General features: G+C 40.2%; 4 protein-coding genes across 8 annotated transcripts; 2 read left to right on the top strand and 2 right to left on the bottom strand.

The window, feature by feature from the left end:
- Positions 1-7,482: 7,482 nt before the first annotated feature.
- On the top strand, positions 7,483-8,343 carry LOC105033713 (uncharacterized). Its single transcript, XM_010908614.4, has one exon. It carries the CDS (start codon positions 7,498-7,500, stop codon positions 8,035-8,037), a length of 540 nt encoding a protein of 179 aa, XP_010906916.2. The 5' UTR covers positions 7,483-7,497; the 3' UTR covers positions 8,038-8,343.
- Positions 8,344-10,120: 1,777 nt separating this feature from the next.
- On the top strand, positions 10,121-33,054 carry LOC105033715 (exocyst complex component SEC3A). Of its 5 annotated transcripts, none has more exons than XM_010908616.4 (26): positions 10,121-10,556; positions 10,902-10,972; positions 11,538-11,618; positions 11,804-11,871; positions 12,098-12,200; positions 13,627-13,772; positions 17,040-17,157; positions 17,618-17,722; positions 18,802-18,903; positions 19,034-19,171; positions 19,627-19,755; positions 19,830-19,910; positions 19,999-20,073; positions 22,828-23,001; positions 23,095-23,245; positions 23,373-23,437; positions 25,753-25,923; positions 26,017-26,096; positions 28,556-28,637; positions 28,954-29,051; positions 29,281-29,389; positions 29,546-29,614; positions 30,151-30,216; positions 30,292-30,381; positions 32,072-32,188; positions 32,691-33,054. In XM_010908616.4, the coding sequence occupies exons 1-25, from the start codon at positions 10,385-10,387 to the stop codon at positions 32,180-32,182; spliced, it is 2,655 nt and encodes an 884-aa protein (XP_010906918.1). In that variant the 5' UTR covers positions 10,121-10,384; the 3' UTR covers positions 32,183-32,188; positions 32,691-33,054. The 5 variants fall into 5 exon arrangements, with proteins under 5 accessions (XP_010906918.1, XP_073103605.1, XP_029117227.1 ...); XM_073247504.1 differs by having other exon boundaries at positions 32,787-33,054; XM_029261394.2 differs by lacking the exon at positions 32,691-33,054 and adding an exon at positions 32,428-32,682.
- A 2,975-nt stretch (positions 33,055-36,029) lies between these two features.
- Positions 36,030-39,768, bottom strand: LOC105033717 (cold-regulated 413 plasma membrane protein 2). The gene is made up of 4 exons (XM_010908617.3): positions 39,514-39,768; positions 37,260-37,367; positions 37,071-37,141; positions 36,030-36,495 (listed from the first exon to the last, which is right to left on the bottom strand). Exons 1-4 carry the CDS (start codon positions 39,687-39,689, stop codon positions 36,242-36,244), a joined length of 609 nt encoding a protein of 202 aa, XP_010906919.1. The 5' UTR covers positions 39,690-39,768; the 3' UTR covers positions 36,030-36,241.
- Positions 39,769-52,578: 12,810 nt separating this feature from the next.
- On the bottom strand, positions 52,579-56,993 carry LOC105033718 (wall-associated receptor kinase-like 14). The gene is made up of 3 exons (XM_010908619.4): positions 55,861-56,993; positions 54,860-54,940; positions 52,579-54,133 (listed from the first exon to the last, which is right to left on the bottom strand). The coding sequence occupies exons 1-3, from the start codon at positions 56,588-56,590 to the stop codon at positions 52,893-52,895; spliced, it is 2,052 nt and encodes a 683-aa protein (XP_010906921.1). The 5' UTR covers positions 56,591-56,993; the 3' UTR covers positions 52,579-52,892.
- Between the last annotated feature and the right edge of the window lie 15,096 nt (positions 56,994-72,089).

The following is a 72,089-nucleotide window of genomic DNA, read 5'->3' on the forward strand; positions in this document are numbered from 1 at the left end:
AAATTTTTATAGTCCGATGGCATATATATTTTTGATGCATTGAAGAAGTAGAATTTTGTAATGAAGGTTGTATTGATGTGAACCATTAACAATTTTTCTGCTTATGGGATGCTGTCAGAATGGAGCACTCATGGAAAGCTTGCATATGAAGAGAAGCGTGGTAGTTTGGTGCATGCATTTTTAAAATTTTACAGTAGAACATACATAGATTAAATAATTTAATCTACAATGCATGCATAGATCAAATCTAAAACTACTTTTCGGAGTCTATGACATGAACTAATATGTATGTATGTAAATCTGAAATCTAAAATTCAGCAAACATAGATCATATCTATTTATATTAGATCATATCTAAAATATAAATTGAGTTCAAAACTCTATACCTGAGCATGGGTAGTAGATCACCGCATCCAAAATTTATGATAGTTGATTCTTCATGATGTTCAACAGCCACACACGCATCCAATCTTTACGGATATCCATATGAAGCCCTTGTGCTGATCGATCTCCTTGAAAATGCTTGCTCGCGAAGACACCATACTGTTGGCTGATTTAAAAGAAATATGAAGAAGATGAAGAGCAAGGAGATCCTCTCTTTTTCTTTCTGGATATACGCATCAGATCTTTATGATAGAAATCAAGATAAGAATCATTTCTTCTCAATTTTCTCATGCACAAGAGAGAACCTTTCTCTCTTCCTTCCACACCTTTAAGAAGAACCTTTCTTCTCTAATTTTCTATGATAAAAATTAGATCTGATCTGATTTCTCATACAGAAAATAACATAGAATTTTAAGCTCTAGAAGAACCCAAAAGAGAGATCCAAGAGAAGAACCGTTCTTCTTTTTTCTTCTTCCTTTTTCTTCTTGATCTAGAGCCATAAGAAGTCCCCAATGCCCAACCAGATTTTTTTGATATTTTTTCTTTAAATTATTATATTAAAAATTAGATTCAATCTAATTTTCATACTAAAAAAAAATGTGAGAGAAAAATTTCTTCTTCTCCAAGGCTGTACACAAGAAAGAAGATCTATCTTCTTCCTTCTTTTCCTCTCATTGGGAAGAACCTTTCTTCTCTAATTTTTTATTGTAAAACTAACAGAGGACCCTCTCTTTTATGCCTAAGAACCAGCAAGCGAAGCTCTCAAAAATCTCTTCAAAAGGGATTTGAGAAGAAAGCTTGGCGTGTGGGATATGGGGCGTCCAACTCTTGGATGCTCCCCTCCTTTCTTTTTGGCAACATGAAGAGGGGGAACGGCATGTTTTCTCACAAAAACATAAGAGGGGGCATAGCTTTTGGATGGGGCATGGGTTATTCCCAATAAAGAGAGATGTGGCATGGAGAATAAATAGGTAGATGGGTGGTGTTGAGTTGGTTAAGTCTTATTCCAAATAAGACTCATGAATCTTATTCCAACTCTAACTAATTCTTGAGTTGAAGAAGTAGAATTTTGTAATAAAGACTGCATTGATGTGAACCATTAGTGATTTTTCTGTTTATGGGATGCTGTCGGGATGGAGCACTCATGGGAAGCTTGCATGTCTCTATTGCATGGAGAATATAAAATCATTTCAACTTGAGCATGATCGTAAGCCCTACTGATTCGATTGTCATCATCAATTTCTTTTCAAGCATCATCCTTTTCGAAAGCAGCGGGACACTTTCAGAAGGAATAAGATAGAGAAGGACCGTGCACCCCTGTGCCTCAGTGGTATGAAAGTGTTTTAGAGGATGTCCCAATTAGACAAAATTCAGTTTGGCATGCTATTTGACAAGCAGAAGTTTAGAGGGTTCGGTAGAACTCATAACTAGATGAAGCGAAGCATCTCCTGAGAATTACCATACTAGTCCACCAATTTGATCTGTCACAATCTTAATGTCATGCATATTGAAAAGAATGTAGTCGATAATATTTTCTACACTATTATGGATGTCAAAGATAAGATGAAGGACAATCTCAAGATTCGAGCAGATATAAAGAATATATGCAAGCGTCCTCAATTGGATCTGGTTGAGATATTACCTAGAAAATTTTTGAAGCCGAAAGTATCTTATACCTTAACAAGGGAGCAGTTGAAGGACATTTGTGAATGGTGTAAAAGTCTTAAATTTTCAGATGGTTGCACAAGTAATTTAGCTCCATGCATCATTGTCAAAGATTATAGATTCTATAGGTTAAAGAGTTATGTCTGCCATATCTTAATACAATGATTACTCCCATTGGCTTGGTGTGATCTCCTTTTCAACTCCATATGGAGTTTTTTGATTGAGTTTAATCTTTTCTTCAGAAATATTTGTACTACCGAACTATCTACTAATCACATCTTCAGTCTTTAGACTAGTAGTGTAGAGACCATATGCAAGTTAGAAAAGATATTTTCTCCTAACTTCTTTGACTCCATGGAGCACCTCATGATTCATCTGGCGTATAAAGCTAGGGGGGGCCAGTGCAATGCAAGTGGATGTATCCATTTGAAAGATACATGCACAATCTCAAAAAAAAATGAAAAATAATATCTGAATCGAAGGTCTATTGTAGAGGTTTATATAATAGAAAAATTTTTAAATTTTAGCTGATACTACTTTAACCCCAGCATGCAGACAAAGCTGACTTAAGTGGATCGACATGATGATGGTGGTAAGAGATCAGAGGTGGAGATCTCAATATCTGCCTATCTTACTCATGAAATTGGGCACAAGGTTTGTCAGGTATTGACTGATACTGAACTTTGACAGGTAGAGATATATGTTTTGCTAAACTATGTAGAGGTCGATCTATATGTTGAGCAAGTATCCATCACAATTTCAACTCTTTAATCACTTATCATACTGTACTTATCTTATGCATGTATAGATAATATGATGAGATGCTGAGATGGGACAACTTGATGATAAATGAGGAAGAAATTTTCACTCAACACTCACAGAATTTTGAAAATTAATTTCATCAACTGATAAGCGACCATTATCATTTTATTTAATTTAATTTTTTTAATTTATTCTTTTTATAATATGCAGATCATGTAAGGCGGTGAATCCATACCTAAGAAGCTAAGACCATTAGGTTACAAGCCAACAAAGTATGTGATATGTTATAATGGTTGTAACGTAAATAGTTTTAAATTTCACATACAGTAATATGAAGAATATAAAAGTACAATAAACAGCGGTGTGTGTATAAAGGGCAGTTGATTTGATACCGAGGTAGAGAGTGACTACTATGGGATCCTCGAAGAAGTGATCAAGTTAACTTACTGGTGATAATAGTGTCATTCTATTTAAGTGCCGATAGTTTGATATCGATAATTGTATAAAAATGATCCGTAGCATGGGCTTATTGAAATCAAACATGGATCAAAAGCATATGTCAATGACCCCTTTGTGCTAGCCCAACAAGCTATTTAAGTGTATTATACTCTTTTTCTATCGAGAAAGAGAGGAAGAAAAAATTGGTGGACTATATGTAAGGTTAAGTCTCGAGCTGTTCATTACGTGCTTGAAGAAGAAAAAGAGCTCCAATTATCAGAATACTTTCAGGAGGATAAAATATTAGGATTTTATTGGTCTTCAATAGATGCCGAGTTGGATGCTTCAAGAATTCTTGTACATGATGGCCAATATGAGGAGGTAAATCCAATTGATTTTTTTTAAAGGATAATCTTATCGAAGAAGGAGAAGAAAAGGAAAAAAAGGAACTAGAAGAAAAAAAAGAGGTGGAAGGAGAGGAAGAATCGAAAGAAGAATTTGAAAAATACTAGACATCTGAAGAGTCCAATGAGTAGTGCTAAGTATGTAATCCTTGAATCATTTTAAATCTTGCATTGCCATCCATAATTGTATAAATAATTTGATAAATCTATTTATTTTTATTTTCAAAGATTATACATCATGTCTTTCAGAGATCGGAGTCATACCAGTAAAGGACAGAGCTCTTGAGGAGAGAGTGATCATATAGCCAGCTCGCAGGGTTCTGCACCTCTCACACCCATAGTAAACTCTAAAACTTTAGATATTCTTGTTTATGTTATTTTGTCCTTTGCTAGCTAATATAACATTCTTTATATTAGATATTTTGCGCTCAGGTTCGAAGGACAGGGGGTCACCAGTGACCCCATAGTCACACCAGCGACTGCCATCTAGATGCAGAGGTATAGTAGAGGACCTGCTCAGCTCGCGACACCTCCGACTCGATCGGAGGATAGAGAGCTCATCCATATTCAAAGCCAATCGTAAGTATTATATCCTTACTAATATGTTTAAAATTTAGCCATTGTAGAGTCTAATATTTATTGTTCAAAATTAATTTTACAGCATATTTATAGAGAACTCTGTGTCTCATGTGATTATCGAGATCATTCGACAATTGATGTCGGGATCGATGAATGAGTTCTCCAGTTGACCATCGGGGGCTCTAATGTAGCTTGGGAGATGTTCTTGGTAAGTCAAAGGTGTTTAATCTAATAATTCATGATATGTTTGTATTCTATTTATTAATACATGCTTGTTCTACTTGCAGGGGTGCTATCGATTCTTATCTCCTCAAGATGAGGAGGTTGACCACCCGATCTTCAAGCAGGTGGCCATACATAGGTTTCGAGATGGGCTATACAGCTTACGATAGTCTGTCATCAAGCATTCTGATTTTCAATCACTATCGGACTGGAAGTCCAATAGGGATCATTGGATGCAGACGGATATGGGAGGATCTCTGCAACCAGTGGAGCAGCGAGGAGTACGTCAGTAGACGGTAGAGGGTCTGACAGAATCGAACCACCTAGTAGGATCCGATCGGACATATGGGCGGCTCCATCGGTACACATGTTGTGGCCGACAGATTGATAAAAAAATCTATACCCAAACTCTTCACTAGAACTGTAAAAATTCTTATATGTATGTTTTAATTAATTTAATTTTATTATTTACTTATTGTAAACACAGCAGCTGGATCATCCATCAGGCCAGCTGCAGTTGTGGGACACCACACACTAGTCTAGAAAGATTGGTGATTATTTAGATTTTAGGTTGTGATAGATTATGGTAAAAATTTCAAACTGTATTTATTAAGTTGTTATAGGATATGATATGCATATTAGAACTAATATATTTCTGAACTATGTAGGCGGATTATGCGGAGTATATTATTACGCAGCACGGCGATGACCCGTCCACTCAGCCCCTCCTTAACCTTGAAGGATGGCTCAGGGTCACCGAAGGGGTGAGTAGGAGTCGGGTCATAGCTAGGATTCGACCACGCTTCGATCCTCTAGTGGCTCGATACACTTCGACGTCCTCACAGGCCTCGACGTTTCAGACTTGGAGCGATGTGCACTGGAGGAGGTCGTGCAGAGGCTTCTGAGCCAAGAACTTCAGAGCTTCTGAGATGCCGTCTGCAATATGATCATAGAGATTTTTCAAGATCTGCAGTTGCACAATCAACTGAACTCATTGTTCCAACCATCACATCAGATGATTCTATTAGTAAACTCTTTTACTTGTTTTAAGTTTTCATATTTAGAAGCTTTATATATTTAGGCTTGAGTCGAGGAAGGAGATTTAGGAGCTAAAAATTTAATCTAACAATCTAATTGATGGGCCGGGGGTGTCTATAGTTTCATATCATCAAATAAAATGTGTAGGAATAATCTGTTCAAGAATCGAAGGAGTGTATAAAAAGATATGCCTTCATATCAAAATTTATTAATAATATTTTATTTTTATTCATTTCAAAAATATTGGAACATCCGGCTCTCATTCACCAACTACTGGAGAGGAGCAGGAGGATGAGGAGGAGGATGATAAGGAGGATTTGGACTGATTTTCTTTTGTCTTGATGTATTGTATTTTTTTTGACATTGCTTGTAAAATTATAAAATTTATATTTTTAATATAATATAATTAGTTTTTTATTTGTAATTATCATAATATCTTTAGATTTTAATTATAACAGGTGTTAGAAACCATAATTGATTATGATTAATTAAAATAGATTTAAAAAAATAATATTATTAATTTAAAAAAATAAAATTAATTATTACCAATGGTATTAGCGATGGCTTTAGCCATCGCTAGTAACAAAATATTATTACAATTTTTTTTTAAAAATAATAAAATTAAATATCACCAACGGTATTAGCGATGGCTTGAGCCGTCTTTAATACTTATTAGCGATGGCATTAGCAACAATAAAACCGTCGTAAATTATTTTTAAATTTTTTAAAAAATTTTATTTAAAAATAAGAAAATAAATAGCAACGGAACTTAGCCGTCACTAATGCCGTCACTAATAGTTTTCATTATCAACGGATAAAAATTTCATCACTAATAAGGATAATTAGCGACTAGAATTCTTTCGACCATCAATTAGCGATGGTAAGCCGTCACTAATAGTATTAGCAACAGCAAAATGACAAATGACTATATTAGCGATGGCTACTAATAGTATTAGCAACGGTAAAATGACTATTAGCGACGGCTAATTAGCCGTCGCTAATAGTCAAATTTCTTGTAATGGATGTGATGGTGTTATAAGAAAGCCTCTTAGAGGCTAATGGCCAAAGCTGGGAGTGGAGGCCGATATGGAGATCAGAGGTCGAGAGGGGGTCGGACGCGTGCGGAGAGCACGGGCATCTATAGGCAGAAGTCGGACACATGGGTGCATCCTCACCCTTCACTTCCTCTCCCGCCATCTTTTCTTTGTCCTTCATCCCTTCCTTTCTTCTTTTTGTCTTGTTGTGATTCCCATGGGAGGATGGGACGAGAAGAAGAGAGGCAACCAATGTCTTTGCCAAGTTCAAATGATGCAAGGCAATCCTTGTAACATACGCATAGTGAACGATGCATAATCAGGAATTAATGAAGTACACGGGACAGCATAACTGATGGAGATCTTTTAGCATCAACATTGGGCTGGTTAAATTGTTATCATGCTGGATCTTCGATCTCTTTTTATTTTCGGTTCAAATAAAATTTTTAAATTTGATTATCATATATTGGCATTGATACGAAGATTTCTTGGACTTCTAAGATTTTCTTGAAGTTTTCCACCTGGGTTAAGATATACTAATGTCTCAGCTTATCTCGGCACGATAGCCCGCTAAGATGGCAGATATCCATAGGACGCACGCCTTGGTAGTTGGCACTGACCTGAATGCAAGAAAAATCCTCGACTGGATGCCAATTGGGACCATGCATGACAGGGTTAGTGGGTCGAGGGGGCCACCTCCTGATTCCACCGAACCATCTTCCATATTCTTCAACTGCTCGCCGTATGAAAACCTTTTTTTTTTTTTTTGGAAAACCACGAGCATTTCACCTAACCAAGAGTCCGCTAATGGTTTAGGTTTTCTGAAATGGATCAATTGGTGGAGATTGGTGTACGTACAGCATCATGGAGCAAGTGCAGCAGACTAAAAAAGCTAAATTCTGGGTAGTATAAAAGCCATCAGATTCGGACCAATTAATCAAGGCATTCCCAGGTGACCTTCATTTGGTTCCATGATGACACCCAAGATCATATTCTTCGCGGCAGTCTCGGCTGCAATACTGGCTGTTATCCTTCTTGCTGTGGTCTCGCCTCTCCCCAGAAAATCACAGGGAACTCAGTCAAGATCTTGGACGGCTCTCTCCCTCTACATGCAGCCTCCCCGCCTTCAAAATCTGACGGAAGCAACCGTGCATGCTAACAGCGCATTCATCTTCCAGCACAAGCTCACGGAGGGACCAAAGAACACCTCCCGAGTTATCGGAAAAGCACGAGGCTTCATAGTTCCGATCGAGCACTTGGCGCTTTCCGCATTCAACACCATATATCTCACCTTTGACACGCCGGAGTACTCTGGTAGCCTCAGTGTGGAGGTCAAGCAGGTGGGACATGGGACCAGAGAGGAGCTTACCGTGGTCGGCGGGACAGGGTCCTTTGCCTTTGCGAGGGGACTCGCAGTTTTGGCAGCTGAGAGACCGTCCCAGGCTGAAGCCGCTTATCACCTCACCTTGAGGCTGAGATTCCCCGGAGAGTCTGGCGCTATACCAGGATGACCGCACCTCTCCTCTCTTCTAAATAACAAGCGTCTTGGTGTAGATCTGGTTTTTCTCATTTGGAGAAAACATAGATCTAATTTTTCTCTTTTTGGTGACTGATCTAATTTTCCTGGTGACTATCATAGGCTTGTAATTGATTCCTTCCTGCAATAGAAATTCGTTTAGGAGGTTCAGAGGCCAAGACCAAATCACTTGGGTATACATAAGTGTCACAGATGTCAATAATATATGCATCCTGTAGTATACTTGTACGCACCTCTGATATTTTTTCTCAAAGATGTGAGCTTTAGTATTCAATGACAACACAAATCACTGAGCGACAATTGCATGCCCTTCCTCTCTTTTGCCTTGACCACATCATATAATAGTATAAAGCAAATAAGCATCTCTGGACGGCAAAAACTGTAAAGTCATATATAATGGCGATGGTGCAATTACACGTATGCAGTGGGTTTGGTCAAGAAACGATAAGTATTCTTACACAAATGATTATTCCAGATATTTTCATGCTAAATGTCATAAATTAATCACGGGGCAGCATTCAGAATTTTTATGGTAGGACGGTACGAATGCATGATTGTAGAATAAATATTGCAACCACCAGCATCAGCGTGTAATACAACCTGCAACTGAAAAGAAATTGACTAAGCTGACTTCCAAGCAATGGAGCCCAGTCGGGGCAGCAATCAGAATTCAGGTTATATACTTCAACTCATTTTCTAGGATTTAAAAGGAGGAGAGTAGCATATTAATATGCCATGACTAAATATCAAAAAAGAATACAAGATCGATGCACTGCCTTCAACATCTCTGCCCATGATATAAGAACTTGTATGTATCCGCTGGCAGTTGACCATTTGGAGAAGCATAATCTAGTAGGATACTTCGGTATGTTCAACTCTCCCCTTTAAAAAAACAAAAGATTTTGGATGTGTTCCTACCTGGGTAATTAAAAGGCTAACTCGGATGTAGCCTAATCAACTATTTGACCAATCCTAGATTGCTCATGATTTATTTTTATTTTTATTTGTTGTGGTTCTAATAATGTGGAGGGCACCAACAGTCCCACGTCGGTTGTGAATCAATAGAAACTCGTGCTTATAAAGAGAAAAAAATTCTTCCCACGTGAGGTGCCTTTTAAAGGGACCCATAGGTCAGAGCGGATAATACCTCACGTGACGGATCGAGTCCTTATCCGCAATATTATTCTTATAGGCTAAGACGGGTTGATCACATCAATTTGGTATGACTTCATCTAAAATAGTAGAAAATAAAATATTTTTAAATAAATTTGAGGTCAACATCAAATCGGTCAACAGAATTTCAACTAAATGATCAACAACAAAGCTATCCAATCAACAGTCTTATTTGCCTCACAGGAGACATATCTAGCATTGAAGATGGCCTATTAGCTCCTAGATGTTCTGCAGCAAGGATGGGAAAGCAACCCCGGTTCATCCTCACATTCGGTCAATCACAGTAGCTAAGTCTACCTTGAGAAGGATAATCTAATTTTTCCTTCAGGAGTTGCAAGAAGTCTTCTACACGATCTTGATCACCATGATAAGTTGTATTACATGCATGAACCACGTTCAAGCTTCATGAAGATCTACCATATGTGCAGTAATAGTTTTGGTTCAAGCTGGGAAGCAAATAATAGAAAACTATTGATAGATAATTTTGTCGCTATACTTTAATTGAAGTTTCAACTTACATACCCATGCCTCGAACAAACGACATGCGAACCAGCTTGGCGGACACGATTTAAACCACTTAAATCATCTTATATAGTCCCCAAAATATACGATATTAGGTAATTTAGATCCATATAATTCGTAAAATTGAATCAGCTGCGTTCATAAATGAGATTAAAGTATCCTTTGTTCCTTTCCCGTCCTCCCAAACCAGATGGGTTGTATTTTAAATAAAATCTCTATTTATATTCCAGAATTTCAAATAAACAAAATCTTAAATCTTATCTTCAAATTTTTAATTTTTATTCATTTTTCTCGTGTATGGCACGTGCCGTTGCCGGAACCTAGCGGCCAGTCTCGGAGACGAGGCAAAGCCACGTCGCATGAACATATGTGGGGTCGCCAGTGACCAGGACGTCTCCTCCGCGAAAGGGTAGGGATGGAGATGGTCGCGAGGGCGCGTGGCCACGGATGGAAGCAGAGGCATAAGTGGAGAAATCCTCGGATCACCAAATCGTCGGAATCTTCCAGATTGCGCTTGTGTGCGTGTTGGTTAGAAACGAATGAAACAAATCCGAAGCCTGAGATCATCACTTCCGTTTGCTTTAGTTTTGTTGTGATTTAGCCAGAGGGCGAAAGGAAAGGGAGGCATGGCGCGCTCGAGCGCGGACGATATGGAGCTAAGGCGGGCGTGCGAGGCGGCCATCGAGGGCAAGCAGAAGGTGGTGCTGTCCATCCGGGTGGCCAAGAGCCGCGGCGTCTGGGGCAAGGCCGGCAAGCTCGGCCGGCACATGGCCAAACCCAGGGTTCTCGCCATCACCAGTACGATACACTCCAATCTCACCTTGTCAGCCTAGCCTATCCATCTCTCTCTCTCACACCCACACACACAAACACAAGATGCGGCTAAAATTTCCAATTAAATTGGTAGCTGCATGATTTAAATAATTATGATGCCTGAACTCATGTATGAGGTGTATCCTGGTATGCATACCCTTATCTTTTGTTTATATGCTTTTCATTTAATTGATCTTGTAACTTAGATCTAAAGTAGACAAACTATAAAAGTGTTTTTCAATCAATTCTGGAGCTCTCTTTCTCTCTCATTGTGCATTTTCTGGTTGCTATCAACGTAAAATATGTAGTAACTGCCATCTGTTAATGCAGCCAAATCGAAAGGCCAGAGGACTAAAGCTTTTCTTCGTGTTCTAAAATATTCCAGCGGAGGAGTTCTTGAGGTAATTAATTAATTGCTTTTCCATATCTGTGTGCAGCTAAGTTTCGAAAACATTTTCTAACTATCGTGAAAACTTTTGTACGATTTTCGTCTAATGACAACTTCTTAGATGAAGTCCTAGGATGGAATTTATCATGTTTTTAAAAAAATGGTGTCATTCTACAGAAGGTAAGCCGGCAACACAATAACTTATTTATTATTCTCAATTACTTTTGGGAGTTGCTCCCCCGATCCTGACTTTATTATTTTGTATGCAACGAAAAGAAAAAATTCAATATCTTTAACGTTTAAAATCAGAAATTACGGATGCCTACTAGAGGTAAACAAGCTATAGACATGTCAAACAAAAATGCATATTCTCCCACACCACTTACTGAAATAATTAAGGATAACAGGGCACTGGAGACCAAAAAGGTTTCGGTATATTTTGGTGTTCCTAATTGATTAAATCATCTTGATTAAGTTTATGGAATATTTTCTTCATTGCCTTTTTCTAAGATCAGGTCTATGAGAATAGGTAAACATCTCAAAGATTTTTCTGCTCATTACATCTGTTACTTGTGTAGCCTGCAAAAATTTACAAGCTAAAGCATCTTTCAAAAGTGGAAGTTATTCAAAATGATCCCAGTGGCTGTACCTTCATGCTGGTAACTTTCTTTTTTTTTCTTTGTCTTTTTTTGTAGATTTCATGTATTTTTTCATCAAAATGTTTCTATGGGAATTCCATATGTCATGAAGAGGGAAAAAGTTAATTTGGTCCATTTATCCTAGTCTAGATTTTTGTGATAATTTCAAAGTCATTGAATTTTTCCCCCTGTATTATTTGGTTTAGGGCTTTGATAATCTTAGAAGCCAGAGTGTCGCTCCTCCTCAATGGACAATGCGCAACAAAGATGACAGGTGATCACTTAGTAGCATGACAATTTCATGGATGTATACATGTGTACGTACATAATAAAGTTTCTCCCGCCTATTTTCTCTGTTTTGCATAATTTTTTACTGGTTTGTTATGGAAAATAAAGATAGTTGAACATTTAGTTGAGAATTTTAGCTGGGACAATCTAAGCTAATATGATTTTGTGGTTTCAGTTAATGTCTCTCTCTCTCTCTCTATCTTTTTTTGTAGGAATCGATTACTTCTCTGCATCTTAAATATGTGTAAAGAGATATTGGGCCGTCTTCCAAAAACTGTTGGTATAGATATTGTGGAGATGGCTCTTTGGGCAAAGGTGCACTCAAGCATACTCATTTCCCTGCACCCATTATCCATCCATGCATATAGGCATATACAAATAGATGCAGACACCCACCCAGCCACCGATGGAGGCACACCCGCACCCACTGACCCACCATCCGCACCCACACACCCACAATCAAGATGCAGATGCATTCATTGCATTTTGGATGCATGAAAATAGGATGTGGGTGTTCTTATTTGTGTACCCCTTTTTCCAAGTTCGTGCAGCAATCATGTGAAATAATTGATTTCGATTTTCTTCTTATATCAACCACCCATGATGATTGACAAAGAAAATTAAGAAGATATAGCAGTGAACAGATGGAAGAATCCCCATTAAACCCATTTCACATAGATTAAGCAATAGACCCTTATTCTTCAAGGCATTCTTCCATAATTTAAGTTGAACATTCACTTTGCTGAAGTCTCATTATGGACATTACCTTCAAAAGCACCAGAGGCCTCATCATAAATGTCAATAGATAACAAAACTTTATAAGGAGGCTGGGAATATATGCCAATAGATATATCCAGGCAATTTACAATAAAATATTATTTTGACTCCTAAAATAATTGCTTATTTATCGTTTCATGTGCCTTATGTTGGTCTAAGTTGATCGTCTAATGTTTCAAATTACCTTTGTTGATTGATTTTGAAACTTGAGAGGTTCTAGTGAATTGGCAACCTCTTGAGGACATGAAGCAAAATGTATATAGTTAGAAAGGAGTCATGCCACACGAATAAGACACCACAATGAGGGGTGCATGTATAAAGCCCATGTACATTCCAATTATGGAAATTTTCACTAATCTTTCTTCTCTTTTTATAGGGCCCTTCTATACATTTACTGTTTCAAGCTAGGATTGTAAGCATAATTTGTGCAAGGTTCTAGGTGAAAGCCTTTTGAAAATCTTTTTCCATTTGTTGTTAAGAGTTTTCTGACAAAGTTGTGCTTCATAGCTGATCCCATCTAAATGGAATTAGGTTGACACTGCTGTCATTTTTTTGGTTGCTCTTTTTGTTTTGACATCTCTAACGAAATTATATAAAGAAAATCCTAACTTGTAAAATGTTGTATGATACAATAAGTCCCCTGATAATGCTTAGAAATGCAGCCACAAATATAGCTTTGGGTACTTTGCCTATGAGGCACATGCATGATATATTGATGTGGTGCAGTAAGTACCAATGCTTCCATTAACTCCAAGAAACACTAAACAAATCAACCGTATCAAGTCCTGGTGCTCTTTCTCAAAAGAATGTCATGTTCTCCAACTAATTTGCAACAATAGTTATCTTCCTGGGGCCATATTCCTCATTGTGGAAATTTTCAAGTTTTTGTCATGTACATTCTCTTTATGTACAGACTTATATACAAGCATCCTACAATAAAACCTCTTAATACAATCTGGTTCAGGAAAACACTCCTGCAGTCACAAATCAAGTCAGTACCCAAGATGGACCAGTTGCATCTCTTGTGACACAGAATGACTCACAAGTTACTGTTGAAAGAGACCTTGTTTCGCAAGCTGAAGAAGAGGATATGGAGGCTCTTCTTGGCACGTATGCCTGTTTACATCCTTGATTGAGAATTTATTTTCTTTATGGTATTCCTGTATTTTGCTATTTTGATGGGTTACTTTTTCTTCTCTCACATTTTCTGATGGAGTTAAAATTTAGATTTTATAAATTTTGTACGATAGTTTATGCAAAGTAGATGCATGAGCAAGCTTTGCATCATTTCAACTACTTTTAATTTTTACTCTCTCTCTCTCTCCCCCCCCCCTCTCTCTCCCCCTCTCTCTCCAGCTTGACATTTTTTTGAAATGAAACAACTTTAATTTTTGTCATTCATAATAAGTTGGAATTTTTTCCTACTGGTGAAAAGTTCCAAGCTGCTCTTATCTTCAGAATAGTCTAAGTTATATAAAGCAGTCATCATTGGTTTTACCCTCTTGATAACAATGATCGGAAAGAACACAAATTTATGAAACTGACCTCAGAAAGTTTGGACAAGTCTTTAGATTATTGTTGCTAGCTTTTGTTTCTTAGATTCGTTTGTGTAGAAAAAGATGATAGGGGTTCTCATTTGTAAACATCAGTTGCTACCAATTGGGATCATTTAACTATTCTGCCAATTGCATGTAGAACTTTAGTTTTGTAAGCCACCACAGTGGGGAAATTTTTTTAATCTATTTTTTATTTAGTATTTAATTTCAAATGAAGCATGTTCTTGATGTAGTGAGTTAAGTGTTGGCATTGAAAAGGGATATTTCTCCTTATCTTGTTCCAACTGTTTAGTTAATGATGTTCTTTCTTGTTGCCCCTCGATCATTATTTTCTCATTGGAATGACAAGTGGAAGGGTGGTTGGTCCTTTTCTTTTTCCTACATTAATCCTTTATTTTTTTGATTCTAAATATTGTGAAGCCACGAAGTAGCGACATTGATACATGACATAGATATGCCAGCACAGCAAATATTGAGAAAGTGGAATACAATATGGCTAGGATACATCAAGAAATTTATCTATTTACACATACATACATGCATAGCTACATTACGTACATGCCTGCATGCGTAGCTAATTATATACATATATACATGCATGCTTCCAAATTTAAAGTGAACTATCATATCAAACTGACATAATCCATATTTATAGAAATGCAACAAGTTCTAAACCCAACTCAACTGAGCCTTAATTCCAAACTAGTTGGGGTTGGTTATATGAATCCTTTTCCTCCATTTGCTATGCTTAGCACCACACTTTCTGACAGATATAGAGATATCAAGTAATTCCTTACTATTTTATCCTATATGATTTTCAGTTAGCCTCTACCTTTCTTTCCTTCTACATGTATCAGCTCACTCCTTCATATGGGTGCATCCCTTGGTCTATGTTGTATATGTCCAAACTATCTAAGTCATCGTCTCAATTTATCCTCAATTGGTTCTATCTCTACCATTTTATGAATTATTTTATTTCTTATTTTATGTTTCTTGTATTACCACACATCCATCTCAACATTCTCATTTTGACCACACTCATTTTGTGCACATGATGTTTTTTAACTGTCCAACAACTTTGTACCATAAAGCATAGCTGGTCATATGGTTATCCTATAAATATTTTTCAATTTAGTACATATCTTGCGATCATTAATATCCTAGTTGCACTTGTCTATTATTCGATTTGCTTTAATCCTATGGATAACACCTTATCCAATATTCTCTTCTTTATCAATAATAGATTTTAAGTACCGAAAATGATTACTCTTAGGAATTTCATGATCCTTAATTTCCACCCCACCTTCATCTCTATTTCTAATTTTACTAAAACTATATTAGGGAAGCATTTCAAATGTATGTAGGAAGTGTATAGAATGTTTTTGCAATTTTGAAAGTAGAATACTTGACACAGGTGCTGGGCATATCTAATGAGTATTTGGCGAGTATCAGTATCGGATACCCTCATATGATGCAAAAATGGGGGAAGTCTGTCCATTGTATGTTTATGATAGGGGAAAAAGATACATACTGTTTATGCCTCAACATGAAAGACAACCCCGTTGAAGGGTAAACAACCTTCAATTCAAGGAAAAACCCAAAGTTACAGCAAACATTGGTTCATAACAGAAATATAAAGATAAGTGTGTACTGAAGAGAGCTAAGTGGTTTTATTGAGGTTCATGAAGGGATCTAGGACTTATAGGAATTGTTGGTTGTGTTTTGCAGTCAGGTTTTCAGTAATGAGCTACCTCGGTACTGGGCATATTGTATTTAGTTAGGGGCTCGATACAAGACCACCTGATAGATGGTCCAACTGCTGTGTTGATTCCAATAACATACCATCAGTCACTATGGGGGTATTTAATTGTACCTACCCAACCCTACACGATCCAACACTGAGATTGATAACCTAAAATGAAAAGGAGAAAAATGATGCTCAAAATCTCAAGGAGCTTTATGTGAAAGAAAGGATATAGGAGGGTAGCATACTGGTTTCAAGTGAACTTGTAGCTAACTTGCAAAGCGATGTAAAAGGATTGTCCTATAACTGTGTTGCATTGGTACAACATCTAATGTATCCAACATGCCACCAGACAGAGGATTGTTGCTTTCATATGGTGCTGTGACAGGTTGATGGGCACAAGAGGAAGGACTCTGATCTATCCAATTTCTTGTTGTGATCTGACTTTCTCCAATGTCTGGAGATAGGAGCATTAAGGGGCATACATCAAATTGAAGATCCCAAGCACCCAAGAATACTTGCATCAAAGCCTTAATATCTTCTGAAAGATGGCTAGGCATCTCATGCCCGATGGTGTCCATGATGTCAGATTCTGGGCCAGTTTAACCAGAGTAGCTGATGATGGTAGGGGATCAGTTATTGTGATATGCTGATCAAAGTCAATAGTGGAATTGGCTCACTGATAAGATGATTTTCCAGTTCTTTATGTGAAGTCTCATGCAATAAATAACTAACATACCACAGGTAAAACACCAAGAACACTAGGGATCCCTATGCTATAAATTATGTACTTTAAGATAGGCAATCTAATTATTGAATTGTCTTAATATTTCCAAAGACATAGGCATAAATATAACCTCTTGGTAAGTTTCTTGAGAGTCATTGATTCTTATACAATTTTGACTATTTTTGTCATTCAGAGCATAGTGTTTCTGAGTAGTTTGAGCATCCATAACACTTCTCTTTGTTTTATTTTCTGTTCTTTTAGCTTGTCACTTTTTTTGTACCTAATTTTACTTCTATCTTGTCTAGTTTCTTAGCAGTTCATATGACCAGGCATTTGTTGGCTTGATGCAGCTATGTTATGGGCATCGGTGAAGCAGAGGCATTTTCAGAAAGGCTTAAGCGGGAACTTTTGGCTCTAGAGGCTGCAAATGTCCATGCCCTTCTGGAAAATGAACCTATAATAGAAGAGGTTGCCTGTGGATTGGGCCTTCTGTACCTTTGCATCCCCATCCACCATTATGAGTTAAATATGATGGAAAACTGAGTTTCTAATTTTTTGTTTTTTTTTTTTTTCTCTCCCTATCTTGCTTACTCGCTTGCTCTCACTCTTGCCAGGGGTGGTAACAAGAGAGCCTTTTTTTCAGATACTGTGATTTATGAATCAAAGTCTTAATTTGGATGAAAGCTGTTAAAAAAGACTTGGAAAATCTGGTAGTTGAGACTAGCCCTTAATAGGATTGAGTGGCCAATAAGAAAAGTCAAAAGTAAATAGTTGGTGTGAGGGTTGTTTGTCTTGGTTATGTTTCTCAACAGTCACTTTACCCAATAAGGCGAATATCATGTATAGTTTCTGAACTGATTTTGCTATTAGACAAAGATCAATAGGCAAGTTACTTACTTGGAGCTGTTGCAACCCCTACATTATGCAGGTATTACAAGGACTAGAAACAGCAAGTATATGTGTGGATGATATGGATGAGTGGCTAGGTATTTTCAATGTGAAGCTCAGACATATGAGAGAGGACATTGAATCGGTATGATCCTAACAATTCATATAATACATCTATTTTCAGAAAAAGCTGCACAGTAGTTTCACAAGATCAAACTAATTAATCTTGGGAAATTTTTTGGCGTTGATGCATGTTTTCTAATGCATATATATGTATATATTTGTTATCTCTCTCTCTCTCTCTCTCTGTGTATCCATCTATATATATATACATTAAATTGCTTCCATAACCCATGATTTTGCATAAGACTAAGGTTGGTGCATTTATATTGGAAGGTTGGCTTCAGGCTAACTACCAGGTGTAAAATTCTGTTCGATCTCATAATGGGGCCTTCTTTTCTTTGAGTTTTGCTTTATTGCTGATGCATATTGATGGGCTCAAGCTTATTGTTGTCATTGTTCCATTGATTCATGTTTGGCCCGTTTTTATGATAATCTTGTCAACGAGTAGAGATGTAACTGGCTAGGTCGGGCATTAGCCACCAAATACATCATATACTTGGTAATCTTACTGCTCTATAAATGTTAGCCTCAAACAAAACTTCAGTGACACTACAACTTTCATATACCACTTTGTATTAAACCTTGAGATCTTTTGTATAAGCTTATCTCTTATGTGGTTTGTGTTCCTTTGTAGACTCACTAGACTCACAATATAATTCAATTGATTTAAGATAAACCTCATCACCTGCTCACATCATCTCTTTGGTAGATGGGAGAGATGTAGGGGGGTGGGGGAGAGAGATTTTCCAACCGAGTCATCTGTTGACCTGATCAGTGGCCCAAAAGCTACTCAAATCTTGGATTTTTTGTTAGACTTCTTAGATAGATAAGTTGTGCCAGCTTCTATCCATGTCCAAATCCAGGAGAGCAAATTAATTTGCTTTTGTAGCTGTTCACTCGGCAAACCTGATCTAGGAATCTATCATCAATGAAATGCACTACCATTGGTATATACTTCTTCTTATGCTTTCATGCAACTAGTAATAATTTGTATTGGTGCATTTCACTGCTGCTATGTTGATCAAACTATGTTCATTTATCTGAAGTCATTCTGTTTACCGTTGTTGCAAGTCAAATATATATCCAGCTTATATATTGCAGATAGAATCGCGCAACAATAAGTTGGAGTTACAGTCAGTAAGTAACAAATTACTTATTGAGGAACTTGATAAGTTACTTGAACGCTTGCAAATTCCTTCTGAGGTATGTTTATATCTGCTGTAATATAACCCCTAAATACTCACTGTGGATGCATTTTGATGGAGTCAGTTTTCAAGAGTTTATTTCATACTTTTTGTAAGACTAATATCCAATTTAATCACATGGATGGCAGTGGGAAGCAGCTCTGACAGGAGGCTCATTTGATGAGGCAAACATGATTAAAAATATTGAAGCATGTGAATGGTTAACTGATGCTATCCGTAATCTTGAAGTGCCGAATTTGGATTCATGTTATGCAAAATTGAGAGCTGTATGTCTTCTGGTGTTGCTTATATTAACAGATTCTAAATGGTTGAATACAGAAACTTTTAGAGGAATTCATTGGAGTCACATACTACACAAACATATATGTATATATGCATGTATATATATATATGTGTGTGTGTGTGTGTGTGTGTGTGTATTTATGTATATATGTGCATGTGTATGTATGTATATATAGGTGTGTGTGTGTGGCTAAATGGGGCTACCAGAAATACTCTAGGTCATTTTTAAATTATTTTCACTGTTTTGATCACAAAATAGTTTTTTAATTTACTGATTTTGGAGAAATTTCTGTGGAGTCAGACTAATAAACCAGCCATTGATCATTAACATCAAGCAACAGAATGCATAAATAATTAAATATTGCTTACTCCTTAGTCCTTACTCTACATTAGTGTTGCAGTGGACGTGAAGCAAATCAAAGAAATGTAATCTTTTCAGGTCAAGGAAAAACGTGCTGAATTTATATTACTAAAATGTACATTTGTTCGGAGAGCATCAGAATTTTTAAGGAATTACTTTCCTAGTCTGGTGGATTTAATGATAAACGACAAGAGCTATTTTTCTCAGGTAATCTTTTTAGTTTCATCAATTTTTAGTCATTTTAAACTTCAAGTTGATGTTGTTCCTTGGGATGCATGCAGCGAGGACTGTTGAAAAGGCCTGACCATGCAGAGCTTAGGTACAAGTGCAGGACTTATGCACGGCTTCTACAACATATAAAGGTTTGTACTTATTAAGAAAGCATAGGTTTGTGCAAGATGTTTTAGTTTTAGTGTGTCTTATAATTTCACATTAAACTTTTATGTGTAGAGTCTTGACAAGAATTGTCTGGGCCCTTTGAGGAAAGCTTATTGTCATTCTCTTAACCTGCTACTTCGTCGAGAGGTCAGGTGCAAAAACACTCCTTTTGATCATTTTTCAATCTTTTCTCCTTTCATGTTTATATGTGATGTCCATGGTCTATGGTAATGTTAGTCATGAAATCCTAAGAGGAGTAGATTTACCATATTTACTTCAGTTGAAACTACCTGATATAATTGCACAACCATGTGCACTTTAGAGCTTTATTACCATGATCTATTTAAGCTATTTTTTTAGCAATATGGGAAAACCTTAGGACAGAATATATGGGTTCTTGAAAAATGTAAGTCCAGGTTTGGAAATTTTAAGGAAGAGGCAGGTTTATTTTTTCTACAAATTTGTTAATTTGCTGTCCGTATTGATGTTTGAAACCAGTTTGAACAGAAGAACTCTGGATATTAGTTTAGAGTCTGTTTGATTGAAAAGAAATATATGGAAAAGGAAAAGGAAAACAAAAATGTTTGGTTTGAATTGTCAGAAAATCATCTTATTCTTTGGAAAAGTTGGGATAATTTTTTTTCTTCTGCTTTCTGCTATTAATAAAAAGAAAATATGAAAACTGAGATCAAAAGCATATTCGATATTACTCATTCTATTTTCTTTCTAAAAAATATTCTCGTTATTTCTGAAGAAAAGTGTAAATGTGAAAATCTTTTCACTTGTTTTTCGGGGAAAAACAAGTAATTCAAGTTTTTTAAGCATCCCCCACCCATTTGATACACTTTCCACCACTGTCACTGCTGCCTCCACCACTTCAGCCTCCAGGGCTCCAGTCACCCCCTGCTACACTTTCCATCATGTCTTCTTTAAATTAAAACATCTCAACAGAGGATGACATTTATGGATTGCCAATGAAGAAAAAGAGGACGGAAAGGGGTTTAAAGGTGTTTAAAAATTGATTGAGACCATCGCAGAATGTCCCAAGAATATGGAGGTTTTTCCCCTTCAATTTGCTTCTCTAGTTTACTGCCACATATTGGAGAATAAGAGGAATGAGAGACCTTTAAGAGGGCTTTTCTCAATGGTTCAGCATCCCAGCCAAATAACTATAGGTGCATATTTTCCCTTCAGTTTTTTGTCTTTATTCTGTTTTCCGGTTCTTTTCCTGTTTTGTTATGTGAAGTGGGAAGAAGAGGAGGAGAGGAGAACTCTGGAAAGCTCAGCTAGATAATATCCATATAATTTCTACTGGTTTTTATTTTTTAAATTTTCTTGTTGAATGTTTTATATCTGATTTTAATTTAGTTTGCTCTAGGAACTAGAGTGACAAGAAGGAAGAAGAGCATGAAAAAAGATCCATCTGCTAGATGCATGATTGTTGTTCAATCTCCAAATTTATTTTCTCTTTAATTTTGGATTAATAATTTCACATGATGTTTTTTCTTTTTTAATGTATTTTTATATTGTAATGCATAATTTTGGCCATGGATGTAACCATATATAAGGTTAATAGTTTATTATAAATCATAGATTTTGTAGCAAAATATATTGACTTTGTAAAAATATTCATTGTTTTAGGAAAAGATTATCATTCAAATGAAAAATTGTATTTAAAAAAAAAAAAAGGATCCAAGTAGAACCTTGAACTTGAACTACTGTTTGTGCCCCAACCACCCCCCACAAAGAAAAACTGGCCTTGCAGTTGCAGAGATGAGGATAAATAACCATGAGTGTTATTAGAGGTGACCACAATCCTTTCTCTTAATACTGCATTGTACTTGCTGCTTGAAAAGCTAAATGTTAGTGGTCATCCTTGGCAATGATCATGTTGCATCTGGTAGCATTATCACTTGATCCATGAAAATGTGCATCCTCTAGCATCATTTTAGCTCATTTTGTGGATTCTTGAGGCCTTGGTTCTTGGCTACCTTAAAACTAATTTTTACACTTTTATTATTTCGCCAACTTCTTTTCATGCTTCTGTACACATTGGCATGTCTAACTTTTAACTTCATTTAAATTTGTCATCCTATTGCCGAAAGTATAGTTATTGATTCACTCTGAGTTTGCATGGCATGTCAGGAAAAAAAAAGTTTGTGTGGCATGTCAGCTAGTACCAGCCTATTAAATCATATATACCCCATATTCACTTCTCTTGTACTGTCAAGACAATCATATTTTATTCCTTGAATGTTTATGGATTATATGTTAGGTTTACTGAATGTACTATACTATATGTGTACATTAATGGTTGGGCTGACATACTCATCAGCATGTCTCAGTGTCTCATAAGCATACATATTCATCACCATGCCATAACAAGAATCTGTGCACTTCTGGATTTGCTCCCCAAGTTGGTAAATTTTTTAGGGATTGTGGTAGAACCTTTATTTGGAGGGATAAAATTTTTGTAGAGCATGATTCTGTAATAATACAAATATTTAATTGCAATTTAATCCTTGAGCATCTTCCTGTCAAATATAGCAGTACAGCTTGTGGATGGAGTGGTGTATCTCAAGGTTATGCTATTTATGAGCAATACCTTCCTTGCACTCCAATAGGGACCTTAGCCATTCCCTATTATATTATCTAAGAGTTTTCCTTCTCTCTCACTTTTGCCATCTTCTGGGTTTACCTGGTTTTTTAAAAGAGCTGGTAGCCACTCCTTTAGAACTCATTTTTGTTAAGCTTGTAAGCGTGTTGCTTATATCTACAATTTCAAGTGGCAGCAACTGCAGGAGATTCTGGGTAGAGACCATAAGAAAACAATTAGCATAAAAAGATGAATGTGGTTTATAAATATAGATGGTAACCTAGTTTTTGGTGTATGGTTTTTAGGTCCGTGAGTTTGCTAATGAACTTCGTGCAAGTACCAAGGCTTCAAGAAATCCAAATCTTTGGCTTGAGGGCCCCACAGCTTCAACTCAGACAGCAAATAATGCTGATACTTCTTCACTTTCTGAAGCATACTCAAAGATGCTGACAGTCTTTATTCCTCTTTTTGTAGATGAGGTTATTTTTTCATCTATTCGTGAATTGGATCTCATAGTAAAGCTGATCAATATATGGAATAAATAAAACATGCCGTTTTGGTTGCTATTGCAGAGCTCTTTTTTTGTGCATTTTATGTGCTTTGAAGTTTCTACAGTTGCTCCACCTGATGCTCCAGGTGTTGACAGAACTGCTTCTAATGGTAATGTTACAAATGAAGAAAATCTCAGCAAGATGGATGCTCTGGGAAATGATGTCAAACCCAGTAATCTTCTTTGTTTTGTTCTTAAATGGACCTCAGCATTCTCTCATGATTGATATGATGTTTGCTTTCTACTTTTTGTGATTAATATTTCTCCAAGAACATGCATTTCTTATTATTCTTTCTCCAGGTAATAATCCAGCCGAATTGGCAATGTTAAATGAATGTCTGCAAGAGTTGCTTGATGGAGCCCAGGTAATCTTTCTATGACCATAGCCATGTGTCTATAGGTGAAAATGTCCTACGCTTAAGGATGAAGCATACCATGCACCTCTTGATATGTGGGCCCCATTTGCATCTGATGCAGGGCTAGGGCTGGAATTGGGATGATTTGGTGGGGCCACTCATTGTGCAAGCCCCGTTCAATTTTTTAACCTGTACCTTGGCCGGCCCTAAGCCTATGTTTTTGTTTGCTAGGCTCAAGCCCAAGCCTGAGTTGCCCGTAGGCACAAATAGGCCCTTCAATCTCCATTCCTCTTCTCTTTCTACAATTCTCTCTATCTTCCTTGCGCTTTGTTTGGATAGCCCTCATAAGGGAAAGAAAAGGAAAGGAAGAGAAGGGGAGGGGGAACAACATTCTTGTTTGGATAGCCCTCGTAAGGGAAAGAAAAGGAAAAAGAGGATAGATATTTTCAATCAAAAAGACCATTGTACCCTATCTTTATTGGAAGATCTATGGATATTTTTATCCTTTATCTGTCTCATGTCCCTTTCCCTCCCAATTCCTCCAAATTGAGAAAATTAGGAAACTAGTTTAATGGAGGGAAAGGGAGGGAGCGGGTACCTTTTTCTTTTCCTTTTCCTCCCTCCAAAATTAATATCCAAACTAGGGAAAGGGAATCCCTCCCTTTCTTTTTCCTCCGAATCCCTCAATCCAAACAAAGCATTAACATTCTCTTCTCCTCTTACTTTTCCTCTCCTCCCTTCTACTCATTCCCGTTGTTTTCTACTGCTGCTCTCCATTCTTGACAGATTCATGTACAATCCTGTCCGCATCCTCTTTTCTCCTCCCCATCCTTTGGCGCTCCCACTGTGAGAGGAGGGCAGCTACAGAGGAGATAAACATGGGTGGAGGCACCACAAAGCTGGTTGGCGTTGGGGCTGGTGACCGTGCCCCATCTATAGCAATAGATATCTAGGATATGCTGAAATATGTGCATGTCACTGGATAAGGCTGATTGATTCTCAGTCCTTAATCTTCACTGCCACGTATGATTGGTGTTTGGCTAAGTTTTGTTTACTAATATGAAATATGTGTTACTTTATACATTGTTGCACCTTCTTCTACGAGGTCATAGAAAGGGGTGCAAGTTTATTTCCCAATTTATTGAGGTTCTGGCTTTGGGCTGTAATGGTGGTAGCAAAAATCTGACAGAGGATATGTTAGAGCTTTAACCTTTGGTCCTGGCCCATTTTGAACCTATAAACTTATTGGCCTGAAGGTGGCCTGGGCCAACAGGCTCGCTTAAACCATTTGCCAGCCTTATGTAGTGTCTGCACCATGATGGGGATGTTTTTTGTTCTCGCAGTGTGTAGGCATGTTTGCATAAATAGCACACATAACAGGTGTGCATCTAAAGACAGAGGACTCTAGTTAGATGAGTGCTCACAAAAAATATAATTTAAAAAAAAATGCAGATCTCTTCAATTCTTTTCACTCTTCTTTTGAAAAAAAGTCTTTCGAGAGATGTGGGTAGTTCATCATAGGTTTCCATGCATTTCATGGAATACTCCAAAATTTACCTGTCTTTTGAGCACCTGCTTAGGTGGTCAAGAGCTGTTAGACATGGTTAAAACTTCATTAATAGTTGTTGATCAGCTTTGACTAGTTTTTACTATTGAGGCTGCTTTAGATTTTTGTTTGAACATATTCATCACAAATCTTTGTAGGCCCCTTTGTTTGCCTTACATGTCAATGAACCAATCATTCAACTATTTAAATTCATATTTTATATTGTCTTTTGATAATTTTCATTATGTGCACTTCAACATCAAGTTTTTGTCATGAAAATTGACTTCAACTTTTTCCAGAGTTTTTCACAATATTTGGTTGATGAAAACAATTTTCGATCATGGGCTCTATTCATGCATCTGCAATGTACATGTCTGATGTGGAAAAGTCTGTTACTTTTGATAACTTGAATGTACCTTTTGGGTTCTAATTTCTTTGAGGGGAAGAAAATCTCGGAGCTGCTTACGATGAAGTCAAGCACAGCATACTCATTACTACACAGTTATGTGACTGGATTTTGCATGTCTTCTTCCTATACTATTTCAAGTGCAAATTTGACCCAAAACTTTTCTAGTTTCATACAAGCACTTGATCATTCCCACTTATTGATTATTATCATTACTTATATTTATTATTTTGAGGACAACAGTAGTATTATATTATTTTAGTGGTTGTCTTTGACCAGTTATTAAAAAATATATTTTATGTAAGACAACCTGACATATCTTTAGTTTTTTGAAGTTCAGTAACTTGTTATTACTACTTTCTGTTTTATTAGGAAGATTTCCACTCAGTGGTAGATTGGGCATGCAAGATTGATCCTATGTGCTGCATATCAATGCATGGGATTACAGAGCGCTACCTTTCTGGTCAGAAAGCTGATGCAGCAGGCTTTGTGCGTCTGTTACTTGATGACCTGGAGACCAGAATTTCAGTTCACTTCAGCAGGGTTTGGGCATACTGCCACATGATATTGCACTTGTCCTTTTCTTAGGGAAATGCCTTAATCAAATATGTTGTTAATTACTCATGTTCCTTGCAGTTTGTGGATGATGCTTGTTACCAAATTGAAAGACATGAACGCAATGTTCGACCAATGGGTGTTGTACCCTATGTTCCAAGGTTAACTATTTCTGCTTTTGAATTTCTAAGCTTGTTTACTTGTATGGTCAGATGTCTTCACCATGTTTTCAGTCTTCTTGCTTAACTGTAATTATTATTAACTATGCTTTTGATTAATTCCTGTTTCATGTTGCTAGATTAGTTGATTTTATTTCTTGTCTTGTTTGCTTTTCTTGGCTAAAACTTCTCCTTTTAAATGTAATCAAAAAGTTTCTGCTTGCAGATTGATGCCATGAAAATTATAGATTACACAACAACGAGACAGACTAGTAGATCTGTAGGCTAGTGGGAAACTCATATCATGTCACTAACAGTTTGTTTTGTTGGTGCTAATCTTTTACTCTGTTATAACTTAAATATGCAACCAAAATTGATGGAATGATAGAAGGCTGTTGATAAGAAGAATCAAAAACTACTAAAGTCATTGCAAGATCCTATTTATCTTTAGATCTTATGAGCTTTTATATTTAGATGTATACCAGACTAGGTGTGTTCATTCCATAACTTGGTCATTATTGATTACCAGTAATTATCACACAACCTTTGCTTCTATTTTCACTCATCCCTTAACATAGAAAAGTTATCCTAATGGACCACCAGTAGTGCCAGCTTTCTCATGCTGATTTCTGTTTCATATGATCTAGATGCCTAACACAGGAACTGAGCTGATAATGCAAGCTTAGCTACACTTAACATGGCAATAAATCATTGTATGATACAGTGATTCACATGTTATTAGCAATTTGCGCCACTCATTTGTCAAAAATGCAATATTGATGCTAGCAACATTCCTTGAAGTTCTCTGATGGGGAGGTCTTTTGGATCATCTGATTGTACATTCTTTGTATTCTTCCCATTTATGGGAAGTACTTACGCCTGTACATATCTTTCTTTGTCAATAAAACTTGGTGGCTAATGGGACTACATTCCCATTAGTTTCCTTTTAATCAAAAAAAAAAAAAGAAGAAAATCCTTGAAGGTTATAGTTTTACATGTATGCAATTTTTTATTTTTTGTTTGAATCACCTTGCTGATATATATTTCATTGGATGGACATTTTAAATTGTCATGGGCCCTCTGTTGAATTTCTTAATTCTCTTTAAACATGGTGGTGCATTCAGTTGGGAGTCTGTTGGCCTCGCTTGTTATATGCCTCTTATTGCATCTGATAAAATTTCACTGCATTTCATTTTCCTAAACATGCATCTGCAAACTAATTCTCTAGAAGATGTTCTTGTCAATCGAACCTGTTGGTCCAAACGAAAACCACATTTTGTAAGTTTTCATGAGTTAATTCGCAATATAGATTTTTTTTTTTTCTTTTCTACTTCTTGGCTAACTCATGGACCTAGTTCGAATTTTCGACATTGTAAAGTTCATGGTGAGATTAGTAATTTATGCATCTGCTGTTGGCTTTAGACATAAACTTTTTGGAACAGGGAAAAAGGCCCTTTGAACTCTCCCCCAAAAATCTAGCTTATCTCACTGAACTAGACTACTTAATTCCATGGGAAATAAGTGTATTTTTCATATGGCTACAACTTATCCAACCATCCTATTCTCTGTCCTGTTGGTCTTCTTGTATGTGAGGTGTTCTTGTTAATGTCATCCCTACACTGTAAATCAAATCCCAGTTAAACAGTGATAGTGGGCTAAGCGGGGCTTACAATGTGATCCTTTATCCATATCATTATTATAGCAAAGATGTGCTTTATATATGTCACCCCCACCTCATGAACCATACAACTGATCGCCCCCAAAGTCTTATTGCTCCACTATGAGCATGAAGCATTTGTGCAATGTGAAGAAGCCTGTCACCAACTTTTTACCTTCTTGATTTTAAAAGAGTAGAACCACTGCCAGCTTAAAATGGGATGCTGACTGATACCCACTTACATTGTAAAACTATGCACTAAACCCTTTGGTTGTATTGACAAATGGGACCCTCAATATTCAGTAGATGGCAGGTTTCAATTGTTGGGTATATATGCACTCTTCTCTCCCTATATATAGATTGAACCAAGGCCTGCCAGATCACCACTGGGAGGCCTATCTCATGGGGAGTGCCTTTCCATTTAAATAATTGAATATATAGTGAACTGACATTATTTCATTCTCTAGAAAAAGGATCATCTTAAATGATTTTAACTGTGAAAGTGATAGTATATGTGGTGGATGGTTCTCAAGGAACTGTCCTGCTCGGGATTCACCCCTCTTTGCTGCACTATCAATTAATCTTATGCCTAAGATGCCAGTGGTATCATTTGAAAGTAGTATATCTGACAAGGAAGCCTTGGGTGCAAAAATATGTAGTCAGAATATATCTATTATGTCCATGTTATTTCCATCAATGGTCTGGTTGAAAAATTAGTTCTGTTCCATCTGCATTTAGCACATACCCTAGATGTTCAAATTCTTCATTACTCAAAATGATTTAGATTTGTTGTCTTAATTCATAGATTTGCTTCTCTTGCAACACGTATGGAGCAATACATCCAGGGGCAATCAAGGGATTTGGTTGACCAGGCATATACAAAAATTGTGAGTATTCTATTGTCAATGATGGTACTCAGGCACTCATCACTTTTTATTGAAATGTTTCCTTTTCCTTTCAACAAAAAGATAAAATGTTTGAAGTGGTACAGGCACAAGTACCATTTGGACTTGACATATTACATTCTATGCAACTATGTAAGGTAGCCTGTCTTTTCAAAAAGTTAATCAGCACCGTTTTGAAATGACCAGGCTTGTGATATTTTGATGTATTAATACAGGATTCCCTGCTGGTTGATATTATGTATACTAGCTTATCATTATGTTTTGACTTTGGAGAAAAACATTTGATGCTTTGGAACAGGTTAGCATAATGTTTGTGACTTTGGAGAGGATTGCACAGACTGACCCAAAATATTCGGACATTGTACTGTTAGAGAATTATGCAGCTTTCCAGAACAGGTTGCTAAGATTTTAACTGGTTTATTTTCTGATGCCTTTTTTAATAATATGTGAGATAAAGTTTTGCTGGTTTCGGTTATGGCATACCTCTAATTTCTTTTTCTGCTGACCTGTTTATTTTCATATTGACAGAAAGATTATATGCTTCAGCTTAAGCAACAAGTCTCATCTCATTTTGATTAGAACATGGTATCAATTTTACTGACCTGAAGTATTTCTTTGGTTGCAGCCTTTATGATTTAGCCAATGTTGTTCCCACACTTGCAAAATTCTATCATCAAGCAAGTGAATCTTATGAGCAAGCTTGCTTGCGCCATATCAATATGGTTATTTATATTGTAAGTATATTTTCATTTCTATTTCACTGCTTATTTCTAGCAAAGCTAATTAGGTTGTTGCATGAGGCATTTGTTACGCCCTTTCCATGTTTTAGATTTTAATTGGGATACATATTTGGAAGATGGTTTCTCATGTATATAACTATTTCTTTGCAGCACTTCGAAAAATTATTTCAGTTTGCTCGTAGAATTGAGGAATTGACATTCACGATTCCATCAGAGGAGGTGAGTGAAACATATGTTCTTGCTTTCCCCTAATCTCAGTTTGAGATGGTTGGGCTCTGCTAGAAGGCATTCTGTTCCATAGCTAGTAAAAAAGTACGATGCCCTTGATAGATGTAAATTTAGGTAACTTCTATCATCATATTCAAATAAATAAATAAAGCTATCATAACATCATACTTGCTTGCTAGGTTCCTTTAATGATTGCAATGGGGGTTGGCCCCAGTCAACACAAGCAGCCCAGCAACAACTGCATATAGTTTTTTCTAGGTTATTTAGCCTTTCAATGACTTGCGATTAATTTTGCTGTAGTTTTATGAATTCTAATCAAAGTAGATTTATGTAGGATTTTTAAACTTTTTCCCTTCCCCACTTTTACTATCTTTATTTTTTCTTGGTGCTTTTATTTATTCTTTTCAATGACTGCTTTCTCTCTTTTTTTTTTGGGGGGGGTGGTGGGGGAGGTGGGGAAAGTTATACACTTGTATGTGTTTCTGCTGGTTGTTATGGCTGACAGTATCTGCTGTTTGCATATTCAGATTCCTTTTCAAGTTGGAATGTCAAAAGTGGATCTCCGAAAAACATTGAAATCTAGCTTATCAGGAGTAAGAACACAATGAAAACCGCATTTTTCATCTTCAGTAGAGTTTATAGATAATTTTTAACCCCTTTGCTGACAGCTGGACAAGACAATCAGTGCGATGTATAGGAAGTTACAGAAAAATTTGACTTCAGAAGAGTTGTTGCCTTCATTATGGGATAAATGCAAGGTTTGCCTATTGATATGCTCTGAGCGTGTTTATCATATTTCTGTTTGTGTGTGTTAAATTTCTTGATTGATTGTTTGTTTATATGAAGCAGCAATATGATCAAATTTCTTGCTTTGCGTTTTTTTTATTGAATGGAAAGTAGCAAGTGCACTTTTGATTTGGATGCCTTTGAATTGCTCTAAATTTGTATCAGGCTAGCATTCACAAAATGGCTAAAATAGGTTGTGAAAAGCAGTCTAATATGTGAAATAGGGCAAAGTTTTTCAAAATAACTTTATAAAAAATGGATTCATCATACTAATTGGTTCCTTGTGTATATTATTCCCAAGTGATATAATGTTGGTTGATGAGACATGCAAAGTGGCGCACAATAATGTAGAGCTAGTGAAAGAAAGCTTTAAAGAATAGTAATATCGATTTAATTGCAACTTTATTGGGAGTATTGGGGAGATGAGGATTCAATTAGAATCGTGGAATAAAAGAATACTCTGGAAAGATCCCCTTCCTTTCCTTGGATCTATTCAATGAAAGGATGGAGAGATTGATCAGGATTACTGCATAATCTGTATGGTGGATCCACAATGGAGATGGACCTCTAGATTATGTAGTTCAAAAGTTAGTTGACCCGAAACGAAGTATGAAGTGCTACATGGCATGCAACTCAATTGGTCCATTGGAGGAGTTGAAGATCTATCAGCAATTGCAAGATAAGATATTTCCAAAAGAAACCACCCTCACAATCTTAAATTCAATTTTAAACTAAGATAAAGATGAGGATGACATAAGTGATATTAGAGCAGGCCAGGTTTTAGAAAGCGGTTGCAGTATGTGGGTGGGCAAGGGGCCGCATAGCACATAAGCATTTCTACGTATGCTGGCACTTATGAAACTAGTGTCTTAAATAAAAATAATTTGTGTTAAATATAATAATAATTAATATTTTATAACTAATAAAAATAATAATAAGAATAACATCAAGAAATTAGTGATCACTACTTAGCATTTAATTCTCAACAGCAGTAATTATAGCATAATTAACGTATTTATATTATCAATGAACATGTATCTGGCCGATCTGGAATAATCATCCAACCAAACCATCTAAAACATGCTTTGGCCTGCATAAAAGTGGCTACATATGCGGTCACATAATGTTAGAAGGCCATTATACTTAGTCATATAATGATAAGTAGGCTGCATGTGGAGTCATAATGCTAATCCTGTGACACATATTTTCATATGGTACCAAGTAAATTATATTTTTGGGCCATATTTTGCCAGACTGCATATAGCAGTTGCTTGAGGATGGCTGTGCAGTCAGGGGACTGCATATACGTATGGCCACATATACAACATCATCCGCTGCATTTTGAAAATGTGGGGGTGTGAGGGCAGGTATTATGCACAGGTGATTCCCTCTAATGTGTTACGTGATTGCTAAATTTCTATGGTGATAAGGGAAGTCTCATAAAGCATATGGATGATCCACTTTATTTCACTGAATTAGATTAACCACAAGCACATGCCAAGACACAGGAAGTAAATGCAAATTGTATGGCTTGAAGAAACCTTTTGTGTGAATACAAATGATTGTTATTTAAAATCTATATTAATGAGATAATGCCTGTCAATTATACCATTTTATGTTTATGTGGTAATGTTTGACACATGCACTATTTTGGTATTGCAGAATGAGTTTTTGGATAAATATGGAAGCTTTCTTCAGCTAGTTGCTAAGATTTATCCAAATGAGACTATTCCCACAGTGTCAGAGATGAGAGAACTTCTGGCCTCAATGTAGACAAAGGTGTGGAATTTTAATATCATCATTAAGGGTAACAGTCTTTCATATTTGCTTTTTTTTTATCATATATCCTATTCTTATATTATGTTGAATTCATTCCATTTTGGTTTTTTTCCCCTTTCCTCTTTCTGTTTTCTTATCATGTTATTTGTCGTCTCCTCTTTTGTTTACCAAGGACAAATTGTATCAGAAAAACTGCTCAAAACTCTTGATTGAATGGGAATAGCTATTCTATTTTGCAGATTAATTAGTGAAAAAATTGTAGGTCTTGAAGTACATGTGGTGTGGGTATAATTTTCTCCATGGCTGTACTTATCATCTCATTTACCAAATGAAGGCAAGGATTGTTGATTATGATTAAGATAATGATTATTCTTTTCCTGTTTTTCCTGCTCACTGTTGAACATTTTGCGGATTTAAGGATTGCATAATGATGTATATTTTGGAGAATTTAAATTTAAGCTACACGTCATTCTCTCACATACCAAGTTGGTTATATCATCAGCCAACATTATTGGGAGTTGAAAAGTGTTGCATCAGTTACACCAAAAATGAAAGGTGAATGACAACAGCCGAATTTTATAGACAATGATATTAGCAGGTGCCATTAGCTGTCTAGGCATCACGGCTGAAGCTCACAACTTACCATCAACTGGTCGGGAGTGGCTGGGATATCAACTCCAGCAGCTAATAAATATAAGAGGTCCCGAGGGGTCACCAGGATCAGCTGATACTGTTGTTTGCACATTAAATGCTGTGTGGTGTAAAGGACTTCTTCTTTCCAAGCATGTAGTTAAAGTGTTGTAAATTAGCAGCTGGGATTGTGGTTGGTGGAAACTTAAATGGATCAAAATGTTATATTTCCTGTATTGTCCATGGTGTTTGTCAAGCGGTCTCTCTTGTGGCATCCAGTTGGGAATATACAATTGTTGTTTTGTTCTCTGCCCTCCGACCCAGTCACTCGGGATGTTGACGAGTATTTGGGAGTTGGCACAAGACAGATGATGCAAGACGCTAGAGGCTGTGGATGCTTTCCATTAAAATAGAATTCATGTGGATCACAAGGTTCAAGTATTTTAGGCTTCTGTATCTGTGTGGAGGTATACTTTTATTTAAGTATTCGCAAGCTTAAATAAGTATGCAGACGTTTCATTTGTGTATGTTTTTTTAATGTCACGTTGGTCCGGCTGCACGGTTTTATTTATGTGTGATCTCAAAGAATTCTCCTGCCATCATCTCGGTTGGCAACTTATCAGACTCCAATATTGAGCTTTCTTAGGTCGACATTCATCTCCTCCGGGAGCTGCTATATCCTTTCCAGCTAGCTTGCTTTTTCTGTGATCTTGAAGCATGATTTTTCAAAGAAGATATTTTCCTCGGTCGTTTTCTATCAGCTCAGAACTTGGTGCTTGAGTTCTGGCAGATACAGCTGGGTTGCTTGATAAAACAGTGGAGATGGTGCTTTGTATATTGATATGAAGCAGTGGTGATGAGTTGATTTCGACTATATGTTGTTCGCATGAAAGGTTGTTTCATGTCTGAGACGAGTTTCCTGTATCGGAGGCGTGCCTATAATTATGCCACACCGTGGCATTCTCTGCATTCTATTTTCTTTTATTATATTTCTGGCCAATTAATTTTCCTTTCTGTCAAAGTGCAAAGCATTTTCCGGCCCTCCCGCACCAATCTTTTGTGGTAGTTGTGGCAAGCAATTAATAAAGGCGTTTGTTAAATCTGTTTTAGAATTATGAGCAGGTGCTTCCTTTTCTCATGGAGTGATTCAACACTATAATTCACGGCTCCGGCAAAGCAAGCCAGGTCCCAGCCACCGGCCAAGGGCACATTCTTAAACTTGTCTGGGACCCATCTTTGAAGTGTCAATGGCATGGAATGCCCAATTTTTGATTTTGCCTCTGGTATTTGCTGAATTTTGCCCCTGGTATTGGCTGCATCTCCATAGTCTTTGCGAGCTTCTGAAAATTATTTAGTAATATTATGAAATTCCCTATGAAATGTCTACGAGCACCAAGAGTTTCTTAGTTGAGCATAGGAATCTTGCCGTGAGGTTAAATGAGATTCGGCAATTCGCCATCTTTTTATATATGCATCCCCATCCCAAAAGCAGCACAATTCCAACAAGCACAAATCCAACAAGAAATATGACCGTCGGTGATAAAGTTATGGACATGTTACCGTGTGAATAATGAAGTAGGGATATGATCTGAAGGATAAAGAAGCTGCAAGTAACATACGGTTTAGGAGCACGGGGAATTTGTATCTATAGCTTCGACGAGTGGCTGTATGATGCCTCCTTGATCCACCCGTGAAGTACTCAAAAAATGTTTTCAGAACAAGGAAGCAACCCTGTAATCTGTCAACGGGGTGGAACACTTCGAAAGCCGGAAGAAATCTTGCAAATTTCAAATCTTCGCCTCCATCAATTGAAAATCAAGTGCTTGTGCAGTTCTTTTAATTTTTCAAGGTAACAATCATGAATCGGAAAACCATATGAGTAACCGCATTACTCAGAGATGCAGGGCATTGATTATCTCAATGAAACACAAAACTGAGCCAATCAAGTTTTGCAAGACAAACTATTTTAACTAGAATTGGAACAGGATATAAGGATAAATTAGGAATATGATCTTAGTACAAGCATGACAAACAATGGACCTCCAACAAGAGGAAGGAGATACGTGATTGGATTGGAGTGCTCCACTAGTCCTCACCAATCTGCTCGCTCCTGCCATCTCTCTTTGCCTAGCAAGCAAAGCCACCAATCAGTCCTTGCTATGAATCCTGAGCATGAAAGAGTTCACTTTAGTCGCTCTCCTGGTGGTTTGTTTCTACATTTAAATAATTTTATGTGCACATATGATTATGAAGGAAGAGAGAGAGAGAGAGAGAGAGAGAGAGAGAGGGAGGGGAGGTAGGTGGAAGTGTGGAAGAGGAGATGAGAGGGGGCAAGCAGAATAACATTGACAACATACCACCTAGATATGGATCCATTCGCCAAGCGAGGAGATTCAGTGTGATCGATCGAGCTTTGTTTGTTTTGTATTCAGCGATCTAGCGAACGGAGAGGAAAAATAATTGGTTGGACCAGATCCATTAGCTTAGTGATGGACCAGTCCAACCAATAAGGGGCATGCACAAATATGAACGAAAGAAAAAAAAAAAAAAAAAGGATAATATAGCCGTATTCTTTTGTAGTTGATCTGATCCAATCAATAATAATTCCTGAAATGAGAGAAGTGGGAGGACAACGTTCCACACCAACCTTCCTCACGACTTTCATGCACTAAACTTTGCATAGACTTCCACATGCTATATTCGATATCCGTAAACTCCATAGTTTAGACAATCTCAAAGGTTGCCTACTTAATTCAAGTGATGTAATAGAGAGCAGCTTAATCATCCTTGAAGAGAAAGAAGGAGAGAGAAATGAGGTTCACATAATAATCAATGTAATTATTTCGGCATACATGTTATTGGGCCTCTGATGTTTAGAAGTGCTTGGTTCACGATCGGAATCATAATCGGAATTGGAATGATTTGCAATCGAAATCGGAATGGCCAAATCCTCTGAATTGCTTAGTTCGTGACTGAAATTAGAATTGGAATGAAAATTTAAATCCATAGAGGAGGATAGAAATTGAGTTCTATGTAGATTGGGCCATCCCGTTCTATCCCAGAATCAGAATCGGAATAGGATCCTTTCCAACCAAATGGTTGGAATAGGAGTCACTCATTGCCATTCCGATTTCAGACCCCCACTTCCCTCAACCAAGCACTTCCAAATATATGTAATTAGATGGCTACAAACATGATCGGGCTTCTGAAGCATAAAACAGGCTCAATTGCTGATTAGGTGCTCATGCACAAGTTTTGTCCTTGCATACATCCAAAGCAAATAACCCCAGCATTACCATCTCATTAACATTATTAGCACCCAGTAGAGTTTTTCAAGCCTTACAACCAACTAATTAATTATGGTCGAAACTAGTTATCCGCAACATATATATTGCGTTAACAAACAATACTGATATCCTTCTCTTAAAGAAAACGCAGCACCATGCGCCAGACCGGGTAGACCAATAGAAGAATGATACCGAGTGTATTTGATATGCCATGACTCTGTGTGAAAGAGTTCCTGAAGCCGCCCGATGCCCGTATGTGCTCTTGAAGAAGGTAGCAACCAATGGCCAGGCAGATGAGCACACCGACTGGACCATCCCTTATTGTCTGAGCAAAGAAGCCAGGAGCAACAGCTAGAAGAAGAATCAATGATCCAGGAATCTCCAACCAGTCTGTGCCACGACACCAACATATGAATTGATCCGATTTCCTAGCATATGTATGCAAATCATGCATGTTGTGTGAATGCATTCAAGATGAAGTGATGCGAGCATGGGTACAGCTAGCTACGAGCTTCCAGTGCAAAAATTATCAACCACCCATATATAGCAAAGTTTAGCATGACTTTGAAAGCATAAATAATGGTGTTCTATATGCTAATGGTTGTGTAGCCAAATGTAGTGTGAAACATAACTGCATTGCAAGCTAATCAAGCGGGCATTGAACATAACCCCTTCCTTGGTTAAAAATGGGATATAGTAAATTAGGTGATTGGCACAGTAATCTTAGAAAGAAATAGTCTAGCAGTTTGCAAAAATTTTGCATGCAAACTACTAGTCATTTACTTTTGTAAGTGCACGTGTTGTACAACTGCTTCTTTGTTCGGGTGCAGCCCGATGTATGCGCATCAAATTCTAGGATGCATTTGAATTCCAACTGTAAGACACAATTCGCAAGGAAGAAGGAATATGGTGATTATGGCAAGAGATTTTTTAATGGTAGACTTTGACAAGATTAAATTCCAAACCTGGGAAATGTCGAGGAAAGAAGAGTCGAAGCACGATGGCAATGAATGCAATCCACTTTCCAAACTCACCCCTACAGAATATTAGAATGTATGGTAGTTTAAACTATTTTTTTTTCAAAAAAATGAATGAAATAAAAAGGAAAGGAAAATAAAAGGACAATCCTGCGAGCAGCAAAGTGTGGAAATCACCTCAATAAAGAGAACAAGCTCGTAGGAAGACTCAGGAAAATGTAAGGAACTAAAAGGGAAGTCAACATGTTTGTCCTCCAGTTTGTCCGATCCAAGATCAACAAATATCTGCATGAGGTTCAAATTTTAAAGAAGGGAGAGCGGGTTTTCAATAGAAATGAAAAGAATATCATTTAGGTATGAACGTTTTTCTGGATCATTACTCTGTTGAACTCAATAGAAAGAAAGTCAGTCGAAGAAGACATGAGCAGCACTTTAATCTCATTAAACATGATAAAATTTTTTCTAGTTATCAGTATGGAAATTTCAGCATATCAAAACTTCTGAAGCAAATCTATTACTAATTTTCTACAGTAAATTGCAAAGAAGAAAGGAAAAATGGTAACGAAGAAACAGTAAAGATAAAAAAAACTCACTAGATTAGGTAAAAATGCTCTCAAGTCCATCTGTACTATCGCTATAGATTTGTGTGTGACATAAGCTAGTATTTCCGTATAGCTGCTCTTTATATTGATCCATTTTTTGTTCTTTTACAAGAGAAAAAGTAGGTAAGAAATCATCAAAGAGAGTAACCCAATAACAAAAAGTTTGGGTTTTCCTCTTTAAAGCGAACTACGGTGGCCAGGTGCCTATGTAAGAGATTGAACTTTTGTGCCTTTTCCATGTGAAGCTCACTTGTTTTCATAAAAATCAGAAAATAAAATATCTAAAAATTGATGTGGAAGAATCCCTTGCACTTTCATAGCATAAGTAAGATTGGGATAGAGCCATGCTACAGATTAATACCCGGTAGTTTGTTGCAAATGCAGGGCAAGGTGTTTTTTTTTCTGATTATTTTTTTTTAAAAATTGTGATCATAATAATATGGTAGATTTTATGGTTTCTTTGAAGTGCCGGTACATGGCATATTGATTGGTATGTAAGCAGTGCTATACAATAGGAAATAACATATAGATGCACATTGACAACTTATGGTGCGACAATAAAGAGTTCAAAAAATTAAGAAAGGCTTAAGGCTAATAAGTTTTTAAAGACAAAAGAAAAGGACGAACCAACTTCTACCATCCATGGGGAGGCCTCTTGGTGCTAATTGTTTGCCGATGGTATTTGTAATTTGTGAAATAAGAAAAAGGATGAATAGGACTTGAAACCAAGTTAGGATGTATCTTTCACGCGAAAGAAAGATTTACCCTCCTTTGTGTGAGTCCACTGTCGAATCATCCATTTATTTTGTTTTTCTGAATTTTAATCTAAAAGGTGCATTACACAAAAAAATAAAATCTCTTATTGTATAAGTCAGAAATATTTTATGATTCACAATCTGATGTGGTTACGTGCCAAGAGTGATGGACCTGCCCCCCTCCATCGTGCGTGAGGTATTGTCCGCTCTGAGACAGCGTGTACCCACTACAGGGAACCAGGATCGCCGTACTTTTAAGTAGTAGACACTCTTAACTGTAACCGGTATAGGACTTTCGAGGTTCGACCTCCCGATGCCCAACCCACAACACAGCCCCCGAGTCAAGAGGGTCTGCGGCGAGCTGGGGACGGATTCCCACAGACGGCGCCAATGATGTAGTTACGTGCCAAGAGTGACGGATCTGCCTCCTCTATCACGTGTGAGGTATTGTCCGCTCTAAGACGGTGCGTGTCCGCTACAGAGAATCACGATCGTCGCCCCTCACAGTTTTGCCCCGCAAAAATGCCTCACATGGATAAGAGAGAGTTCGCACTTTTAAACAGTAGATATCCAATCCACAACACAATCAATATAGAATTAATGATACCCTTCTTTTCTGTCATCATCGCAGGTGCCATCTGTGCTGCATTCATGGACCCATTTCAAATCGCCACTCGAACAACGGAAAATGACCTTGAGAGTTTCCCTTCGTAATCGAGTCCAGGATTGCAGAACAAAGCGAGTGGTGAGATGTCACGCAATTGAAGGGCGAATGAACAGAGTCACTAACAATATAGAAGTTGTTTTCAGATCGCTTGGCAGATGACAGAACGAAAACGTACGCAAACGAGAAGATACAGGACGCGTCGTCGGCGCTAATTAACTTGCCTTTTCGACATTAATCGACACGGCAGAAGATCAGGTCGGGCTCGTAGGATCCACACATACTCAGAACACGTACGTACGTAGAAGATTCCGGCGAGCATAATGATAAATTTGGACAAATTAAAGATAAAAAAGGAATAGAAGATTTTGAAATCTACCGGATCGGAGACGGCAAGTGCAAGGACTCACATGGCAGCGATGGAGGCGAGGAACTTGAAGAAGGTCGTGCCAAATCCGATACCGCCGCCGCCGCCAAGCTTGATGGCGTGGTTGGCGAGCTTTCGTGCGGCAAGGCCGAGCTCCCTCAGGTCCGACTCGATGCTCGCCGCCGCCCCGTCCTCCGTCTTGATCGCCAGGTACTCCATCCTCCCCAATCGCGCCACCACAACAACACGATCTTTTCCGATTCCAATCGGCACCCCCCCCACCTTGTGTTGTGTAATGTTTGTTCCTTTCAAAACTCTCCAGATCGAGTATATTAGCGAGGAGGAAAGGAAGCGACAAGTAAGAGATCGACAGATTTGATTGGATCTGGTCCTGCATGGCACACGTGGCACCCCGGCAGCGCGGGCGACCGCACCTCCGCTTCCAACTTTACCGGTGTTTTACTCGTTCCCCGTGTGAATTGTGACGGAGATCCGGTAATGAACCGCGGGGCACGTGTATCGGAAATCAAAAACTGATAGTGGAGGCTTTTAGTGCTGTAGCCACCCAGCAGTTCGTTGTTAAGGATCCATTCCTTCAACCATCCTTTATTTGAAACTCCTCTGAGCATTCAGTTAGAAAATCATGGTGCCTTTGTTTTTTTTTTTTTTTTTTTGGTGCCTTTGGTTAATTTTAGCGGGAATCCAAAAGCTACATAGATCAACTTTCCAAATTTCGGTGTAAGTAGTGTTGGTGGTGACTTCACATATCTTTGGATGAACTCATTTTTCCACCATCCTACGTACAACTATAGAGCATTTTACGATGCTACATGCGCATTATAGAGGATCCGTGCTCTAGCTTTAATATAGTGTGGGGTGGGATGACAATTTTGAGAATTCAGAGATGGTTGCCAATCGTTCTTTCTGGTCCAATTAAGCCATCTCATCCATTTTGTAGTAATCAATATGTCCCTCCCGCCCACCCTCCATCCCGAGTTGCCGTTTGATGTGAGCCACACCTTCGTCTATTCTCAATAGGGGTGTGATTGGATTGAGTGAGGTTTGGGTTTTAGCAAACCTAAAACCAAACACATTGGTTTTGGGGCCTAATTTTTGTTCCATCCCTGGTATATTGAAGGATCAAGCTCTAAGTTCAGATAGTAATTAAAAAATTATAAGATCTATCAGTCAGTTCTTGATGTTTAATTTGATATATCAAGTCTCATGCTATACTCACTAGTATCATAATTTGTTTGTTGTGGATCGGGTCCAAGTTTGCATTAGGTACTTAATAATAAAACTTGAACAATGAGAAATTCTTTGTGCACTGCGAGAGATGTAGGAAATCTGATGTAGAGCACACCGCTTTATATAATTGGTTTACGTAGCCACCGCTTCTCAACGCGTATTTAATGTCTGCAGTTTCACTTTTTCATTTGAAAATTTTGAATGACGAAAATACTCCTATTCTTTAAAAAAATTATGACATCTTATGTTTATATTATGAATTTTGCGTGCAGGAAGTTATAATTTTGACACAGGATATTATAATATGCCATAGGATATAATTTTTTTCAAAGAAAGGAATATTTTCATCATTCAAAATTTTTAAATGAAAAACAAAACTACAGGTATTAAATGCGTATTGAAAAGTGGTTGGACAAAAATGCCCATTCTATATTAGGACATCCTGGATCATATTATGACATCCTGCATGTAGGAAATCATAATTTGATGTAGAATGTCAAAATATACCATAGGATGTCATAATTTTTTGGGTTATATTATAACATCCTACATGTAGAAAATCATAATATGCCACAGGATGTTATATTTTTTTTTCAAAAATAGAGATATTTTCGTCATATAAAATTTTTAAATGAGAAAATGAAACTACAAACATTAAATGCATGTTAGAAAGTGATAGCTACGTGGATCAATCACATAAAATGGTGTGCTCTACGTCAGATTTTCTACACCACCCACGGTGTACAAAGAATTTCTCCCTGAATAACTAATCAAAGCTAAAATCATTTATACTTTTGAGATGTAAATCAAAAAAATATTCAGTTACATGCTTCGAGAATTAAATAATAAATAACAGGTACTTGACACTCGAGCATATAACAACCATTGACTATAAGTTAAAATGTATATGAATTGGAGTTTGCCATCATGGTGGTAGCACTTGCTTAGCTATCCGATAACTAGGTTCAAGTTTGGATGGTGCTTTCTCAATTTTCGAACTTGAATAATTATAGTGAGATGTCTCCCTCCTTCTGATTCAAGCCTAAGCCCACGTACTTTGAGAGAGAAGAACCACAACGAATAAATTCAGAAATGTTGAAAAAAATTCAAGAACAAAAAAAATATTAATCAATCAATCAGACCACAAATTAATTATTTGGTCTTCTATATAAACACAAACCTCACAAATCATACTCAATTAAAAAACCAGATTCAAAAATTAAAAAAATATAAAAATTGTTGGCCACATAACATAAAGTAATTTACGAAAAAACTAATGCAAACTTCAATGAAGATTTAATAGGGTTCATGACTGCAAACTCCTGAATCGCAGACTCCTATTGAAATTACCTAATGCGCGGATGTCGAAGGTGCTGGATGCCTTTCATTCTATGGCATGGGTCTTTTGCTTAATTTTTATTATAAAATTATTTATTAATTAGTATGAAATCTAAAATAACAACAAATAATTATATGTAGAAAAAAATAGGATCCAATAATTTACGTAGTTCAATCTTTGGTCTACGTCTATAGACAAACATGAAGAGAAACATCACCATATCAAAAAAATAGAGTATACCGAGAATGCATCCTTATCATGCCCCAAACTTAGCACCTAGATCGAATACATAATAGTCGCACACTCCCTAGGATAATATCTTAAAGAATATGCAAAGTCTTAAAATTTAATGCAAGCTCGATATCTATAAGTAATAATGATCTAATTTTATAATAATTGGCAAAACTTACACAATTATAAATTTAATTTCTTCAATCATCTGATTAGGTATTAATGACGCTCTATCTATTCATCCGTTTACCTACGAAACCAAACTATAATCATTATAAGTATCCTACAACTCTGAGAAGAAAAAGAAAAATGAAGAGGAATGAGCTTTATAGCATAATAAGAATCTCCACACATCTATACCCATATAATAATATAATTTGAAAAAATAATAAGTAATAAAGTATGAAATCTCATATCAAATATCCAGAATAATTCAAACATGCACATAAATATACATCAAATATATGTCTTGTCCAAAAAGGTGTGTCATCATATTTCAATAAGTATATTGTTTTATTCAGCATTAGTTTTATGTCTTGTCATTTATTTTTCTTATCACAATTTTAGATTTTCTAATCTTTTTTTCAACTTTGGACTAATCAAGATCATGCCTCAATCTCTATCTAATCAAATCCCATGCATAAGCCTGTGGAGGCTATCCCATGTATAAACTCCTAACGGACTATCCCAGGCATGAGCTCCTGACTGCCTATCTCATGTATAAGCCTGTGAGGACTGTCCCAAGTATAAACTCTTAGTAGGCTGTCCCAAGCATAAGCTCGTGGAAGCTGTCCCAAGCATAAGCTCCTAGCTGGTTGTCCTATGCATAAGCTCCTAGCTGGTTGTCCTAGGCATAAGCACCTAAAAACTATCTTAAGCATAAGCTTCTGGTAGGGGCATAAGTTTTTGGCTGGCTACCTATGCGATAAGGCTAGTCCAAACCATATCTTTGTCATCTATTTATTTCATACTGATTTTATGTTAATTTCATCAAATCAATTTCAATTTATAATATGATCAAAATAAGTAATTTATATCTATATAATCAATCACTAATACACATATATAGTCAATACATAATATACTCTGCTGAAAAATTATAAAAAAAATAATAGTATCTCAAACATGACAAATCATCAATATTAATCCATCGATACGAAACCAATGATACAAATCTCACCATAAAAATAGTAACATAATGGTGATTATGTATAGAGATTCTTATCTCTATTATTAACCAAATCCAATTATAGCATCTGTTAGTCTATGCTTAATATGTCAAATCTATCACTATGATTCCAGCTCATCTCGATCAACCATCAGCATAATAAATAATAAATCATTATTATATTTTTATTTTAAACTTTAATATCTGAATTACTGTAAATCCCAAATTTCGTGATCCTACTTAATATATAGAGATTTAAGAAATTATCTTATTTAGAAATTAGAGCATAAATCCTTATGCTCAATATCTTCATCCAGTTGACTATATCTATATATAGTCGAATCCCATTATCAGGAGAAAATATAAAGTGACTATGATTGTCGTAGAAAGTATATGAGAAAGGACATGATTGCTTGGATGAAAACTTGACTAACAAATCATAAAGCAAGAATCAAATCGGTTCAAAGTTGATACACCAAATATTGTCAATGATAGATGTTCAGCAAAAGCTAGGATGGAAACCAATACAGTGGTGATCAAATCAATATTGATCTAGAATCATGTACTAATGACAACTTACTTTAGTCTACATATTAATTTGATAGCTGGGATGTCAAGAACTCTTTCTGATATTTTCTAGTTCTCCTACAGAACCAAATTTAGTATTAAAACTAAAATTTATGGTATAGGGATTATCTATCTAGAATCCTCTACCGAGGTTCACTAAGGTCCACCGACAAACCTTTGGATCCCTTTGCCCATAGATTCCTTGATCCATCTAAGAGAAAATAAATAAAAGAATAATATAATCTAAGGAAAAAAGAGAAAGAAGGAAAGAGAGAAGGAAGAACTCTCTCTTAATTCCTTTCTTTTTCTTAAAAACAAGGCATCCCCCTCTTCTCTCTTCTCTCCCAACCACAATAGGGTCTGAGCTGGTGGCCAACGGTGGTGCCCAGCGATAATGCAGAGAAGATCTTGTTGGCGGCCATGGCCAGTGAGGTTTGATGGGATCAAAACTAAAGGAAAAGGGCTCAAAATAGAGGACCCTATTTCAACTCCAAACCGACAGCTTGCTGGTCCAAAACAATGTGATGGCGATGATGCTCAATGGGAAAAGAAAGAAGAAAGAAGAGAGAGTATCTACCTTGATTCGGTGATATTGAAATAGAAGAAATCTGACAGTCTTTAAGGCCACATCCGAGGAAAAATAAATGATGAAACTATTGGACATCAATAGCGATTTCTTAAGATTTTGGAGTGGAATGCAAAGGAGGAAGGGAGCCCTTTCATAGATGAGATCCTAGGCTTTAATCTAAGTTTATGAGAGCCCCTAACACCTCTTTTCCCAATCGAAGTCAGAGAAGAGGAAGACTCCCATCGGGAGTCCTGTGCACATGAGGTTTCAAATTTTTTTTTTCCTTTCATGCTTTGAAATTCATGTGGTGATAATTAGGTAGTCTTTGAACCGGGCCATTACCATCTTCTTATTACAATATATAATTGTAAAAAACAGTCCTCTTAATAACAAAAGATGTAATTATAATATATGTATATATATATATAGTCACCAAACTCTAAAATAAAGAGAAAAGATCAAAATACCCAAACGGACCAACTCAAGTTCAAAATGGATAGGATTAATACTGTAGTCAAATTCAAGCCACACTCTATAAATCTCTATCTTGACTTGAATCCCATCAAGCTACAATACAAAATAGTGAACTCCTCTAGCTCCATCTCTGCCAACAATGCCTCTAAGGCCTAGCTCAGCATTCTCAAAATATGAACCAAGTCCAAGAAGTGCTCGAACTTAAAGAGTAGTAAGTGATTTGGTCATCATATTTGTTAGATTATTAGTTGTAGGAATCTTCTTCAGTGCAATAACTCCTTTATGGTATAACATCCCAAATGAAGTAGTATCTGATATCAATATGCTTGATCCTCTCATGATACATCTAATTTTTAGTTAGATATATAGCACTCTAGCTGTCGAAATAAACAATATTACATTCTACTTAAGTCAAGATCACTAACCAAACCTTGCAACCAAATGATCTCCTTCACTATTTCTGTCACTGTCATATACTTTACCTCTATAATAGATAGAGCAATAGTAAAATGTAATGTCACTTTCTAACTATAGCATAACCTGAGAGAATAAAGACATAGTATGTTAAAGACCTCAATCTATCCATGTTACTAGCATAACTAGAGTTCATATCATCAATAACACTGCTACCAGTGTCTGAACCCCAATCATATACCAAATCAACATCTATGGTGCCTCTTAAATAGCTTAAGATCTATTTCATAGACTGTTAATGAATCTTTCCTACATGCCCCATGTATCTGCTAATGACACTAACGACTTGCGAAATATTTAGATATGTGCAAACCATCACATATATGGTACTCCCAACTATACTAGTATATGAAACATGTGACATATATTTCTTCTCATCTGACTATGGAGACAACAACTGAAAGCTCGAACGGTGCTACAAGTGAAATACTCATTGACTTACAATCCTGCATATGAAAGCACTCAAGCACCTTCTGAATATAATTTTTCTATGACAAAAATAATCTATGTGTCGATCCTTATGAATCTTCATATCCAAAATTTATTTTGCTGCACCCAAGTTCTTGATCTCAAATTTATTGCGAAGCTGAGTCTTTAACTTCTTAATCTTAAACATATTTTTTGCTGCGATGAACATATCATCAATATATATAGAGTAATAAATAAATAAAAGAATCATCTAGAAATCTCTTGTGATAAATACAACCATCATAATCACTCTGAGAGTAACCATATTTAAGCATAAATGCATCAAACTACTTATACCACTGTCTAAGAGATTGCTTCAAACCATACAATGATTTTCTTAGTAAGTAAATATGGCCGTCCGTATCCTGAACAATAAACTCATCTAGCTACTATATGTAAATCTATTCCTCGAGCTCACCATGTAAAAAAGCTGTCTTGTCATCAAGCTGCTCAAGCTCTAAGTCAAATAAGGCAACAATAGCAAGCAACATGTAAATAGAGCTATATTTTATAACAGAAGAAAAAAAATTACTAAAGTCTATACTTTCTCTCTAACTGTAGCCATTTGCAACCAAACGTATTTGCTTCAACTTCTGAGATTTTTTCTTTCTTCCTGAAGATCCATTTGCACCTAACAATTTGGCTCTATAGTGGTTTCATGAGTTTCTATGTTGATTCTTATAAAGAGACTTAATCTTCTTACTCATAGCAATAAACATTATGCAGACTCACTGCTAGTGATGATTTCATGATAACTATAGGATCTTGAACACTCTGCCATAAATAATGCAAAAGAAAATAAATCTGCATATCCATATCTCTGAGTGGATCTAATTTACCTCCTCGATCTATTAGTGGCTATGGTGTACTAGTTACTTCTGTGAGGCATCTCTCCCACTAACAATCTCAAGCTCATCATCATGAACTGACTAAACTGAAGTATCACCATATGATGGATGAACTGAAGGTCTAACCTCAAGCTTCATTTGTTCATCAATATTATGATCTTTATTTATAGCAATTGACTCCTTTCTCAAATGAAGCATAGCTTTTTCATCAAAGATTATATCTCTACTGATTATAAATTTTTGAGAACTAGGTTCAACACACCATAATTTATGGTCTTTCATCTCAGATTGATAATCAAAGAAGATATATTTCTGTACATTTTTTTCAAATTTATTATCATTGATATGTGCATAAATAAGACAACCAAATATCTTCAGAATAGAATAATCAATAAGTATGCCAAACTATACCTCAATAGGAATTTTTAACTCAATAGCAATGGATGGAGATCTATTCATCAAGTAACATGCCATATCAACAGCTTCGACCCAAAAATCCTAAGATAAATCTGATTGAGAAAGCATATATTATGTTCTCTCTAAAAGAGTCTTATTCATGCATTCTGCAACACCATTCTATTGTGGTGTCTTCCTAACTATGCGGTATGTTACAATACCTTTAACCTCGCAAAACTCATTAAACTGATCCTCAAAAATTTCATGCTATTATCGATTCTCAATCTCTTGATCTTCTTGCTAGATTATTTCTCAACAAGTACTTTCTACTTCTTAAAAATAGAAAAGACTTCATTCTTGTGCTTCAGAAAAGATATCCAAATACTTTTTGAAAATCATCAATGAAAATCAATAAATACTGAGAACCGCCTTTAGACTGAACATGTGTAGGACCCCAAAGATCAAAATAGATATAATCCAATATGTTCTTGGTCCTATGGATGGCTGTGTTGAACTTGACCCTAGACTACTATCCATAGATACAATGCTCATAAAAATCAAGCTTCTCAATTTTTCAACTATGCAACAAATTTTATTTTTTCAAAATAGATATTCAGCCTCATTCACATGACCCAAACACATATCCCACAAACAAGTATTTTTTGAATCTAGATCTAATGAGAAAACTGATACAACACCAATAACGTGCTACGCTGTAGCAAGTAGAGGCCATCAAACAATCTGCCTTTAAGCATAATAAGAGAATTTTTTGAAATCTTTAAAATTCCATCTTCACTAAAATATTTAAAACTATGTGAATTAAGAGTACTCAAAAAAATTAGATTTTTTCTTAAATTTGCTATGTGCCATACATCAAACAAGGTCCTAACAATACTATCATGCATTTTGATCTAAATGATTTTTATACCAATAATCTTACAAGATATATTATTCTCCATGAGCACAACAGCACCATCAATAAGATGATCACTGAAAAATCAATCCTGATGAGGATACATATGATAAGAATACACTGAATGAAGAATCCAAGCATCTTTAGATAAATTGATAGGTATTGAGAGAACATCGGTACTATCCAAACTATCCTTTGCTATACTGATCGAGTTACTAGCATTAGAGATAATGTTAGACTTTTCTTTCTTTTCTTTGAGTTTGGGACAATCAAATTTTTAGTACCTTTCTATTTTATAATAATTACATTTATCTTTTCTTCCTTTTGGATTTTGATATGCCTCCATTACTTCCTAAACTTAAATCTAAATTCTATTTTATAATAATTACATTTATCTTTTCTTCCTTTTGGATTTTGATATGCCTCCATTACTTCTTAAACTTAAATCTAAATTCTTTTCTTTTGATCCACCTCTAGCAACTATTCTATCTATCTGAATTTTATCCCAAGTTTCAGATACCCTTTTCTTTAATTGTCTCGAGTTCGATGAAGCCCTCACATTTTTTATAGAAAGAGCATCCTGACTATATAGCATAGTATCAATAAAATATTCAAATAAGGGAGGTAATGAATACAACAAAATAAGGACTTGATTTTCATCATTAATTTTCACATTAATATTTTTTAAATTTAGAATACTTTTATTGAATTCATCAAGAAAGTATTTAAGAGGCACATCTTTCTTCATTCGAAGAATGTAGAGCCACTATTTCAAATAAAACTAATTTGTTAGAGACTTAGTTATATAGATACTCTCCAGCTTGAGCAACAACATTACAACAAATGACTTATCTACAATCTGTCATAGAATCTCATCTGCTAGAGATAATTGAATCACATTATGTGCGTATTCTAGAAGATCATCCTTATCCTCCTCTAACAATATCGTCAGTAAAGCATCTCTATTCTTTAATGTCTTCATCATTTTGTATTGAACTAATAGGACTCACATCTTCACATGCTAAAAGCTGAAATCATTCTTCTCATTGAATTTTTCAATCTCGAACTTCGCAGCCAATATGAAGAAATCGTGAAGACTAAAAATAAAATCAATGAATAATCAAAATCTAAAATAAATCTGACGAACAAACTTGAATAAATCTGAATCTCAGGCTTTGATACCAGTTTATTACAAGATTATCTATTAATTAGTGTAAAATCTGAAATAACAACAAACAATCATATGTAGAAAAAATAGAATACAATGATTTACGTGATTTGACCTTTGACCTACATTCACGGATGAAGATGAGAAAAAATTTGACTATATCAAAAGATAAAGTACACATAATATGCGGAGACTCAAATAATAAAAAGATGGATATCTTAATAATAAAAGATATAATTATAATATATATATATATATATATATATATATATATATATATATATATATATATATATATATATAGCCATGAAATTTTAAAATAAAAATAAAAAAATTAAAATATCCAAATGAACCAACTAACATCTAAAATGGGTCTGATTTGTACTATAAATCATATCAAATTCAAGACACACTCAACAATTCTTATAAGCATGACCTGAGGTTTCATTTGCTTTATCAATACTCCAAGCAAGACACACAACTGTAAGATTTGATATCATTTAAGTTTATTGCCTGGAGACATAAGACTCCCTTGTATGCATAGGATTCTTTTATATTTTGGGTACCAATTCGAAATTTAGAACAACCACGGAGTGAGAGAGAAGAATTTCAATAGCTATGAATGCTTTCTCTGCAGGAACCTGAAGTTTTCATGAAACTAGGATTGCTTATTGGTGCAGTAGATATATCACACTATCAATCACCTGATCACAGTTTTTGGAAAATTAGACAAACTAGTATTGTTGTGGCTATAGGCTCTTGCTAAGATAGCAGATGCAATTGTCTGAGAACTGTCATGATTAGGTAATAAATTTTTGATTCTTGTCAATTTTTTTTTTCTTAAGGAAAAAAAAAAAAAAAGCTACAAGGGAGGGTTAGAGCGGCTCTTGGATGTATGAGCCGTACATGCCGTACCAAAAGAGTTAAATTTGTGCTGTATTGGAAAGTATATCAAGTTTAATAAAGCATTAATTAGTACTAATTAAGGAAGTCCAAGAACATATGTTTTATTATTTCTGAGTGGTGTCTTTGAGAGTCTGTATATTTATTCATATTCGTGTCTTTTGTATTGTAACGATGGAGTTATCTAATTGAGTCATATCATTATTATATAAATCCTTGTAATCAACAAATTTGAAAGGGGACAAGAATAAATGATATGTTAAATTTTATTAAAATAATCTCTTAAAAATCTTTTCTCGTTAATGAGAATTTGTATATTTTTATGTGCTTTAATTTTGAAACTCTTTAATTTGGATAATTCTTATTCCAGCCGTTTGGTCGGAAAAAGTCTAATTTCGATTTCGGAATGAAACGTGAATGGTCCAATCTATCTAAAACTCAATCTCTACTTTTTTCTATGAATTCAAATTTTTATTTCAATTTTGATTCCGATAATGAATCAAATACTTTAGAGGATTTGGTCATTCCGATTTTCATTCCAATCTATTTCAATTTTCATTCTGATTTCAGTCGCAAACCAAGCATCCTCTAAAAATGGTTATACTATTAGAGCTTCATTAAAAAACTCGATAGTACTTATGACTTTGCAATGAGGAGGCCTGGAAGAAGAAGAACGCAATTGGCAGATTGGCTTAGGCACTGATCCACTCTAGTGAGGATTTGAGCCAATATGGATTGGAGAATCTAAATAAAACTAACTATGAATATTGAGAGCTTTGCATGAAGGCATATCTTCAGGACAAGGGTCATGGACCATTAAGGAGCTGGAAAGTGGGTTGTCAAAGATCCTTTGAGAAAGAAAATGCAAGCTTTGAAAATAATGCAAGATATAATGAACCAAACAATTTGGAAGCGTGTTGAAGATACAAAGATTTTAAGCAAGATATGAGAAAGCTTTGGTTTATTTCTTCTTATAACAAGAATGAGATAACATAAATGGAATATTAGATAGGAAATTTTGATGCAAATGAGTTTTTAGAAGAAAACTTGGATGAAGATGACATGGAAAAAGAAATGTTTATAATATTGAAATGGGAGGCAATAATGTCAAGGTAAAAAAAGATAATGAAGTTGTAGAAAGTGAAACGGCCAGGGGTGGAGAGGTTGGAAAGTCAAAAGGTTAACAAGGATTTATATAAATATGTTGATGTGTACATTCGGATACACCCAAGGTCTTCACCTTTCGGAACAATATCTTTGCTGTGGTGTACGTGCAACTTTCTCTAAACTACTTTTGTAGCTTTTCTAGTGATGATATGGGGAAGAGATGTATAAAGACAAAATATTGAAACGATGAAAAATTCAAAGTTATATTTAGAGTAGAGAAAGTAATGGAAGCCTTCTTTGATCAAGAAGAGCAAGCTCATGTATAAGTGGAAAAGCTTACAGGAGATGACTCATATATAGAGAGGGAAAGGTTAAGTATATTCTCTTGGAGACATCATGCAAGTAAATGAATAGTTTGCACAGAGAATGAAGATATTTCATGAACTTTTCGCATCAACCGAGATGGTTATGAGCATTTTTGTTTTTAAAAGCATTGGACAATTGAAAAAGTACATGTCTCCGAGCCCCTTAAGTTTCACATTTTCTTTCAAGATCCTGGAAGTTGTGCTTCGAATGATACATGAAATAAATTTGGCTTAAGAGTGTTTGTTATAAAGTAAACTAAGTTTAATTAATGCACCTATTAGTACTTCTAAGAGGTAGCTCTTAGTCCTTCTGTGATGATGCACTTAATTAATTAGCACTTAACTAGCAGCTGTGTTCTTTCCATTATCATGATACGTACATTTATGTAAGGGTATACGATGATGGGCGCATTGTATATATAAATCGTTGCAGCCAGCCAATTTGGGAGGCCGGCGAAGTCAGTCCTTTTTTGTAATCTTGTCTTGTTTAATTGAAAAATCGAATGTTTGTGAGCCGCCCCTGTTCCAAACTGGTTCCTCTCGCTATCTATTTCGGTCCTACCGTGTGGTCATACTCTCTGCAAGCGCGACAGATGATGATGCAGGACAGTGGGCAATCTGACACTTCGATTTAATGACTCATGGTACAAACCCCAGTTTACCCGTTTCCATGCCTCACCGAACTCTTGCTATACCTTTTCCCCATGACCACACTCTTGGAGCTTTATCGAACTGTGAACACCATGCATCTTTCTACCATCATGCACACTTATGGAACAAAATCTCTATATTTTCGTTCAGAAAAGTCTTCTCGGAGCTGTAGATTCGTTGCATACAGGCGAAAGGTGAAGGCAAGAACTGGGGCCGAACAAATCCGGAATTTACACCCACAGGGATCTGTTATTTTATATAGGTCAGGTCCAATGGCCCCGAAGGTAGATCGATAGAAATGCCAGCCCGTAGAGAGCCCATGTCGATCGATCACATATGCATTGTAAACATCACATATGCTTTCCAATTTCCAGAAAGCAGGAGGAGGAGGAGGAGGAGGCTGTTGCTGATTAGGAATAACACAGCAGGATCTAACAACTAATGCTAGCTGAAACTTGCCTTTCGTTGATATCTATCTATCCATCCATCTATCTATTTTCTGCACAGCGAGTTAAGGTTGGACCGCTCGATCGACTAATGAACTACATTACCCAGCAGGCTGTTCTCTGAAGGAGAGCTCTGCTCGCTGAACCATGGCTCCTGCACAGAAACAGGGGAGTCGACCTTCACCTCCACCGTCATATTCGCCAAAGCCAGCCTCCTGCTCTCCGAGACTCCCCTGGACTTGTCGGCGCGATTGGATGGCGAGGAGCACAGCGACGACACCGGTGACATGAAGACGCTGTCATCTGCCGACGGAGCCCAGCCACTGCGCCTGATCCGTTCCAGCTCATCAGCCACTTCCGTCATGGAGGGCCGCATGTCCCTGTGGAACGCCAGGCACCTGAACGCCAGCTCGGCCACCTTGTGAATGGAGGAGAGAGTCCAAGCATCTCTGTTGGGATCCAGGTAAGGGTCTATTATCTCGTCGACGCAGCCCCTCCCGATCTTATCGATCGCCAGTGCCGCCAGATTCACCTCGCTCTGCACCCGGTTGAAGTCCACCACCTTCAGCGCCGTTATGATCTCCACCAGCACAACCCCGAAGCTGTACACATCACTCTTGTCGGAGAGGTGGAAGTTCTGGTGATACTGGGGATCGAGGTAGCCCGGCGTTCCCTGCGGGGCCGTAGAGATGTGCGATGATTCGGTCATGCCCATCCTCGAGAGACCAAAGTCCGCGACCTTGGACTTGTAGTGGAAGTCTAGCAGTATGTTGCTGGATTTGATATCTCGATGGAATATTGGTGGGTGGATTGCCGAGTGAAGGTAGGCGATAGCTTGTGCCGTCTCCGCAGCAATGGCGAGGCGGACGGTCCAAGGGAGGGCGGGTCCTCGCTCCCTCTGCAGGTGCTGACCTAAAGTTCCGTTGGGCATGAACTCATAAACTAGGATCTGCTCCCCTCTTTCGATGCAGCAACCTAGAAGGCGGACCAGGTTCGGGTGGCTCACCAAGGACAGAAGCTTGATCTCGTTGATGACCTGCTCGATGCCGTCGGCGTCCCGGTGTTTGATCTTCTTGATGGCAACTAATTTGTCGTTGCTGAGCTTGCCGGCATAAACGGTTCCATAAGCACCAGTACCTAGTCTCCGGCAATCCGAGAAGCCATCTGTGGCCTTCTCGATATCTTTGTAGGGATAGAGGGGAACCGTGCAGGAGGCTTCAGATAGGAGGCGCTTGGTACTCCTTCGGATTCGCGAGGAAGAGGAGCGCCGCCTGATGAGGCAGCAAACAAGAGCGAGGCCAGCCATTACACAGGCTCCAGCTGCGATCCCTGCCAAGATATGGCTACTAAATGAGGCAATGCCATGAATGACAGATAACAACTGATGCTTAATATCAGTCAGCAACGACCTTGGCCAGCTTCATGCAATGTGACATCTTCGTTCCATTTTGGTTTTAAATATTGCCACATGAGTTGATGAAAATAAAAGAGATTTTCTTACTTGCTAATTTTCTGCTGACCAAATGAATCATCAAATGGCACGGATATGTTAAAGCAATTATACAATGTCCGAACCATCGAAACTTGTTCATGACATATCAGTGGAATATCCAGCAAACAATGGCTTTTTGAACAATAGAAGTTCTAAAATTAAAGAATTTTGTTGGGGCAAATATAATTTAATCAGCTCATAAGCAACACTATTCTGTTTTCTTTGTGGTGGGAAAACATTGTGCATGCAACACCTAATGTATTGATGTAGTATAAGCTAGACACAAGCTGAACTCGGCGATTGAATTCCGAATCAGGGTAAAGTAGATGATTCATACCGACTTGTATTTCCCTATGATTAATAATGTTTGTTGACCTGCAATAGTAGGCTAGCATAGTTTTAATGCCAAGTGGATCGCAATTGAAATCAGTCTTGGGCTTTTTCCCTATAGAAAATTTTGATATCAGTCTGGGAAGTTGATATTTACACAGCATTTGTTCATTTTTGTCTTTTTCGGAGAAACTTCCACAGCTACTCTGTAAGTCATAGCAAAGAAGCCTTACCTCCAATCAGAACACCAACTCTAGCAGTTTCTCCACAGCTCCCGGACATATACTTGGAAGGATTGCATTTTGAATCGGTCACTGCAACAAACAAGCAATGAAACCAAAAGTCATAAAAGCCAGCTTGCTAATCCAACCAACTGTTTGACCATTTGGTAATCAAATTCATAAGGTTCCAAATTCGGATCCGTAGGTGATCGATTTTTCGGTAATTTTCTCGTGCGCACACAGAATTCGACCAGAGGATGATCTGTTTGAAATGTCAGCGGTTCCACTATAAATAAATACGTGCAATTACGGTCCGCAGTAAGCATTAAAAATTAGTCTTCTTGGGACCCATCGACCGCACTTTCTTTTTCTTCTTTTTTTTTTATTTTTTTTTAATATATATATATATATATATATTATATATATATATATATATATATATATATGTATATATATATAAAAAGGGGCAACCAATGCAGCAATCTCTGGATGTGATCATAAGGATCTTCATCTCGCAAAATGAATGTTCGATGTGAAGGACAGTAAGTGCGTATCTCCTTCCTATCGCGTCCGGAGGAGATTTCCAATCGGATGAGTACGGCACCGCACTCTCTTTTTCCACCATCTAGGCTGGCTCAGGGATTTTCGTAATATTCCAGGGGTCTCCTCTCGTGATAGCCGAATTAAGCGCGCACGGGACCGGTGCAGTTGGCTTAATCAGTTTTTTTACTTATTTCTGTAATAAATCAGTTTGCTTTTGCTTTTCCATATTCCCGTGTAATTGCACGAATAAGAATAACAATATCAAGAAAAAAAAAAGAAAAGAAATTAAGACGATGGCTAAGATCGCAAGTCAACTCTCCCGGCGCGCCTCACGGTCTTGCCCCACCGTCCCCAGCCACCGCCCGAGCGGTCTGAGGGAGCGGCGAAGAAGGGAAATTTGTCAACGGAAAGGGTTCGAACTTTAGGAGTTGGGGACGGAGGGAGAGAGAGAGAGAACAGAGCAGACTGACCTTTTTGACAACCGCGCGCGCCGTTGTCGGCGAACCCGTCCCCCTGGAATCCCCCTTGGCAGTTGCACCTGAAACCGGGCTTCCCGGTGCTTGGAGAGGTGATGTTGGTGCAGTTGGCGTGCTTGGAGCACCAGCAACGGCCCTCCAGCCACCAGTCCACTACCGCCGTCTGCAGCATGAGCGGCAGCATCTTGGGGTCGGGCGCCTCCCCGTCCTGCTCGAAGCCTATGGAGGTGTAGAAGAAGTTACATCCGAAGTTGATGATATTGTTGGCGGCCAGGAAACCGTCGGTACTCCCGTCGTCGGAGAAGCAGGTGGTGTTGTCAGTCTTGTCACCGCAGCTCTTGAGATCTTTCTGGGAGAGCAGGGAGGTGGGGACGAGGCATCCCGAAGACGAGGACGTGCAGTTGCGGAGGAAGAGGCCGTTCCTCCGGGTCAGTGCGTAGTTCTTCCCGAAGAGGCTCTCGACGGCGCGGACGGAGCGGTTGCAGACCGGGGGGATGTCGATCAGGAGGCTGTCGGGCGTGATGTTCCGCACCTGGAAATTCCCGACTCGGATCGTGGGGGGCAGGCCCGTACAGTTTAAGGGGATCTGGCATCCCTGGGAGAAGCCGAAGGGGAAAGGGACGGTGGTCGAACCGCAGGTCCGCTGGCAGGATGGGGAGGAGAAGAGGGAGGGAAAAGAAGCGAGGGCAACGAGGAGGAGGAAGAGCACACGGAACCCAAGCATCTTCTTCTACCTGATCTTCTTTCACCAGCAGCAGCAGCAGGTAATTCGAATCTGGCGATCGCACGAGGAATGGAGCGGACAGAGGGGCAGAGTTGTCGGTGGATGCCCAGAATTCTTGAACCGAAGGACGCCTTTCATCGATTGTCCGACCCAGTCAGTTGCGGAGTCCCGTGTTGGCGATTAAATCTCATCTGCTCCACTTCTTGCCAGAAATGAAACCGGGAGCTCTATATATGTTGAATCTTGGAACAGAAGCCCGCAAAGAGGAGTCCCAGAAGACTCTGCTCCTTGCTCGGGGATGCAATATCTGGGAGAGACTCGAACCGAGAAGGTGATTCCCGGGGGCTTAGAGGGGGTGCTTTCTTCTTTTCTTCGCCCCTTTCTTTGATTATTTTTATTCTTTTTTACTTTTCCCCGACGCTCTCACCTGCAGCGGAGCAAGAGATGAAATGTCTCTGGTCTGCAATTTTCCTTTTATTTTAAAACAAGTGTCACATGATATTATCCAGGGGGGGCCGATTTGACGGAACTATCCCTGTCTGTCTTCACGGAATCAGCGGGTTGCGAGTCCAAGGAGGAGCGGCGATATCCTAATCCTATCTGCAGACTACAAGCCCCAGAGTCGCGTGCGTTATTTTATGAAAAAATTATCTATGAGTCCCTCAATTAATCTTAGCTTATTTTCTAATCTCTGAATTATATAAGTGGGATAAAAGTTTTTTAGACTGTGCAGTAAGTTATGCTCAAGTCCCTTCCATTAAGAGGGCACATACATTGCCGTTTGAGTCTCTTTAAATAACAAAAATATCCTTGTGATGGAGAAATAACTAAAATACTCTTATACATGATTTTGGAGAAAAAGTGAATATCTTCCCATCATATTCCTCCTCACTTTTCTCGCGGACATCTTCACGCCTCTCCCATCGTAATTTTATTTGATAAGCCATTTATGGTTGTAGAAAGTTTTTAGCATGTGCACGTACGTCTGAATTGATTGTATTAATTCACTTAATTTGAATATATTTATGATGTTAAAATGGCTAAAGTAAAAACTGAAATTCTGTTTGTCATCTCAGGATTGATGCGATGTTTTTATATTTAAAATAAAGAATTACATAAATAAAAATATATTACAGATATCCTAAAGTAATTATAGATAATTTGATTTTATATATATATATATATATATATAATATATATATATATATATATATATATATATATGTTGTTAGTGGTTGCACAACTACTAAGTATTTATTTATTGTATTATTTAATAGCTTGATATATTGATGGATTGCTGATATCTATTTCATATTCTATTTGTCAATATATTATACTATACATTACTCATAAAGTAAGTAATTGTAGATGTATTATCACATGGTAGTGGCAAAATATGAACAAGAAGGGAACATACTGAAGGTGAACCAAGAGTGCTCGTTGGATAAAATTGTGAATGAAATATGCAACAATGAGGCATAGATAAAGACATTCTGATAATGAAATATTAGCTTTCCACCAAAGAAAAATCTATGTTTAACTCAATAATGATGAGGATGTTCAATGCATGCTTGATTTTCATATTATATTAAAGTCTCCATCAATAGAGATCAATTTCGAGATCAGCCTTAATAATATATTAGAATTTACTCATCTAATTGATAGGGGATAAAATTTTTTCTTTAAATTATTTCATTATTAATTGATTCATCTGAAGTTCATTATCCACTATAATTATTTTATTATTTTGATAGCATAATTGGTCCACAAGATGTCGGGATTATGGCTCTCATGGTCATAGCTTCATTTCAAGGTTCTACATCTGCATCTAGCACTCGTTTAGCTAGATTATGGGAGAATGCAATAACAAGTATTGGTCAAATATTTAAAAATACAACTCATTTTAAGGAGGTATTAAGAAATTATTCAATCGTCCATAACAAAGATTATCAATTCATCAAGAATGATAAATTGAGAGTTACTGTCAAATGCATCAATGAAAGTTGTCCATGACGACTGCATGCATCAAGGGTTGGATAGCATAAGACCTTCAAAATCAAGACCTTCAATAGTTAACACGCATTCTTGCGATGGTGGCATTGGGATAGGTGGACATCCAAAGGCATCAAAAATGTGTGTTGCTGATATAGTGCTTCAAAAAATCAGAGACAGACCATTGTATAGACCAATTGATATCAAGAAGGATATTCAGAGAGATTTTGGCATTTATCTTCATTACAGGAAAGCTTGGCTCGGTAAAGAGATTGCTAGAGTTCAATTACATGGTGAAGATTATACGTCATTTGATCTTTTGTAATGGTATGGTGAAGCAGTGATTGAGACTTATCTGAAAAGTTATTTTATACTTGAGTATCCAGATGGATATTTTGAGAGGGTGTTTATATGTTTTCACGCATGCTTAGTTGGATTCAAGAGTAGATGCTGTCCTTTATTGTTCATGAATGGAACACATATTCTTAATAGGTATGGTGGTGTAATATTCTCAGTAGTGAAACTTGACACTGAGAATGGGATATTTCACCAGCTTTTGCTATTGTGAGTGTGGAGAATGATGACAACTAGATTTGATTTTGTGACAAACTCTATGATGTAATTTATAACAATAAAGTTTCTTACTATTATCAATTGTATTTTATTTCAGACAGAGCAAAAGACTTGACAAAGGGTGTGAGGACATCATTTCCTAATGCTGCCCATGGTTATTGTTTACAGCATCTAAAGGAGAATTTCAAGAAAAAACTCGATGGATTGTCAGTAGCACAAAGAGAAAAGGCATTGAACCTATTTGATAGTGCAGTATATGCACTACAGATATCACAGTTCATTGGCTATATTAGCGATATAAGAGAGATTTTGCCAAAGGCATGTGAATGGATTGAACGTAGTTCAAATATTAATCACTAGCCAAATGCTCTATTTAAAGGAGAGCGATATGGGGAGATGTACTCTAATGTCCTAGAGTCATTTAACAATAGAGCAAAAGAGGCACGACAACTCCCAATAACTCCTGTTGGGTACAAAATACCTCCTCAGCCGAAGTTCGCATCAGGAGTGACCCTCCGGGGATTCTGCCAACTTCCGACTTTCGGCGACATCTTTTCGGACCTCTCTGGCAGCCGAGCCTCCGCAGCATTCCCAAGCTCCGTCGATGGATAAACCCCACCAACGTCGACCAAATTTTTTACGACAGATGGACTCCTACGGGAGCCAGACTTCATCGACTTCGACTGCGGAAAGACCTCATCCGGCCTCCTACGGGAGCCGGACCTCATCTCCGACCCCGACTGCAGGCAGACTTCGTCCGGACTCCTACGAGAGCCGGACTCTGCCCACGACTTCAATCACAGGTAGACTTCGTCCGGACTCCTACGGGAGCCGGACTTCACCCCCAACTTCACTTGCAGGTAGACTTCGCCCGGACTCCTACGGGAGCCGGACCTCGTCCCCGACTCCGGTTGCAGGAAGACTTCGCCCGGACTTCTATGGGAGCCGGACCTCGTCCCAACTTCACTTGCAGGCAGACCTCGTCCGGACTTCTACGGGAGCCGGACCTCATCCCCGACTTCGGCTGCAGGCAGACCTCGTCCGGACTCCTACGGGAGCCAGACCTCGTCCCCGACCCTGGCTGCAGGCAGACTTCGTCCGGACTCCTATGGGAGCCGGACTCCGCCCACGACTTCAATCACAGATAGACTTCGTCCGGACTCCTACGGGAGCCGGACTTCGCCCCCAACTTCACCTGCAGGTAGACTTCGCCCAGACTACTACGGGAGCCGGACCTCGTCCCCGACTCCGGCTGCAGGAAGACTTCGCCCGAACTCCTACGGGAGCCGGACCTCGTCCCCGACTTCACTTGCAGGCAGATCTCGTCCGGACTCCTACGGGAGCCGGACCTCATCCCCGACCCCGACTGCAGGCAGACTTCGTCCGGACTCCTACGGGAGCCAGACTTCGCCCCCAACTTCACCTGCAGGTAGACTTCGCCCGGACTCCTACGGGAGCCGGACCTCGTCCCCGACTCTGACTGCAGGTAGACTTCGCCCAGACTCCTACGGGAGCCGGACCTCATCCCCGACTTCACTTGCAGGCAGACCTCGTCCGGACTCCTACCGGAGTCGGACCTCATCCCCGACTTCACTTGCAGGCAGACCTCGTCCGGACTCCTACGGGAGCCTGACCTCATCCCTGACCCCGGCTGCAGGCAGACTTCGTCCGGACTCCTATGGGAGCCGGACTCTGCCCACGACTTCAATCACAAGTAGACTTCGTCCGAACTCCTACGGGAGTCAGACTTCGCCCCTGACTTCACTTGCAGGCAGACCTCGTCCGAACTCCTACGGGAGCCGGACCTCGTCCCCGACTCCGGCTGCAGGCAGACCTCGTCCAAACTCCTATGGGAGCCGGACCTCATCCCCGACTCTGGCTGCAGGAAGACCTCGTCCAGACTCCTACGGGAGCCGGACCTCGTCCCCGACTCCGACTGCAGGAAGACCTCGTCTGGCCTCCTACGGGAGCCGGACCTCGTCCCCGACTCCGGCTGCAGGCAGACTTTGTCTGGACTCCTACGGGAGCCGGACTCCGCCCACGACGTCACTTGCAGATAGACTTCATCCAGACTCCTACGGGAGCCAGACCCCGCCCACGACTTCAATTACAGGTAGACTTCGTCCGGACTCCTACGGGAGCCGGACTTCGAGCTCCTGTTGCAAGCGACCCACTCCGAGTTACCACTGTAAATGATCTACTTCAAGTTCCTACCACGAGCAGCCTTGGTCGAGACTCCTCGACAAATGATCCCCATCCGGGCTTCTACGAAGATCGGACTCCAACCGAACTTCAGCCGACAGGCCTGGACCCCCTGGCAAGTCGCAGCAATGGCCATGACTCTGCTCCACTTCCTGTGACAGATTTCGCACGGCTCCATCACTCCCTGGCAGGCCGCAGTAACGGCTACGACTCTGCTCCACTTTCTGCGACGGATTTCATGTGGCTCCATCACTCCCTGACAGACCACAATAATGGCCACGATCATACTCCACTCCCTGCGATGGATGCCGCGCGATTCCTCCATCCTCTGGTAAGTCACGATAATGGACGCCACTCTACTCCCCGCAACAGACTCCACGTGGTGTGTCCCGGTGATAGCCATGATTCTACTCCACTACTCTTCGCAACAAACTCCTCCTGACCCTGGGTAGCCTACTGCCAGGCGGTTACAAACATCGCTATCAGTCTGTTGTCCCCTCCATCTATAAAAAGGGGGACCCCAGATACGTTATTCTCTAAGCTCTCATTTCTTACCTAAAAATTCTGCTAGAATTTTCGTTCGAGCACTCCATTCTTGTTGAGGCAGAGAACTGACTTGAGCGTCGGAGGATCTTGCTGGAGCAACCCCAACTCTGGTTTAGACTTCTTTTGCAGGTCCCGACGGCGACCGCGACTCCCTCGACTCCAGCTTCTTCAATGCAGGTGGATTTTTACACCAACAGGATTGGCGCTAGAAGAAGAACTGTGTCTTCGCAGTACCCTTATTCTTAAAGGAGCGCTCAACGGGACCGCCTCCGATCATCTTTTCCGACGCCCTCTCCTCCTTCCTCCACTAGGTCTTCGCCCGATGCCTTCCCACGAAGCATCCACACGGCGATCCACGGCCTTCGTGGCCAGATCCCAGGCTCCGGCCTCGCCTCTGGTTTCCCCGGCCCCTCCCCCTCCGGCAACGGCCGCCGGCATGGAGCGGTCAGACAATCGACCTCCGACGGATTTCGCCAACACCATCTCGAAAGAATCCCGACGCGGCCGGCGTATTGGCCGGACCTCCCAAGCGGCAAAAGATTGAGGAATCCATAACTTTCACTGAAGAAGATGCTCGGGGAGTTCAATTTTCTCATAACGACGTGGTTGTAGTTTCTTTGAATATAGCTAACTACGACGTCCACCGCATTCTTGTCGACAATGAAAGTTGGCCGATATTTTGTTCTACGATGCTTTCTTGAGAATGTCCATCCTTGACGGCCATTTGGGACCGATTAACTCCCCTCTGGTAGGGTTTACCGGCGATGCTGTCTCAGTGGAGGGGGTGGTAACTTTGACTGTAGCTGCGGGCTGATATCCAAGACAATCCAGGGCTCTGGTGAATTTTCTGGTGGTGAAGGCACCGTCAGCCTACAACGCAATCCTCGACCGACCTGGCCTCAACGTTCTCTGAGTCGTCGTGTCAACCTACCATTTGAAATTGAAATTCCCTACCAGCCAGGGGGTCGGAGAGGTCAGGGAGACCAAGCCCTGGCCAGACACTGCTACAACATAGCCTTGCAAAGAAGTGACCAATCCGACCTCTGTCCAGTTGATGGGCTAGATGCCCGCGACGACCTCACTGAGGAGAGGGGCGACCCAATCGAAGATTTGATTTCGATCCCTTTGAACGACGGGAATGCGGAGCATGTGGTGAAGATCGGCTCCAACTTGGGGGAAGAAGTGCGGGCGCATCTCGTCGATTTTCTACGAAAGAATGCGGACGTTTTTACTTGGGTTCCAACGGACATGTCAGAGATTGACACGAAAGTCATGGAGCACCATTTGGCCATCGATCCAAAGCATCGACCGATGAAAGAAAAAATCTGAGGTCATGCACCGGAGAGGCAGAAAGCGATAGCCAAGGAAGTGGACAAACTCCTGAAAGCTGGATTCATTAGAGAAGTCAACTATCCTGACTGGATTTCCAACGTTGTCCTAGTCAAAAAGGCAAACGGCAAGTGGAGGATGTGTATAGACTTCAAAAAGCTGAATAAAGCCTGCCAAAGGACAGCTACCCTTTGCCCAGAATTGATCAACTGGTGGATGCGACCTCGGGCCATGAGCTTCTCACCTTTATGGATGCATTCTCCGGCTATAACCAAATCAGGATGGCGCCAGAAGATGAAGAAAAGACTGTTTTCATTATTAACCGTGGCCTTTACTGTTACAGGATCATGCCTTTTGGCCTAAAAAATGCAGGTGCGACCTATCAGCGGCTGGTGAACAAAATCTTCAAGGAGCAGATCGGCCGCAACATGGAGGTCTACGTGGATGACATGCTCGTGAAAAGCAAATCTTTCATGAACCACGTCGCCGACCTCGAGGAGACCTTCGGCACCCTTCGAAAATATAAGATGAAGCTGAACCCGACTAAATGTGCTTTCGAGGTGACCTCAGGGAAGTTCCCGAGCTTCATGGTGTCGGGGCGCGGGATTGAAGCCAATCCAGAGAAAATTTGCGCCATCCAGGAGATGACCGTCCCGAAGTCGATAAAAGAGGTTCAACACCTTATAAGGAGGGTAGCAGCCCTGAATCGCTTCGTCGCGAGGTCGGCCGAATGGTGCTTACCCTTCTTCCAAACCCTCAAACGGTTGAAGAACTTCTGTTGGACCCCTGAGTGCCAACAGGCATTCGAAGAGCTAAGAAGCTACCTCGGCTCACCTCCATTATTGGCGAAGCCCGAGCCTGGAGAGGAGCTATTTTTGTACTTGGTGGTCTCCCCTATGGCTCTCGCAGTAGTCCTTGTTAAGGAAGAGGCAAAAATTCAACGGCCGATCTACTACGTCAGTCACGCGTTGAGAGACGCCGAAATCAGGTATACTAAATTAGAGAAACTAACTTACGCCCTGTTGATTGCAGCTCGAAGGCTCCGACCCTACTTCCAAGGGCACACCGTAATGTTACTCACCGACCAACCGATCAAGGCTATTCTGCACCGGACAGATGCCTCCAGGAGGATGGTGAAATGGACGATCGAGCTCATCGAATTCGACATCAACTATCGACCCAGGCCAGCGGTAAAAGCCCAGATATTGGCAGATTTTATAGTAGAGTGCACAATCTCGGAGGAGGCCGAACGGAACAGAGTGAAATGGACGACCTTGAGCCCCGACCGAACTCCCCTAAAGAAGAAGCCGACCTCCCTGGCTGCTTTTGGGCCCTCTATGTGGATGGGTCTTCCAACATGTCGGGTGCAGGCGCGGGCCTGATCTTGATCAGTCCAGGGAGAATCATCGTGGAGTACGCTCTGCGCTTCGAGTTCTCCGCAACAAACAATGGAGCTGAATATGAAGCTCTGATCGCAGGGTTAAGGATCGCCAAAGAATTGAGAGTAGATCGGCTCCAAGTCCACAGCGATTCCCAATTGATAGTGGGACAAGTCAACGGAAACTACGAAGCGCGAGAGGACAGCATGGCTAAGTATCTTGAAAGGATAAAGGAGCTCATCCCTGCCTTTAGTAGCTTCCACATCAGGCAGATTCCAAGAATGAAAAATACCAGGGCCGATCTTCTCTCCAAGCTAGCTACGCTGGCTCTGGCTGAGTTGCCCAAAGGTGTTCTTTTTGAAGTTCTGATGTACCCAAGTACGGAGGAATCGCGATCCGTGATGGAAATGATCATGAGCCCAGTTGGATCGACCCATTGGTGGCATATCTCAGGGACGGAGTTCTCCCTCATGATGCAAAAGAAGCCCGAAAGCTCAGAAATCAAGCCTCCCGGTACATCCTCTATGAGGACAAGCTGTACAAGAGATCATACTCTTTGCCCCTCTTAAAATATCTCCGACCTTCGAAAGCCGACTACGCCTTGTGGGAGGTGCATGAAGGAATCTGCGGAAGCCATCTGGGGGCTAGATCCTTATCCCACAAGTTGCTCTGCCAAGGATATTACTGGCCGACTATGCATCGTGACTCAATTGAGTACGTCAGAAAGTGCGACCGATGTCAGAGATATGCCAACATCCAGAGACAGCCCGCCATCGAGCTTACCCCCTTGAGTGCCCCATGGCCGTTCGCGCAATGGGGGATGGATATCCTTGGACCCTTTCCCGTGGCGTCGAGGCAGAGAAAGTTCCTCCTGGTAGCGATTGACTATTTCACCAAGTGAGTCGAGGCCGAACCACTGACGAAAATCACAGACGCTAAAGTGCAAGATTTCGTCTGGAAGTCGCTCATTTGCAGGTTCGGCCTGCCGAGAACCCTAATTACTGATAATGGGCGGCAATTCGCGAAAGTGAGATTCGTCGAATTTTGCGAGGACCTAAACATCTCCCATAATTTCATATCAGTAGCCATCCTCAGGCGAATGGCGAAGCTGAAGTGACCAACAAAACCCTGCTGCAGGGGATCAAGACAAGGCTCGAAAAGGTGAAGGGAACTTGGGCAGATGAACTTTACCATGTGCTGTGGGCGTACCGAACTACCCAAAGACTGCCCACGGGAGAGACCCCCTTCGCTCTAGCCTTCGGAACGGAGGCTGTTATCCCAATTGAGCTTAAACTCCCGTCGGCACGAGTCGTGGCATTCAACGAACATCACAATTCGCAATGTCTTAAAGCCAACCTCGACTTACTGGAAGAAAAGCGGGAGGTAGCTCAAGTTCGGATGGCAGCCTACAGACAGAAAGTCGCCCGCTATTACAATTCCCAGGTCAAGAATAAAGTCTTTAGAGCAGGAGATCTAGTACTTCGATGAGCCGCTGTCTCGCAACCTCAAGATCGAGGGAAGCTCACCCCAAATTGGGAAGGCCCGTACGAAGTCAAGAAGTAGTTCGGCCCGAAACTTATTACCTCAAGGAGCTTGGAGGAGCAGACCTCCCGCGATCATGGAGCTCGAAAAACTTATGAATGTATTATCGATAACTTTATTTTAAATAAAAGTTTCATATCTACATGTCTCCTCTCTTGGCACGAGCCTATATCGACAGGACAGTCAAAACGAACCATGTCGGGAGCAAGAGAACTTCGTCCTGACAAAATTGAAGGCCCGGTTCTCCTTAGACCGGACGGGGGGAGAGGCCAAGCAGCGCCCATATGTGCCCCACAGCCATGTTAGGGACAGGAGGAGAACCTCTCCCTGACATGAGCAAAGTCGAAGGTCCGGTTCCTCTTAGACCGGATGGGGGGAGAGGCCAAACAGTGCCCATATGCGCCCCCACAGCCATGTTAGGGACAGGAGGAGAACCTCGTCCTAACATGAGCAAAGTCGAAGGCCCGGTTCCTCTTAGACCGGATGGAGGGAGAGGCCAAACAGCGCCCACATGCGCCCCACAGCCATGTTAGGGACAGAAGGAGAACCTCACCCTAACATGAGCAAAGTCGAAGGCCCAGTTCTCCTTAGACCGGATGGGGGGAGAGACCCTGCAACGCCCACATGTGCCCTCATAGCCATATTAGGGACAGGAGGAGAACCTCGTCCTAACATGAGCAAAGTCGAAGGCTCGATTACACTCAGATCGGATGGGGGGAGAGGCCCCGCAGTGCCCATATGCGCCCCATAGCCTTGTTAGCGACAAGAGGAGGACCTCGTCCTAATCTGAGCTAAAATCGATTATGTCAGAAATAGGGAAGAACCCCATCCTAACGCCAGTCGAGATCTGGTCATTTAAGATCAGATAGGAAGAAGGGACCTTCCCAGCGGCCCCTTCACACTCCCGCAACCCCACCAAGAGCAGAGGGAAAATCCTTACTCGAAAAGAAAAAAGAGAAAGGGGAGAGAAGTTAAAAAGGAAAGCGACGGACTACGTCAGCGATGAATGAAAAACAAACAGCATCAAAGATGCAGGAAACCTCTCCCAGCAAGGATTGGGGTTCTTACCAAAAACCCCGACCTTCAAGAAAGCCCTCACGCAAGCCCGAGACAAGACGACTTCCTCAGGGTGACGAGAAGCTCAGACCTCCGAGCTCGAACTCTGAAAGAGGGCGTCAAACCTGAGCAACCCCGGGCAAATCTGCGGCCATGGACGAAAGGATGGGTCAATGCGACGACAATCGGGTACCTCCGAACGACATCGATTTCAAGCAAGGCAGAAGCCGAAAGAAGCTCGGCAAGCGATAATTCGACACATGAGTAAAAGAGGTAGTGAAAAATTTTTTTTCATGTTATTTATTAAATATGCATTACAGAGCCATTAAGGCTGAAGAAGAGGGATGACTGGAAAGACGAGCCGATGCGGCAACGACCAGTGACCTCCGAACGACGTCAAAAAAAAAAAAAGGGAATACAACAATAACAATGGTAAATGAAAGAAGTTCGGCAGGCAGCAATTCGATGCAAAGTGCGGACGAAGTAACAAAATCTCCTTCTCATTCTTGGTTAACAAAGGTGTACGTTACAAGGCCCTGGGGGCCGAGAAAAAAAAAGACATTACTACAAGACTCAAAAGGAACACGTTGGAGACCACTTCAAACTCCCAACTTCTCCTTCCAGTCCTGTCCGTCTCAGCAGCATTCTCCAGTGCATGTGATAAATCCCTCAGCTCTCGCCCCCGCCTCGTCCACTCTATCGTCGAAACCTCAGCCCTAGGGGAAAAAGGGGGATAGAATTCAAGGGGCAGCGACGGCAACGGCAGCGGCGACGATGACCTGCATCAAGAAGAACCGGAGGTACCCCGGAGGCCGCGATGGTGCCAGAGGCATGCACCACCACCGTGTGCTCCACGACAACCACCATCCCAGGTACTTCGGCAAGGTTGGCATGCGCTACTTCCACCGCCCCCGCAGCAAGTTCTACTGCCCCACCATCACACCGATCGCTTCTGGTCTCTCACTCCCGATGACGTCAAGAATCCTGCCACAGTTTGTGACATCAACTCTGCCCCCTTGACCGGTGTCGCCCCGTTCAGCTACTCCAAAATTCTCGGACGGAATGCGCTCACCGGTTGTCCCCGTTATTAAATCCCTGTTGTTGAAGAAATTCTCCCTCGAGCCCCCTTTGATGCGACTGAAATCCTCAGTGGCGGTCTGACAGCCGGAGAACTCGCAGGCCACTGTTTTCCTCCTCACACTCCTCTTGGTTCGTGGCATCCTCTCGAGGTTGGCCTCCGGGGCAGAAGTCCCGACAGGAGAACCCCTCGAAGGGGCTCGAAAGATTGAAGGCGGCGGGGAGCCGGTGGGGATGGCAAAGACTGGTGCGAAGAGTGCTTGGAGTCAAAAAGGGCGTCGATGGGGGTGGCTAAACTCTCAGGCGAAGTGAAGCCCCTGGAGGGAAGGAGGGGGTTTAAATAGGCGACGGGGCCTGGCACAGTTATGGTGGCAGATATCCTCAGATCAACCGGTGTCCGCCACATGTCCCACTCACCGCACCACAGGGCTGACCATTGGCGGGACGATTATGGTGTGGCGCTTGGGACTACGCTCCAGTGAAAATTTCGAAAGGATCCTTCGGATCGCCCTGGTTGGGAAAAGGCTCCGGCATGCGTGCATTAAATGCCGAAATATTTGAGGGCGATCGTGCACGGGACTCAAGGGAACAACTTCGGCTGTGAAATTCTTTTGTACTTCCTTCATTCGAAACTCGAACTCAAAAGTAGGGGGACTGGTGTTGGGTATAAAATATCCCTCAGCCGAAGTTCGCGCCAGGAGTGACCCTCCGGGGATTCTGCCAACTTCCGACTTTCGACGACATCTTTCCGGACCTCTCTGGCGGCCGAGCCTCCGCAGCATTCCTGAGCTCCGCCGATGGATAAACCCCCACCAACGTCGACTAGATTCTTCACGACAGACGGACTCCTACGGGAGCCAGACTTCACCGACTTCGACTGTGGGAAGACCTCGTCCGGCCTCCTACGGGAGTCGAACCTCATCCCCGACCCCGGCTGCAGGCAGACTTCGTCCGGACTACTACGAGAGCCGGACTCTGCCCACGACTTCAATCACAGGTAGACTTCGTCCGGACTCCTACGGGAGCCGGACTTCGCCCCTAACTTCACTTGCAGGTAGACTTCTCCCGGACTCCTACGGGAGCCGGACCTCGTCCCCGACTCCGGCTGCAGGAAGACTTCGCTCGGACTCCTACGGGAGCCAGACCTCATCCCCGACTTCACTTGCAGGCAGACCTCGTCCGGACTCCTACGGGAGCCGGACCTCATCCCCGACTCCGACTGCAGGCAGACCTCGTCCGGACTCCTACGGGAGCTGGACCTCGTCTCCGACCCCGGTTGCAGGCAGACTTCGTCCGGACTCCTACGGGAGCCGGACTCCACCCATGACTTCAATCACAGGTAGACTTCGTCCGGACTCCTACGGGAGCCAGACTTCGCCCCCAACTTCACCTGCAGGTAGACTTCGCCCGGACTCCTACGGGAGCCGGACCTCGTCCCCGACTCTGACTGCAGGAAGACTTCGCCCGGACTCCTACAGGAGCCGGACCTCATCCCCGACTTCACTTGCAAACAGACCTAGTCCGGACTCCTACAGGAGTCGGACCTCGTCCCCGACCCCGGCTGCAGGCAGACTTCATCCGGACTCCTACGGGAGCCGGACTCTGCCCACGACTTCAATCACAGGTAGACTTCGTCCGGACTCCTACGGGAGCCGGACTTCGCCCCCAACTTCACCTGCAGGTAGACTTCGCCCGGACTTCTACGGGAGCCGGACCTCGTCCCCGACTCTGGCTGTAGGAAGACTTCACCCGGACTCCTACGGGAGCCGAACCTCATCCCCGACTTCACTTGCAGGTAGACCTCATCCAGACTCCTACGGGACCCGGACCTCATCCCCGACCCCGGCTGCAGACAGACTTCGTCCGGACTCCTACGGGAGCCAGACTCTGCCCACGACTTCAATCACAGGTAGACTTTGTCCGGACTCCTACGGGAGCCGGACTTCGCCCCCGAATTTACTTGCAGGCTGACCTCGTCCAGACTCCTACGGGAGCCAGACCTCGTCCCCGACTCCGACTGCAGGCAGACCTCGTTTGGACTCTTACGGGAGCCGGACCTCATCCCCGACTCTGGCTGCAGAACGACCTCGTCCGGACTCCTACGGGAGCCGGACCTCGTCCCTGACTCCGGCTGCAGGAAGACCTCGTCCGACCTCCTACGGGAGCCGGACCTCATCCCCGACTCTGGCTGCAGGCAGACTTTGTCCGGACTCCTACGGGAGCCGGACTCCGCCCACGACGTCGCTTGCAGATAGACTTCGTCCGGACTCCTACGGGAGCCGGACCCCGCCCACGACTTCAATTACAGGTAGACTTCGTCCGAACTCCTACGGGAGCCGGACTTCGAGCTCCTGTTGCAAGCGACCCACTCTGAGTTACCGCTGCAAACGATCTACTTCAAGTTCCTACCACGAGCAGCCTTGGCCGAGACTCCTTGACAAATGATCCCCATCCGGGCTTCTACGAAGGTCGGACTCCAACCGAACTTCGGCCGGCAGGCCTGGACCCCCTGGCAGGCCGCAGCAATGGCCACGACTCTGCTCCACTTCCTACGATGGATTCCGTGCGGCTCCATCACTCCCTGGCAGGCCACAGTAACGGCTATGACTCTGCTCCACTTCCTGCGATAGATTTCACGCGGCTCCATCACTCCCTGGCAGACCATAATAATGGCCATAATCCTGCTCCACTCCCTGCGTCGGATGCCACGCGGTTCCTCCATCCTCTAGCAAGTCGCGACAACGGACGCCGCTCCACTCCCCGCAGCAGACTCCACGTGGTGTGTCCCGGTGATAGCCAGAATTCCACTCCACTACTCTTCGCAACAAACTCCTCCTGACCCTGGGCAGCCTACTGTCAGGTGGTTACAAACATCGCTATCAGTCTGTTGCCCCTCCACCTATAAAAAGGGGGACCCTAGATACGTTATTCTCTAAGCTCTCATTTCTTACCTAAAAACTCTACTAGAATTTTCGTTCGAGCACTCCATTCTTATTGAGGCAGAGAACTGACTTGAGCGTCGGAGGGTCTTGCCGGAGCAACTCCAACTCCGGTTTAGACTTCTTTTGCAGGTCCTGGCGGTGACCGCGACTCCCTCGACTCCAGCTTCTCCGACGCAGGCGGATTTTTGCGCCAACAACTCCTATGGTAGATATGCTTCGATATAAGATGATGGAGTTGATGCATTAGAAATATGAATGCTCCCATACATGGGAGACCACTATAAGAAAATAGCTTATTAGCGATGGTTATTAGTGACAGCAAGTAGTCATCACTAATAAGTGCATTTACCAACAACTTATTGCGATAGAAATCGGACCCATCGTAACAAGTGTAAAAAGTTATTGGCAACGATAATTTTTATTATTAGCGATGATTTTAGCAATATAATTTAATTATTTCTAATAACAAGCCCTAAAATGCCTCTCCTCGAGTCCCCGATGGGCTCACAGGACCCCCCGTCGGCTCCCCTTTCTCCCACACCGGCTCCCCTTTCTCCTTTATCTTCGATCACCGTTCTCCATCACAGCATCGTTGGAGCCCCCGACCTCTTCCCCCCATCCTCGCACCACCATCTCCATCTCGGATTCGGCATCCCCGCATCGGATCGACGGTTCTCAAGCACCCTTTCTTCCTTGGCGCTGCTGGCTGCCTCCCGAAGCCGTCGTCCCCCTGGCCTCCCCTCTTCTTTCCGACCTCCTCTCTTCCTTTTTCGCCGTTGTGCCCCATCAGATCGCCCTTCCCCTTACTGAATTGGCCATGCCCCACCTCCCCATTCTTCCCCCACCTCCCCCCTTCTTCCC

Source organism: Elaeis guineensis, chromosome 13, assembly GCF_000442705.2.
Source record: "Elaeis guineensis isolate ETL-2024a chromosome 13, EG11, whole genome shotgun sequence".
Lineage (NCBI taxonomy): Eukaryota > Viridiplantae > Streptophyta > Magnoliopsida > Arecales > Arecaceae > Elaeis > Elaeis guineensis.

Bases quoted from the DNA above. Each gene is read 5' to 3' on its own strand.
- LOC105033718 (XM_010908619.4), bottom strand. From the start codon at position 56,590: ATGCTTGGGTTCCGTGTGCTCTTCCTCCTCCTCGTTGCCCTCGCTTCT. The intron at 54,941-55,860 runs GTCAGTCTGCTC...TGTTTGTTGCAG, and splicing joins CGCGCGCGGTTGTCAAAAAG to TGACCGATTCAAAATGCAAT. The intron at 54,134-54,859 runs GTAAGGCTTCTT...ATATCTTGGCAG, and splicing joins AGTTGGTGTTCTGATTGGAG to GGATCGCAGCTGGAGCCTGT.
- LOC105033713 (XM_010908614.4), top strand. From the start codon at position 7,498: ATGATGACACCCAAGATCATATTCTTCGCGGCAGTCTCGGCTGCAATA.
- LOC105033717 (XM_010908617.3), bottom strand. From the start codon at position 39,689: ATGGAGTACCTGGCGATCAAGACGGAGGACGGGGCGGCGGCGAGCATC. The intron at 37,142-37,259 runs GTGATTTCCACA...AATATTCTGTAG, and splicing joins AGCTTGTTCTCTTTATTGAG to GGGTGAGTTTGGAAAGTGGA. The intron at 36,496-37,070 runs GTTTGGAATTTA...GTCGTGGCACAG, and splicing joins CTTTCCTCGACATTTCCCAG to ACTGGTTGGAGATTCCTGGA.
- LOC105033715 (XM_010908616.4), top strand. From the start codon at position 10,385: ATGGCGCGCTCGAGCGCGGACGATATGGAGCTAAGGCGGGCGTGCGAG. The intron at 19,911-19,998 runs GTTTGTACTTAT...TTTTATGTGTAG, and splicing joins GGCTTCTACAACATATAAAG to AGTCTTGACAAGAATTGTCT. The intron at 30,217-30,291 runs GTAAGAACACAA...CTTTGCTGACAG, and splicing joins TGAAATCTAGCTTATCAGGA to CTGGACAAGACAATCAGTGC.